This window comes from Talpa europaea, assembly GCF_964194135.1.
Source record: "Talpa europaea genome assembly, chromosome: 10".
Taxonomy (NCBI): domain Eukaryota; kingdom Metazoa; phylum Chordata; class Mammalia; order Eulipotyphla; family Talpidae; genus Talpa; species Talpa europaea.
In genome coordinates this window covers 20,253,928-20,322,489 of record NC_140077.1, presented here as the reverse complement: position 1 = coordinate 20,322,489, position 68,562 = coordinate 20,253,928, and the positions used below count along the sequence as shown (strand labels likewise).

Here is a 68,562-nt window from a genome sequence, read left to right as displayed (position 1 = left end):
AGCCTGACAGGCCAGGCTGAGAGATCTACTCTTTCTTGGCCCTCTCCTAGGGCTGCCTCTGTGTGTGGCTCTGAACTTAAAGACCTTTCATTCTGAGGGGCCCAGCCTAGGGCAGGGGTCCACAGTGAGACAATTCAATGTAGCAGATAGTTGGGAACCTACTGTGTGCCAGGCTTTGTTCTGGGAATATAGCACTGACAAGGCAGATGAGGTTCCTGCTCTTAGGGAACCTACAGTCCGAGGGAGACCGAGAAGCAGCTATCTAATTTTAGTTAGTGGAAAATGCTGTAGCGAAAATAGAACAGTAATGCAGTAGTGCCTATGAGCTAGTTTAGACTAAGGTCTGAAGAGGTGTATCTGGGCAGAGGACAGCTTCGCAGGGCTGAGTGAACTAGAATTGAGCCATGTGGACATCTGGAGAAAGGGGTCTGGCGGAGAGAAAAGTAAGTGCAGCAGCGCTGAGGTGGGAGTGAACAAGGCGAGCTCCCAGCAGTGTGCTTAGGCCTCTGAGCCTGGAGGAGAATAGGGGATGGGACATCTCGCCAAACTCCAGCCTAGGCTTTCAGACCCAAAGGGTGATAGGGTTGGTGCCAGACTCCTCTGCTCCCCACACGAGCCTGTCGTGGGGTAGCACTCACTAGCGTGAGATCTTAGGTGCTTGACCCTGTAAAAGCAGGGCCCCAAACATGGGAGCCTGGCCAGAGAGCCATGGAATGAAGCTGTGAACCTGAGTGCCTGCCACCTGGACACCAGTTGCATGGTGTGCCCCAGCTGCCCGGCTGGGCGCAGTCATGCCTTTTTTAGAGCCTTTTCCAGTTTTACTGAGAAAAAAAAAAAAAAGTTTTTTTCCCATGGCCTTTGTTTCTGTGCTTTTTCTTCCTTGTCCACCAGGTGTCTCCCCAGGATATAACTGGATTTTGCTCTCAATTTGAATTGGGAATAGATGAGCGCCCTCCCCCACCTCAGGTCTTTGAGTTTGTACACCCAGTGAAGTAGGGGCATAAAAGTGGATACACACACACACCCTTACACCTTTTCTTGGCCTAGTGAAGACCCTCTCTGCCCTGAGGCTGTCCACGTGAAGCCTGCAGAAGCGGGGGTCACTGGGCCTCAACCTAGGCCCTGCCTGACCAGCTGTCCTTCTGACGTGTGCCACTCCCTGGACTCTCAGCGTATGCTGAGGTTCGACTCATTCGTATCTGGCCCCCCATCCATCTCCTTCCTCGTTGCACCCTCGCAGTGTTGCTTATGCTTGTGTGTCAGAACTCCTGGGACGCTTGTTAAAAATGAGAACTTAGACCCTCCTCTCCCCATTCCTGATACACACAATGTGCACACACACACACAGACGTTTCTAATTCTGGAGGCTTGGATTCCCCCATTTTTAACGAGCTCTGAAGAAGATTGTAAAATATAAATTGTCTGTAGACCCTGTCAGAAATGTCCCGAAGTGATGACACCAGTCTCACTTCCTCTGGTATCCTCAAGTCCCAGTTTCCTTTTAGCTTTGCCTCTAAAATGTTCTGAGGCGCTGGGGAGAAGCCTTTTGTGGATGGTTAGGGGGGGGGTCCCTGTTCCCTGGAAGCAGAGCTGTTTCTTCAAGTTCTCCCTGCCAAGAGGGGGCTCCTGGGGCTTTGTGACAGGATCTGGGATCCCTGGTCTGTAGTGTGAGAACTGTGGCTACAGTTGTCTCCTGGAGCAGAAGAAAGCTGTTCTCCAGGGGCAAGAACCTGGGGGGAGGGAGAGGGTAGCTCCTCCAGGGCCTCCCTTCTTGGGGGTCTCTCCCAGACTGGCTGGAGCCAGGCCTCCTAATCCTGCAGTAATCATTGCCAGCCGCTGACTGGTCTAGGCCTCATCCGGAGTCTAACGCTATAAAGCAGCTACGCCTTCCAGATGCACACCACCAGGTCAGATCCACCGCAGGGACCTAGGCTCGGCCTTCTGGTCTCCCTAAGAGAGCCCCAGTGTGTCCTCAAGGAAACCTTTAGGCAGCGTCCATCAGGTGACCTTTCTAAAATACCTGAAATGGGGACAGTGGGATAGATGCACGCTTAGCTGTTTATCTTGCTCCAATCTGCACCCCCACACAGCAAAAGCAAGAATGATGGGGGCAAGGGGAAGCTAATGCTTCCCCTGCCCCACCCCCTACACAAACGCATTCCATTCCACACCCGTCTTAATGCCTTACCTCAAGATTAGCCCAAAGTGTGTTCAAGAGTCCCTGGAGTCTAGAAGTAGTGGGGGATCCCGGAGTCCTGTGTACAGGCCCTGGGGGCCACTCCCTGTGTGGAGCAAAAATGAATTGAGGCAAATTACCTGGGACCAGTACTCTGCCTATGTCCACCTGGATGTTAAGAGCTCAGAAAGGGCCTGGCCAAGCCTCGCCCAGCTGGGTCTGCAGCCCTGTTGTCAGATTCACTTGGCCCACTTGGCTGTGAGGGGCAGCTATGGCCCTCCAGCAGCTGCAGGTGGGTGTGGGAAGGAACTAAACTCACTGGGACTCCTGCTCAAGTAATCTGGCTGCACACGTGGCTCAAGGCCCTGCCGGCTTCACAATCTTCCCACACCACGGGCTTCACAATCTTCCCACACCACCGTGCCATGAGGCGAGGGAGTGCTTGGTGCCTCCCTGCAGTACAGGCCAACTTCCTGTTTATACCTGTGGGTGGAACTTTATATGAGTCTAAGAGAAGCCTGGCCATACTCCGGGGGAGGGCAGACCTGGGAGGTCTGTTCACCTGGGGTGATACTGGTGGATGAGGAGGGGGAGGGGCTGGTTCTGCTGGGGCAGCCCAGTCTTAGGGATGGGGGAGGGTTTGTTTTAGTGAAACCCGAACCTCCTTTGTCTGCTTTCCAGGGGTTTTCCCTGTGTCTGGGGAGTGGGCTGAGTGGACCAGGTTCGGCTCCCTGCAGAACTGGAGAGAGTGGCTATATAGCCCGATGGCCAGTTTGGTTAGGTCAGCCAGGTAGCTGAACTCACTTGCTGCTCACCCCTCCCCAGCCCTAAAGCCAAATCCAGTAAGCTGTGAAGTCAAAGGAGAGCCAGAGGGCCAGCCTTGGGTCACCGTCGAGCTACTGCGCTACCGCTCGGCGGGTACTGGGTAGGCAGCTGAGGGGGTGCTGGGAGGACCACTCCCCTCCCAGGGTCGGGGGCGCGGCCTCAGCGCCCCGCCCCGCTCCACCAGGCCTGGGCAGGCGGAGGCCCGGAGTCCGGAGCCCGGAGCGGGCTTGGGAGCCGGCGGATCCGCAACAAGAAGGTGCCGGCGCTGGAGCTGAAGCCTAGCGCGAGGGCGAGGACGATTGGCGGCGCAGGTGGCGCCGGGTGAGTGTTGGGGCCGCGGAGGTGGAGAAACTCCCGCCTCCAGCGCGTCCTTGCTCCGAAGCGAACTTTCCAGGTCTGGGGAAGCTGGGGCTTGCGGGGAGAGGGGGCGATCCCCACGCCGGGGGGCGCAGGCGAAGAGTCTGAACAGGGAACCGACGCGGAAGCTCACGCCGAGGGGTGCGCACAGACCCACGCACGCACTTGGGACACACGAACACACGTGCATTGGAGAAGGCGCGCGCCCAGTGGGCTGCACATAGAGCCCCCTGGAGCAGCGCCCCTGGCCCGCGCAGACCCCATCAGACTGGACGCTCAGCTGTCGCGGACTTAACGGGGGTGGGAGAAAAGGGGCCCCCCTGGCCGCCGACGGGGGCGGCCCGGGTGGGACGCACCCGGGGGTTCCTGCTTCCCGGCCGCTGCAGGTGAAGACTGAGACGTAAACAGCACCCAGCACGTGATCGCTCCGCAGACGAAAGGGCTATGCTCCCCCCACCCTGGCATCAGGGCGCGAACCTCCCTGCACAGTTCAGGGTGAGTTTGCAACGTCCCAAGCCGGGCTGTATTCCTTTCTCCGCCTGGAGAGGTGGTATGCTGTCTCCCAGAAATGCGAGCGCAACGCCCCCTGGAGCCGAGGTAGCTCTGGAGGACGGCCGGCTGCTGGGCTGGGGTGGGGTTACCTGGCCTTGCTTCCCCAATGCAATTCTTGGTGCCTCCATCTCTGAAACAGAGGGGGGCGCTGTTCTTGATGGCAGTGAACAGCTGCCCCCGCTTGGTACCTCCAGCCCTGCGAGTAGCTGCCTGAGGGCCTGTGGGCCCCCTTTCTACTACCAACCCTCCCTTGCAGAACTGGGAACTGGGGGCCCACCCCCCCATGTAGGAGCAGAAAGCCCACTCATACAGGAGAGGGAACCCCCCTTCCCCAGAGAATGCATGAGCGTAAATATCCCTTTTACACCGGAGTGGGCCTATCACCCACCGATGGAAGGCAGGAGGAGCCCCCCTTCCACTCCCCCACCCCATGAGGCAGTGGGCTGCTGACCCTCGGCCTCCCTCCCCGCCCCACCCCCCACCCCTAAACACACATGCTGAGCCCAGCTGCTGCCTGAGCTTCTGGGCTCGCTGCCAGAAAGGGGAGGAGGCTCCTGGTGCCCCAGGAGGCTGGGATCAGGGCAAGGCCAGTGGAGGGGGTGGTCTCCACTGGGGAGAGGGGGTCAGTCTGTTCTTGTGAGACTGAGGCTCTGGGGTGAGCCTGAAGGTGGCTGGGCCATGTTTCCCTTTCCAGGGAAAAAGAAAGAAAAACAACCCTTTCCATAGAGCTAAAAATAGAGTTGAGAGTCGGCCAGGACTGTGGCCGGGGGAGGGGGGGGTGCTCTTTCCTGGGGCAGAACAGAGCCCTAGCGGGCCTTGGCCCTAGCGAGAGGGTGGGGGGGAGGCAGGAGACGGTGCTAGCCCAGGGGTGCAAGCATCAGCTGACCTGATCAGGTCACAGAGACCCCTGCGGGGAATGTCTGTGTGACAGTGTTTGTGAAATAGGATGTGCCTGTGTAAGTTGGCTGTGTGACACTGAATACGGCTGTCCACGTATGAAAGATGCTTCAGAGACGAGTGTATTTAAGATTGCGGCTGGATTCAAAGGACCGTGCGTTGTGGGGAAAGGTAGTTCGCAACTAGGCGGGTGACACCTAGCGTGCCTATGTGTGTGAGTTGGTCTGAAAGATTATGGAAATAAGGAGCGTCGAACCACGTCGTGCTGAGACTGAGTGTGACTGAGACTGAATGTTGGGAAAGGTCATGTAGGTGTTTAGATCGTGTTGTTTGCGAGTGAGAACATGTGGCCCCGCGAAGACGAGGACGTGATGCTGTTCTGGGTTTGGACCGGCTCACCCTAGTGATTGTTGGGGAGCCAGGGACTACCTCTCTTCGAGCAAATGACTGTAAGGGAAGACTGGGGAGCACAGACCCATTACCGCCCCCCCCCCCGAGCTCCCACCCCCCCCATCCCCGTGCTGGGAAGTGGGGTGGGGGCCTCTACGGCTGGGGGTTACTGGGTGTATTCTCCGAATGGGCCGCCAGGTGGCGCCACTGCCGCCAGGCCGAGCGCGCTGGGGGTGGGGCAGGCGTGGACCAGGCTTCGGTCCCCGACTTGTGCGGGGGCCCCGGGCCCCGGGAGCCGGGGCGGGTGGAGCGCAGCTGACCCTCGGCCTCCGCCTCTGGCCTCCAGTGCTGGAGAGCGTGTCTGGGGAGGAGGCCGAACCAGAGGCGCGGAGGGGGAAGGGCGGCTGCCGCGGCGCCGGGCCCTTTGTGCTCGAACAATGCCCGGCCGTCGCGGGCCCCGCGGCGCCGGCTGATCAAGGGCGGCCCGGCGGCCGCCGCGTCCCGAGCCGCCGCGGGAGGGGCCCCGAGTCCCGCGTGCGGCCCCCGCGCGCGCCCCGCGGGACACCGGTGACGCGGGCGTTTGTGCGTGTCCGCGCCCCGGGGCGGGGACGCCCCTCGGACCCCTCCCTCGCGCTGCGCCGCCCATCGCGCCGGGCGGGGGCCGGCCGGGGCCGGGGGCGCCGCGGAGGCGGGGCCGGGCCGGGCCGCTCCGAGTGGCCGCGCGCGGGCTGGAGCCGGGCGGCGCGCTGCCGGGGCGCGGGGGGCCGCCCGGGGCTGAGCATGGAGCAGCGCGGCGGAGGTGAGGGGGGGCCGGGGCCGGGGGGCGACTGGGCGCCCCAGCTTCTGCCCAGCGGAGGTCCGGGGGGCCGTCGGCATTCCACTGCCGCCCCCACTTTGGGGAAGGGGGGCGGACTCTGGAGGGTGGGCTGCGGGCTCCCCGCTTCCTGTCGCGGAATGGGAACTCGTGATCCGAGCCTTGGTCCCGCCGGATTGGTCTTTGGAGTTTGGTGAAGGGGAGACTTTCCCCAACTCTTCAGCCCCCGAAAGCTGGGCTGCGGGAGCGCGGACCGTGGCCAGACCGCTCTGGCTCCGGCGGAACCCGACCCCCGACTGCCCCGGGCCTCTCCGGCGTGGGCGAGCGCCCTGCCAGCCGGGGCGGTTGCTCGGGGGGTGCTGGGGAGACGAGGGGCTCTCGTTCCCAGGGCCGCGAAAGCGTTTCTCAAAATGGAGCCTCCACTTGCCCCTCCTTCTCTCTCAGCCTCCGAGCGAGCGAAGCCGGGCCGTCTGGGCCTCGCTTTCCAGACGCCTGGCTCCGTCTCCCCGGGTGTCTGGCTCTCAGGCCCAGCTTTATGTCTCTTGAGGACCGGGGCCGCTTGCTGCTTGGGGCTCAGGGCCACAGGCTCTGCCTGTCTCCTTGTCGCCTGGCCCTTGGGGCCTCTGACTCTTTGTCTCCTGCCTTCTGGTTCCCTGTCTTTCTGTGAGTCTGTCTCTCTCCTTCCCTCACTTTTCACTTTCTCTGTGCTCACTGAAGTGGGGAAATGCAGACAGGTGCCAGCCTCGGTTGCCCCCAGTTCCCCTGCCCTCTGTTTTCCCGTGGTCTGGAGAGGGCAGAGGAGGGGCTTGTTCCATCTGCTTTGCCCAGGGTGGCCCTTGTGGGAGGGCCCAGCCCGCACCGGGCAGAGGAGCCTCTGGTTGCTCCCTCCACTGGGTGTGTGGTGCCCCCCAGCTCCCAGCTCCTCACTCTCCAGACACCTTCTCTGTCCTCTGTGTCTTCTGACTTGGATGATGAGGAGAAGGGCTGGACTTAATGGAACGAAGCAGAAAGAAAGGGAGCAGATCAAGCAACAGAGTCAAATAATGGGTGTCTCCTCTCTGCCCACACTCCAGTGACAAAAACCAGGCTCCGCTTACCTGGTTGTCCCTGCATGCCACCCAGGCCCCCACCTGCTCCCACACATGCTCCTGTTCACACACATGCTTCTTCTGCACACTCGATTTCCTATTCACACACTTGTGTGACAGACACACTTGACTACACATAAACTCATGTATATTAGAATGTGCTTCTAGCCAAACATTCTTCCCTATAATCACTCATACACCACAAATCCACTTGTTATATGCTTTTATAATTTTAAAATACCCCCAAGAGTCACCCGTATTTACACACATTTAAGTTACACGTGCCTGAGTTCACACATACATATGTAGGAATGGACCAAAACATCTATCCAAGCGTACGTGTATGTGTACTCACATTCCTTCAAGGTATTTTCACACACATTTTTGTTTGCACACTGTGCTCATTTTCTTGCTCTATGCACACAAACTCACACAAATAAGTAAATGCATACACTCCTCCTCCCACGTAATTCTCCATCCACTTCTTGGTCCCTGCCCCGCATGATGACTTCAGCAGATTCCTGAGTTTTGGTCTGGCTCAGGACTAGGGAGCGAGTTCGGGTAGAGATTGCTGTCCCCTTCCAGGAAGAAGCCGGGCCTGGGGAGGTGGAGCCCTCCTCCCTGGCTCTGCTCCCGAAGTGAGATCGGAGCAGCTGCCAGCGGTGATGGTGGGGCTTCTCCCCTCATGCCCTTGAAGCTACTCTGGGAATGTCTAAAGCTGGAAGGTTTTGTAAAGGCTGGCAGTGGGCCTGTGTGGGCTCCTTTAGGCCAGACTGATGGGGTGCGGTGAAGCTAGGAGTTGTCATGGAAACAAGCCTGACCCTTCATCTACCTCTAGGAAGCAGGAGACCCTAGAGGTCCCTATGAGCTCCCCCAAGAGCTCTGGGTTTCTTGTTTGACCAGCTCCACCCTTGCCGCCTCTCTGTCTGGGAGAAACTGAGGCCCATCTAGGGGAAGCTGGGCACTGCCTGACCTTGGCTCTTTGTTCCCTAATTACTATCTGGGCTGCTGACTGCTTCTCTGAGGTTGCCTCTGCCCAAACTGCCCTTAACGAGGCCACTGACCCAAGGGATCAGAGGACTGCTCCCTCTCTAACTTGAGTCCTGGCCTCTCTGGGGGATGCAACTTTGGGCTGCCAGGGGTACCGAATAACCTACAGGCCCCTGCTTGGTAGATTCAGCCTTTGCCCTGTTCAGACCACAGTTGGGCAGTGGTCTAGGGCCCAGGGAGAAGTAAGGTCCATGCCAGGGCTTGGAAGGGGAACCTTGGTGAGCATCAGAGCTCGTTACTGATGTCTGAGCGGTGTTTGACCTGGGACTAAGGGTCAGGAGAGGAACTGAGGACATTGTGTAGGAGAGGGCTTGTGACAGAGAGACTCTGATGCCGCTGTTCTGCTCACAGGTTCCCCTGGAGGCCCTTGGCCAGGCCTGAGCCTCTGCCACCATGGCCATTGTGCAGACCCTCCCAGTGCCACTGGAACCCACTCCTGAGGCCACCACTGCCCCACAAGCTCCAGCCATGGGCAGCGTGAGCAGCCTCATCTCCGGTCGCCCCTGCCCTGGGGGACCGGCTCCTCCCCGCCACCACGGCCCCCCTGGGCCCACCTTCTTCCGCCAGCAAGATGGACTGCTGAGGGGTGGCTATGAGGCACAGGAGCTTCTGTGCCCAGCTGTGCCCCCCAGGAAGACCGTCCCCGGCACCAGCTTCACCTATATCAACGAGGACTTCCGGCCGGAGTCACCCCCCAGTCCAAGCAGTGACATTGAGGATGCCCGAGAGCAGCGGGCACGCAATGCCCATCTCCGTGGCCCCCCGCCAAAGCTCATCCCTGTCTCTGGAAAGCTGGAGAAGGTGAGGATTAGCCCTTCCTTTGGGGCCTGGGTGGAATCAGGATACCCTTGGAGGAGCTGGAATTTGGAGGCCTATTTAAAGGAAAGAGTATGGGCTTCAGATTGACCAGACCTGGGTTCTAACCCCAGCTCCTCCTTATTTTGGCTCCTTAGTATGATCTCAGGGAAGTCAATCTTTCTGAGCCTCAGTTTCTATGTGTGTCAAATGGAGCTAACAGATCAACTCACAGGATTGTGAGAATTAAATTGAATGACATATACATAAAGCGTTTGACCTAGTGCCTGGTGCATAATATGTACTCAATAGATGTTTCCTAAGTTAGTGGGACATTATACAAGTCTGCGTTTAACTTTGAGTAAGGCCTTTGACTATGCCTAGCCTCCACTTCTTCCTGTGACGTGGGGAGGACAGTGGTAGTATTTTGCTCATATGGCTGTTGTAATATTTGGAGACAAACCTTTTAAATTGCTTGACATGAAGCTGACACTCAGCCAGAGGTAGCAGTTGTTATCAAATATGGGGACTGGGAACCCCAGATGGGAGGGCAGGGAGTGTGATAGGGCTTTCAAAGATTTGGCGGCTCATCCCCAGTGTCACATGGCACCTCATTTCAGAACATGGAGAAAATCCTGATCCGCCCAACAGCCTTCAAGCCAGTGCCGCCCAAACCTCGAGGGGCACCATCCCTACCTAGCTTCCTGGGTCCTCGAGCCGCCGGACTGTCTGGGAGCCAGGGTAGTCTAACACAGCTATTTGGGGGCCCGGCCTCCTCCTCCTCTTCCTCCTCCTCCTCGGCTGCCGACAAACCCCTGGCACTGAGTGGCTGGGTCAGCGGCTGCCCATCGGGGACACTGTCCGACTCAGGTCGAAACTCACTGTCCAGCCTGCCCACTTACAGCACCGGGGGTGCCGAACCAGCCACCAGTTCCCCAGGTGGGCACCTGCCCTCCCATGGCCCTGGGCGGGGGGCACTGCCTGGGCCAGCCCGAGGGGCTCCCACTGGGCCCTCCCACTCGGACAGTGGCCGATCTTCCTCCAGCAAAAGCACAGGCTCCCTGGGGGGCCGTGTGGCTGGGGGGCTCTTAGGCAGCGGTCACCGGGCCTCCCCTGACAGCAGCTCCTGTGGGGAGCGCTCCCCACCCCCACCCCCACCCCCTCCGCCCCCATCGGACGAGGCCCTGCTGCACTGTGTCCTGGAAGGAAAGCTCCGTGACCGGGAGGCAGAGCTGCAGCAGCTACGGGACAGTCTGGACGAGAGCGAGGTGACCATGTGCCAGGTGTGGTCAGTGGCAATAATGGGGGGATGGCATATCCAGAGGTGCTGGGTGTCTAAGGAGCTGGGGGGGGTGGAGGTGGGGCTGGAGGCATGTGCTGGGGGGTTGCAGTTTGACCCCGCATCCCCCATCTGTCAGGTTTGGTCTGTAGAGTGGTGAGGATTCCACTGGCACCACATTTACTGCCTTTCAACTTGAGCAAGTTACTTAATCGTACTGAGCCTTAGTTTCCTAGTCTGTAAGTGGAGATCCCTCTAACCTCATGGGGTTCTTACGAGATTTAAGTAAGGCAAAGGGCATAGGTGCTTAGAACAAAGCCTGCTGCCTGCGAAGGGCTGCGGAAGTGCTTGCTATTGGTGTGGTGATGCCTCTCTTATCACACAGGTAGTCATTGCCTCTGTCGCCATCATTATGCTCATTGTTGAATGGAATCTACCCTCCCTGAGCCCAGGCCACCGAACCACCAGGACAGTGGGGTAGCTGGGAGCGTCCAGGGCTCAAGGTCTGGGGAGCTGCCAGGACCCAGGTCTGCCTTCTCACCCTCAGGTATACGACGATCGGCAGCGGCACTGGCAGCGAGAGCGCGAGGCTCTGCGTGAGGATGGCGTGGCGCAGTCACAGCGGGCACAGCGAGCCCAGCAGCTGCTGCAACTGCAGGTTTTCCAGCTGCAGCAGGAGAAGCGGCAGCTGCAGGATGACTTCGCACAGCTGCTGCAGGAACGGGAGCAGCTGGAGCGACGCTGTGCCACCTTCGAGCGGGAGCAGCGGGAGCTTGGGCCCCGGCTGGAGGAGACCAAGTGGGAGGTGGGCCGGGTGGAGGGACAGGGAACAGGGTCCTGCAGAAGTGAGCCCTGCAAAGCGGAGCCCAGCCTCCAGCCCCTCAACCTGCCAGTCCGAGGGTCTCCCCATACCCCCCTCTCTGGGATCAGGGTCCCCCACTGACCTCCCTTTCAGGGTGGGGTCGCATTCCCATTTGCTGCCTTTCAGCCAGTACAAATAAGGATATAGCGCTTGCTGTGTCAGGTGCCATTCTCATGCTATGGCAAATCTGTCATCCAATCCTGCCAGTGGGGAAGATTTTAGATCCCCATTTTAGAGATGAGGGAACTAGGGCCCAGAAAGACTGAAGCCCAAAATCACTCTTAGTGGCAGAGCTGAGATTTGAACCCAGGCAGTGTGACTTCCAAGTCTGTTCTCTTAACGAGACACTTAGAAATGTGGACACGGCCGTCAACGGCTCCCACTTCTGCAAAACCCGCTGCCACCCAGCTCCCAGCGCTCTGCATTGCTTCAGCAGTAACCAGAGGTTCCCACTTTGAAAGAAAAAGATCTGGGTCTAGATTCCACTTTTGCTGCTTATCACTATGAGCTTGGCTGTGTCACTAGGTCCACGTCAGTATAAAATGAGTATAATGAGCCAGCCTCCTCTCCCTGAATGACCAGCATGATGTGAGGGCCTGCGCCTTGGGAAAGCCCTTCTCACCCTCCTCCCTGTCCACCTCCCCTCCCCAGGTGTGCCAGAAGTCGGGCGAGATCTCCCTGCTGAAGCAGCAACTGAAGGAGTCTCAGGCAGAGCTGGTGCAGAAGGGCAGTGAGCTGGTGGCCCTGCGGGTGGCCCTGCGGGAGTCCCGGGCAGCACTACGTGTCAGCGAGGGCCGGGCACGTGGCCTGCAGGAAGCTGCCCGTGCCAGGGAGCTGGAGCTGGAGTCCTGTTCTCAGGAGCTGCAGCGGCACCGCCAGGAGGCTGAGCGACTGCGGGAGAAAGCTGGGCAGTTGGACACCGAGGCAGCCGGGCTCCGGGAACCTCCTGTGCCACCTGCCACCACTGACCCGTTCCTCCTGGCAGAGAGTGATGAGGCCAAGGCGCAGCGGGCAGCAGCTGGGGTGGGGGGCAGCCTACGGGCCCAGGTGGAGCGGCTGCGCGCAGAGTTGCAGCGGGAGCGGCAGCGGGGCGAGGAGCAGAAGGACAGCTTCGAGGGAGAGCGGCTGGCCTGGCAGGCCGAAAAGGAGCAGGTGATCCGCTACCAGAAGCAGCTGCAGCACAACTACATCCAAATGTACCGACGAAACCGACAGCTGGAGCAGGAGCTACAGCAGCTCAGCCTGGAGCTGGAGGCCCGGGAGCTTGCTGACCTGGGCTTGGCTGAGCCGACGCCCTGCATCTGCCTGGAGGAGATCACGGCCACTGAAATTTAGGGACCTTCGCATCCCAGCTCTGCAGGGAGCTCTACCGAAGGGGGGGCTATCATCTCAGTTCATCAAGGGCCCCAAAACCATGCATCCCCTGGGCCTCTGCCAATACCTTGGGGTTCCCCTATGACTTGGGTGAACAAGAGCAGACCCCTTGAAGGCCCCTTATTCACTGTCACTCAGAAGCTCCAACTTGCTCTGCCCATGTCACTCCCCACTGCTGCCACTGTCAGCCGCACTCACCTCCATGCTCACCAGCCCACCCTGTGAGGGCTGGGAAGAGGATGTGGCTCATCTCCACATTCTCCCATCCTAAAGCCAGAGAGCCAGACAGCACCAGCTGTTCCAGATGTGCCTGCCCCTACCCTGCCCGTGTTGGGGGACAGGGCTAAGACTGGGGTCTCTTCCCCAGTTCTCAGCTTGCAGCCTCTCCTGGAGTGAGGGGCTGTAGTCAGACCAAAGGAAGAACTCAGAAACGTCTTGTTTATTTGTGTTTGTGACCAAGTAGCCCCTCCCCACACCCAGGTTTATGGCCTCGTTTTCACTTGTATATTTCTCACACTGTAAATTTCTTGTACAAACCCAAAGAAAAAAATTTAAGAAAATTTTTGTTTTTAAAAAAGGCTGAGTATGCTGGATAAAGATGATGGGAACTTGTTTGAACCCCACCCATTCTTTATTTGCTGGCTGTTCCCCTACCCTCATAGAAGTCTTAGGGGGAGAAAGGAGGGGGGTGAGGACAAATACAGCGAAATGTCTGAGATCCTAGTGGGCCACAACAGGAAATTATCTCTTAAGGTTCGAGAAAATAGCAAAGTCTGTCCCTTGCATCCATGCTGCCCCTTGCACAGGGCACTGCTTGGGGCCAAGGAAGGAGGCAATGACCCCTTGAGGGCCCCAAGAGTCCACACCCCGTGGTGCCTGGGGGATTTCAGGGCATTGGGAGAAAGCACCCGCCACTCCTGATCTCCAGACCAAGCTCCCCTTCCTGTCTTGGGAGCTTGGAGCAGTGAGCACAGGTGACAGACTGCCCAGAAGCACCTTGTCCTTGGACACCAAGTTTAGCTGGACAGGGCAGAGCCTTAGTGACAACAGGGGAGAAAAGACAGTGGGATGGTCTGCACCACCTGTGTGGAACTTCTGGAAAGGGAGGTTCTGGAGTCAGGATGCAGGGGAGGGACTGGGGGCAGGGAGAATCTGGGCTCAGTGGAAGAGTCATGGGCTGAGGGGGAGAGTCAGTACCAGGAGTCTGGATGGTAGGAGCAGGAGCCAGGGTGAAGGTCAGCTGAAGGAGGCTGGCATCAGTGGAAAGAGTCTAAATGTTGGTGTTAAGGGCATCGATGGGCAGGATCTGGCCCTTACTGGGAGGTGCTGGGAACAGAGGGAACTAGAGTAGCATCAGAGGGTCAGGAGGCAGTGGAATGGTCAGCAGGAAAGCGCTGGTCAGTGAAGGCTGAGGAGCCAGAGGGTAAGTACAGTGGGTTGGGCGCAGGGACCCTGACCACAAGCTCCATCGGCTCCCGAGCCTTGTTCCGATAAGCCCGACGGATGGTGTCTACTGCTCGCTGGTGGGTCACCTGCTCCAGGCTCTCTCCATCCACAGCCACAAGCTCAAAGCCAGCCTGGGTGGGGGTAGGAGAATCAGCCCTCCCTCTGGTTAACCCCACCCCACCACCCAACCTCTCACCTCCACCCTCCAGGACACCCCCCCCATCTGGGTGAAGGGGGTGGACAATAGGGCTTTTGTGCCTGGAGCCTTTGGGGGCAGGGTGGGGTGCAGACAATGGCCCTTTGTCCCTTGGGGCCAGGGGTGGAACAGGACGGGCCGCCCTCAGGCCCAGACTGGCATGAGGGGACAGATTTTTTTCCTGGGCTTGCTCATCCTGCATGCCTGACCCCCGTGCTCCCAAGCCTCCCACGACTTGGCCTAAACATGCCTGGGTAGAAGAAGAGCACGTGCCAGCCCCACCCCCTCCAGCTTGGCAACAGGCTGCTCCTCACCCACCTGAAGATCCCCACTGAGGAAGGCAGCCCCCCCGGGGAAGATCTTTTCTATCTTCACCATGGGCTGCACCTTGGACTCAATGCCCCCAGAGATGCTGATGCCTAGTGAGAGAAACTGGTGAGACTACACACCCCTAGAACCCAGGGCTCCCAGGAGAAACCCAGGACCCCTTCCCCAAATCCAGACCCCCAACTCCCAAGCCCTCAGACTCTGTTACTACTCAACCCTCACCTCCTAAATCCTCTAGATCTCCAACCCCTCAAACTGAGCCCCTGACTATACCCCAACACCCAGATTCTTTTCCTAGACCCATGCAGCCTAGTTGTACCCCTACACTAAGCCCACTGACCTTACCCAAGCCCAAAAGGCCTCCCCACCAGCCCCAGTCCCACCTGGACTCACCCAAGGACGGCTTCATCTTGGACAGGGTGACTGTCCGCAGCTCCCCGCTAGGCACCTCGGTGGCTGCCTCCTCCACTGTCCTGCCAGTTCCATTCTCAGAGGGCCCCTGGGTGCCCTCTGCCGTGGCCGCCTGCCCATCGAGAGGTCTGGGCAGCGGGGGCCTGGCCTTCCGAGGTTTGTGGTAGCGCCCGTTGGCCAAGCTGGGCATGGGGATAGGCGCTGGGGATGGGGACCGCCTGCGCCCAGGGGACTTGCCTGGACCCCGGCTGCGGCTGCGGCTGTGGCTGCGGCTCTGGGCCGGGCCCTGGCTCCGGCTCTGACGAGGGGTTTCCCTGGCCAGGGGTTCTGTCAGCAGCCAGTTGGGCCTTGGTGGCCATGGAGCAACGGGCGGCGGCTGGGGAGGGGGTGTACAGGTGCTTCGGCGTGGGGTGAAGGCATCTACTGGCACGTCTTGGAGAGGGGGGATCCCTTTTGGGGGTTGGCTGGGAGCAGAGGCACCCAGGGAGACCTGGAGGCCCTCTAGTCTCTCCCTCAATTCCCCATCACCTTCTTCCTCGGAGAAGCCATTCACAGGCAGCAGGTAGAAGCCCCCACGGCTGTCTGGGGAAGAGGGCCAAGGTCAGGCGAGCCCCTCCCAACTGGCCCAGACCACCTTGCCACACCTCCTTTGTTGGTGTCGGGGGGCAGACCCAGGCTTTGGGAGTGCCGGGCCCTGCTGCCTTGTTCCCGAGCCAGGAGCCAGGTCTGCGTTCTATTGTCATAGTATTTTATTACTTTCAATTGTAATAGTAACAGTTTTATTTCAATGTGTCTAAGAAAAAGATGACTCCCACACCAAACTGGTAATTCCTCAGATTATTGCATAGAATGAGACTAGATTTAAAAAGCGAGTGGGTTTAAAGCCAATTTGGTGAATAATAGCACAGGTGGTGGTGGCAGTGCTCGAAATGGTTTTGGTGGATAAGGGAGCGCAGCTCCGAAGCCACAGCCCCAGCACAGCAGGAGTGGAAGCCACTCTCCCTGCCATGTTCCCGGGGGTGCCCCTCCCCAGCCTCTGGGGCTCTGACTAACCAGGCACAGGGGTGATGAGGTGACGCTTGGGCGGTGTGTCCTGCCGGGCTGGTCGCAAAGCAGGAGGCCATACTGGGCAGAGAGGAGAACAGATCAGAGGCAGGGGACACCGGCCGGGCTCCCTGATGCCCACGCTGAAGGGGCATTCTGCACTCCTCTCCACCGGGAAAGCCACCCTCCTCCCCACCAGTCCTGTCCCTCAGCTGCTGACCTGCCCTGCTCTTGAGAGCCTCAAAAGCCTCCAGTTCGATGGGCATCACCATGCTGTCGAAGCGCCCCAGGTCTGTGGGGGCCACCACGCTCCTGCGGGAGAGGGCAAAGGTGCAGGGTTCAGTTCTGGAGGTGCCAGCAGGGATTTCAGTCCTGGGAAGGTTGGGGGGCCATATCAGGGGCCTCCCTCCTCTCCCCAGCCCTCCCCAATGATCCCCCACACCTGATGTCCCTCAGCAGCAGCAACTTGGTAGGCCGGTCCAGAATGGCCAGCAGGGGCCTCACCAGGTCCTCCACGCCGCCCTCGTGCACGTACTGCAGAGAGGGGCAGCTGAGGGGGGGAGCATGCCTGGGCAGGCAGGGCCCTCCCCGGGGTTAGGAAAGTTTCTCCCTATCACCAGGCTGCCCTGGATGGTCTTATCCTGGTGCCTATGTGGAAGCGGGCGATAATAACAGACTTTCTTCCTTTTTGTCTGACATCCTAGCAAGGCTGCTGTGCTAGCTGCTGCTCTCCGAGCTCCGTGATGCCACCCAACGAGGACACACGAAGAAAGACGTGGCAAGTCGGCCAAGAAAGACAAAACCCCAGTGCACAAATCTGGGGGCAAGGCCAAAATATAGAAGTGGTCCAAAGGCAAAGTTCAGGACTAAGCTCAATAACTTAGTCTTGCTTGGGAGAGCGGCACGTGACAACCTCCGCAAGGAAGTTCCCAACCACAGGTTCGAACCCCCGCTGTTGTATCTGAGACTGAAGACTCGGGGTTCCGCGGCCCTGCAGGAGCTCCTCAGGAAAGAACTTAGCAAACTGGTTTCAAAACACAGAGCTCAAGGAATGGACACCAAAAACAGCAAGGGTGGAGGTGCCCTTGCTTCTGAAGATGCGTGTACAGATTCCACCACCTGGACACATTTTGGGAAATAAAACATTATTTAAAAAGAAATAATAACAACAGACCTGTAACAGCAACGACAATATGGCAGCTCTGGGACGACACTCTCCTAAGGCCTCACGCTTAGCAACCTCCCTGACGTTAACCCTTCCCGTTATGATGGGATGAGGAGTGAGGCTGGAGAGGAGGCCTTGGCCTCTGGCCACACAGACAAGGAAGTGCAAAGAGGGCCTGGAACCTGAGAAATCTGGCTCTTGCTTGCTCTGGTGGCGGAAAAGGATGTACAAGGAGCGGACTCGCCTCCCCACCCCCACTGCCCTGCCAGAAGGAAGGAAGAGAGCCAAAGCTAGGCTGTGGGCCTGCCGCCCCAGCGCGTGTCTGCTTACAGACCTACAAATTGAGCTTTGTTCAGGGATGTTATGGGGACCTTGGGGAAGGGGTGGCTCTCCAGAAGGCCTCTCCAGTCAGTTCCCAGGGGTGCGGAGGCTTTTCTACCAGGCACTGCCCGGATGCCACCAGCCACACCCCACCCACCCTTGCAAACCAACTAACTCAACACTGGCAGCCGCCCTTCTTGGATGGCAAGCGCCCCCTGGCGGTGAGAGACACACACTGATTCAGAGACAGTGCCCTTAGGGGTAGACACAGAGACACAGTGTGCCCTGGTGGGCAGGGAGAGACATTCATAAATAACTGGACATAAACTATAAACTATGTGTGTGGCCCAAAACCACACACAAAGTCACAGGGACTCATACATACACAAACACAATACTCTCCTTTTGTCTGGCAAGAGATACATGTAATTGCATAGAACCAGCCACATATGTGCACGCATTTCAAGTCCACAAACCTGCATTCTGCATGCACCAGGGGCCAGGCCCTGTCCTGGACAATGGGGGCACAACAATGTAGACCCTGTTCCAGATAACAGGAAACTCAGTCTAATGGGAATGAGGGGTAGAATGAGCCATGTACCCCAAATAACCACAAACCACTGGCAATGGGGCATAGGGTGTCTCAGAGGAAGGTGAGATCAGAGTAGGTGTCTCGGAGGTGGTGGCACTGACACTGACTACACTGGAGGAGAGATGCAGTGACAGCATAAAAGCTGGAGCAAAGCATTCCATGGGTGATGGAGAATAACATCAGATGGAGGCTAAACTTGACCACGGGATACAGGAAGGGCCTTCTGTAGGTGTGACTACATCTGTGAGCAGGACCGCCTAGAGCCGTGTAGTTGATAACCTGTATGTGCCTATGTGTGATGGGGGAGGTGATAATGTGGTGATGATGAGAACGCTGAGGTTAGTGGGTTGGGAGTTAAATCAGGGAGGGCCTTGAATGTGAGGACAGAGAACGTGCTCTCTCTTTTGCCAGATAAAGGATTACTGAGGAGGTGTAAAGTGTTCAGAGAGTGGTTACAATGCGTGGTCTGAGGCTGTGAGGAAACCGCTCGGGCGAGAGTGGAGGGAGGCCTGGGTTCTGGAGTCACAAGTTTGAGTCACTAGGGGTGTTTGCTATCACTCTGTCCAGGTCTCCACTCCAGAGAGTCTGATGTCTTGGTGTGCATGGGGCTGCGTCAGGTTTGGCTGGTATGCATAGACCCTCAGGTATTCTGTACAGGGGCACAGTGAGGGGCCCTGCCCTTTGCAGGGTGGGAGGAGCAGAGGGATGAGGCAGAGGGAAACAGACACAGAGCCCCACCTAGTGGCCAGAATCCATAGTCGCAGCTCACAGGAGGCAGACACACTAAGCTCCACTTAGCCCTCAGAATCCTGGCTGATACTTGGCTTAGCACAGAGGCTCTCAGCTGCTCCCCAACATGCGCCCCTATCTGCATCTCTGCTGCAAATGTGGTCTTGGTAAAAGGATGCATGAATTACTGTGCCTCAGTCTTCAAGTGACACACACGTGCACACTCACACACAGATAAGGTCACACAGCTAAATCAACAAAAACACAGGTACCCCCACAGACACATGCATACATCACACGGATATGCAACACAGCCTCACCCTGACGGAGGTGAGGAGGTGTGGGGAGCCACAAATGATTTCTTGAAACTCCTCTGCTTGCGGGTACATTCAGGCTTACAGGCGCTGACACAGATTCATTACACAGAACCCCTGACAGAAAACCTGGGTGTTTCTGAGTCAGAACAACCCTCCTGCACCTTCCCAACATTTAGGCTACAAAGACTCTCTCAAATCTAGCTCCGCCCCACCCTGAGGCCCTCTAGTTCTGTTTGAAGTAGAAGGGAACACAACAACAGGGTAGGAGTTGGGAGAGGCTTGAGGTGTGTGGGAGGACAAAGGCTTACTGACTTGGGTAACAGGGGAGGGGGCCTGGCACAAGGCCCGGCCTGTGGCCTGACCCAGGAGCAGAAGGAAGCATGGAGAGCAGCTGGGCTTAGAGGACAGCAGAGGCAGGTAAATGCAGGGAGTCACGTCTCCCCACTCCTGCCTGACTCCTCCTCAGCTTAAATATCACCTCCTCTGGGTGGCCCTCCCAGACCACACCATCTCATTTGTGCCTCTTGGGTTGTCATATGGTTTTCCCTTCATAGCAGCTTGCATGATTTGTCACTATGTATTAGTGTTTAGGTTCTAATTATTGTGTTAGTGTCTATCTATCTCCCCTTCCTGACTGTGATGGCTGAGTGTGTGTGATTTCTGCTTTTACTGACCACTGGTGTCACAGGGGCTGACCCAGGCACACTGTGACCTGAATGAATGAGGGGTGAGGAGACTGAGAGGTGGCCTTGTGCTGAGTGGGGGCAGGCTCTGGAGGCTCACCCGGGAGCAGTGGCGGGTGACTGCCAGCACCTCATCATCGGTCAGCAGCCGCCGGGCCAGGTCCTGAATAAGGGGCTGACGGCTCTCCCAGGCCTGCACCCGCTCGTCCACACTGGGCAGCTGGCTGGAGGGGCTCCCGGACCTGGCAGAGAGCGGGACCCGGCCCCTCTCCCGGTCTGCAAGGCAGGAGCATAGGGGTATAATGATGGGTCCAGGAGTCATCAGGGGAGGGGCCAGGGGCTTCCCTTGGTGAGCGTCAGACCCCAGGACAGGCCAGCTGAGAGGCCAAGGCATCCCCAACAGAATTCCAGCCCAAATGTTTCTCCTTATGGTTTCCCGCAGCAATCTGCTCCTAAGTGGAGTTCCAACCCAGGCCTCTCAGCCCCCCAACACAGACCCCTCTCTATTCCTTCGTGGAGCACTAGCCCACCATCCTCTAGGCTGCCAAACATGCACTGTCATTCTAGTCTGTTCCCTCGTTAGCGTTCTAGCACAGGGGCCACCATTGTCCCTAAATCTATCTTTGGGAGTCTCAACCCAAGCTCCCCAGTCATGCATCCCAATATCTGTCTGAAACCCTATCTCTCCTACTATGCTTAGTCGAATTCTTTTAGCTGCCCCGGTTATGCACCTCCTTATCTGCCTGAGCTCCCATGCTGAACCCCAGCTAAGTTTAGCCCCTGGGCTGTCCCCAACATGCAACCCATTGGCAGCTTTACTATAAAGCAAGCTTTGGCAAAGGAAGAGATGCACGAATTACCACGTCTCAGTCTCCAGGTGACAAACTTCTGCACGGGCCCCAGTCCCCCTGCTATGAAGAAGAAAGTCTCAGCTGAAGACTCAGGCCCCCGATCTAAAAGCAGGGGCTTGGGCCTCAGGACTGACTGTGTAAATGACTGAATGGAGAGGTCAGGCCGGGAGGGGCAGGGCAGGCGGGCAAGGGGCCAGGTCACGCAGGGCTGGAAGGCCAGGCTCGGGTTAGGACCTCATTTATAGGCAGTGGGGAGCAAGTGAGGGTTTTCCATCAAGAACAGGCGTGGTGTGACCTCTGCTATGGAAGTTCACTTGGAAGCAAATAAATGGGGGCAGAAGCCCAAGGACAAAGCTTAGGATAGCACCTACCTTCAGAGGACAGACAGAGAAAGAGGAACCTTTGAGGAAGACAGAGGAGTGGCGAGAGAGGTGTCGGGACAACCAGGAGAGAGCAGGACCCCGGGGGCTGTGGGAAGAGAGGGTTGAGGCAGGGGCCTGGCCTGCTCTGATTTGAGGCATTATTTCGCACCCATGGGTCTGTCACCTCTGACCTCAAGGAGGGGCAGGGCCTAAGTCCTCATCCTCTGGTTGCTTTTGCCTACCCAACATCCACTCTCCCTTCTGGAAACACCACCCTGATTTCACCTGGGGACCCCTTCTCAGTGCCTGTACTCCAGGTGGGCAATGCCCCGACCTGACCCCCGAACGCATCCCCTCCCTGACACAGTGATTTGCTGGTCAAGTGATTCTAGCAAGCCACGGGTCTGGGGCTTCAGCTGCAAGTTTTTAAGGAGCAGCTCTCTTTCCGCTGTGTTGCTAAGTGACCGTGGCCATCTTAACTCCTAGTAGGCAAAGACTGCGTGACAGTGACGCCAACCAGGAACCAAAAGATGGAGGGGCCGATGTCTGGTGAGACTGTTTACACCTTTACTCCAGCTTAAATCACTAGCTTCACCAACAAGTTCCTTTTAAAGCTAAATTGAGTTTCTGTCACGTGCAGCCCCACAAGCCTTAACTCATCTACTCCCGGTTTCCAAACCTCACCAGAGATGAGGCCCTCTGTGAGGGTCCCAAGGAAATGCCTGGCAGTAGTGAAGCTTGCCTATGCCATCCTGCCTGTGTCCTGTTCTAGAAATTGCCCTGCTCTAGGGTGGTTCTAGAACTGTGTAAACTCTGGCCAGGGAGGCAAAGCCAGTTGCTCTAGGAAAGTGGTACCCTCTTCCCCTCAGCACCAAGAACACGGGGATTGGACCCAAACGCCCTTCCACTCCTTGTTATCAGTGACTCTAGCAGTTTTCCCTTCTGTAAAATGGGTATAACAATGACTACTTTATTTCCAGAACCCCTTCTGTGTACCAGATAGTGTTCTAAGTGATCCACATATACAATACACTGACTCCTCACTATTCCTAAAGCTGTAGGTATTATTGCTTCCATCTACTTACGAGGAAACTGAGGTGCACGGGGTGGGTTCACAGCTAGTAAGAAGCAGTGTGGGGTTTATATTTTACCTCTGCCCTCCTCCCCTGACAGCCAGCACTCACCTTTCTCCATGTCTAGGCAAGGGCGAGGCTTGCTGGGGCTGCCCCTGTCCAGTGTCCAGGCCTCTCTGCTCCCGTCTCCTGTCTGCCGCCCCTGCCGCCCTCCCTTGAAGAAGAGGTTCATCAGGGTCTTGGAACGTTGCAGGGCCCCCTTCTCCCCAGAGGACCCAAACTTCTCCTTCTTCCGCTGCTTCTTCTCCTCTGCAGACACGAGGGAGCACCCAGGGGGCTGGAGGGGTGGGCAGAAGGGAAGGAAGAGGTGCAGGGGTATGGGGAGGGGCAGAGAGAAGGCAAAGGAAGGGATGGACAGGATCTGCAGTGGTATAGGAAGGGGGTATGGGGATGGAGTGGGGGTGCCTCCTCCAATTTTCCACCCATCCCCCACCTCATAGCTACTATGTGAAGAGAATCTGGATGGTGGGATGTGTGTGTAAACAGGCGGAGCACTCCAGGATGCCGGGGCTGAGTTAGGGCTGGTTGGGTTGACAGCAGTTGGCAGGAGCTGGGGCTGGGGCTGAGGGTGGGTTTGGGGCTTGGACCAGTTTAAAATGGAGCACCCAGCAGTGTCTGAGCGTAGTCTAGGGCGGAGGTCGTGGCTGGGCTGGGCTGGAACTGGATCAAGACCAGGGATGAAAGGTGGATTGGGGCCCAGAACAGGGAGTGAGGAAGGTTTGGGGCTGGGGAGCTTTGGAGCCACCGGCCCCCCGACCACGTACCCCACAAGGTCAGGTGGCTCTGAGAGCGTGTGATGGGGGGCCGGGGTCTGCTTAGGGCCAACAGCAGAGCTGTCTTGGGGGATTCCGAGAGCGCAGAGTCCAGGCGGCGGGCAGCCGGGCGTCCGTCGGAGCGGATGGCTGTGTCCCTGAGAATAACTGTAGGCCGCACGCTGCACCAGGTCTCCACGCGGCCCCCCATGTCGGGGTCTGTCTGCATGGCTGTGTCGGCGCGACCCCAGCCTGGGCTCAGGCTGCCGGGCTCCTCAGGGCCCAGACAGACATCTGCGCGGTCGGAGAGCAGGGAGCCCGAGCCCTCGGCCGAGCTGTAGGGGGCGCTAGAGGCACACGAAGAGACGCTGGAGCTGCTCTCGGAGGCCGGGCACAGCTGCTGCAGCACCCCGTTGCTCACTGGGGAATGGGGAAGGCAGGCAGTCTCAGGGGTCTGGCCAGATGGCTTCAGGACCCTGCCAGGCTTGCAGACTGCTGCTGGGCTTGGGGGGAGAGGAGGGAGAGGCAGCCACCCCGTATGGGGAACCGTTGCTGAGAGACCTTAGGCAGGTCACTTCTCCATCCACCCCGGACTCCAGACCCCTGGGAACCTGGAAATTCATCTGAAACTTCTCCAAGGGGAATGGGCGCCGGACAGTGTGAAAGTCCTAGGAGACCTTGGACTCCCTGCCCATTTATCCTTCAGGGATTTTGGCCCCACCTGGGGGTGTGCGTCACTTACGTCGGTCCAGCCAACAATACTCAGAAACCATCTCCTTGTAGGCAGGGTACCGGCCGGTCTCCTGGGGAGGGGGGATATGAGGGGATAAGAGGTAGTTATGGGGGCATGGAGGGTGGGAAGGTAGGAGGTAGGGTGATGGAAGGTGGGGATAAGGGGGGTTGGGGGAGTGGGTGAGAAAGAGGGTAAGCATGGGGGTACAATGGGACAGGAGAAACTTTACAACCCTACTACTCTTTGAGTTCATCATGTTCTAGTCACAGGGTTGCTTTATTGCTGAATATGCCAAGTTCTTTTGTACCCCAGGGCCTTTGCACATGCTGTTCCAGCTGCCTGGGTTCTCTTCCTTTAGTCATCTTGTGGCTAACTCCTTCTCCTTCTTCAGGTGTCTCCTTCTCAGAGAGGCCAGATTGGGACCCCCTGGCTAAAAGGGCCTTCCTGAAATAACCCATCACATTTCTCTGTTCATTTCCACAATCTGCAATTATCTAGTTTTTCTGGTCCCAGTAACAGAGATCTTCTCTGTCTTGTTTCCTGTTGTAGCCCCAGAACCTGGTATAGTGGCTGTCATGTAAGAGGTAATCAAAAATATTGGGGGGGCCTCCCCGGTGGTACAGCAGTTGAGCGCTGGGTTGCAAAGCTGCCTGCAGCCTCTGCTGTGCCGGTTCGATCCCCGGCTGCTCCCTGGCTCCGGAGGAGGGTCCCACATGGCGCGCAGACCTCTCCTGCCGCCCGCTGCGCCCCTCAGCAGTGTACTTCGGTCCTTCTGCCTGCTCTGCTCCCCGCTCTGGCTCTGGTGAATTCTCTCACCCTCCCGCGCTTCTGACTGTACCCAGTGCTTGTATAAATAAATAAATAAATAAATCTTTAAAAAAAATATTGGGGGAATGAATGGGGGGGCAGAGTGGGAGAGGAGTTGCCTTTGGGATAGTATGAGAGCAAACAGAGAGATGGGATGCGGTGGAGGGAAGCACAGGCAGAACGGGCGCGGGGAGAGAGGCACCGTATGGTGAGATGGGTGAAGGCCTGGGGAAGAGAAAAGGCAGGATTGGGAACTGGGAGAATGAGGCTTCCCCTCCTCCAGGAGTAGAGTAAGAAGGACCCGATCCTCAGGGAAGTGTGAGACCCACATGAATAATGAATCCAGTGGCCTCCCCTGAAATCCAATCTCTGGCTCCAGCCCAGCCTTCCTTGCCCTGTGCCCTGAGGATGCCCATCACTTGGGCCCTGCCAAAGCCACAGCTTCCACTCCACCCTCCTGGGCAGGACATTTTTTCCTTTCCACCTTAGGTCTCCACAGTCATAAGAAGGGGCACCACCCTAGGCATCGGGGAGGAGGCCTGGAGCCAGTGGGGTAACTGACTGTGGTTCCTGAGTCATTTTACCTTTTTGAGCCTCAGTCTCTTTGTCTACAAAATGGGGAGAGAACAACACCTGCTCTACCTCCCACAGGGCAGAGGAAAAGTCAGAAATGGCAGAGCTACAGGCATAATCCGGTGCGCTAGTGCTCGGGCGAGCCTTCCCCAACTCCCTCAGGGCTGCCCACCTTGACGGTCAACATGATGTGCGTTTGGCCCTTTAGCACCTCCACGGCCTGGCTGTGGCTGATGTCGTCGAACCTGACCCCGTTGGCCGCCAGGACCTGGTCCCCCACCTTGATGCCGTTCTCTTCCGCCAGCCCACCACGGTCCACTCTGGGGTCAGACAGGCAGTGGTATGACAGGCTGCCCGCCGGCCCTGCTGTGCCCTGTTCTGATGCTTCACTGGGGTGCAGAGCTGCCCCACTTCAGCTTCTTGGCCTTCTCCTGGGGACACTCGGCTCCTCCCCAGGTCCCAGCCCTGACCTAGACCCCCATCTAGATGTGTGGATGGCCAGACCTCACTTGCTGACCCCTCCCTGGCCCAGCCCTGGCCTGTTCCCAGCCTGATTCCTGCCCAGCCCAGCCCTCACTTGGAGACATAGATGCCCAGGCCAAACTCCTTGCCCCCGCGGATGTTGAACCCCAGGCAGAAGTCGTCGGAGGTCGTGTAGAGATGCACAATGCGGCGCCGAGCGCCCTCCTCGGAGCTGCTGCGGGAGGGCGTGGAGCCACACTTCTCCACCACCAGCCGCCGGTTCACCACATCCACCCTGGGACGACAGCAAGGGGCCCCTGCCTGCGCCCCAATCCACAGCCATCCCCCCTCCCTGCAGGGGAAAGGAGGGGTGCCTTTGGGGGACTCCCCAACCTGAGATCTTCAGTGGGACAGTGACCTGGCGTGAGGCCCCCTTTGGAATCCTCACGAGGCCCCCGAGGGAGAGGTACCGTGGCTCTCTGGGCTGGCAGTAGGGGGTGGGCAGGGGTGTCACTGGGGTCTGGATAGAAGGGCTGTTAGCGGAGGACTGGGGGACAGACAGGGCTCTTCCCCCACTGCCATGTCAGGTCTTAGGGACCATGTTTCTTGCCAGAGGGCAGGGGGAGCAGAAGCCGTACTAGCCAGGTGCCCCCTGCCCTCAGCCTCGCCTGCCTGGGCTTTGGGTGGTGGTGCTGGGGTGCACAGGGTGGGGTGAGGTCAGGGCCGAAGCAGGCGTTCTCACCACGTGGTCTTCTCCTTGGAGAATTTGATGCCCGGTACACGGCCCATGCGCCTCACCATCATGTGCAGGCGGCTGCTGCCCGTCAGCACCTTCACGGCACTGCCCATGGTGGTGCTCTCCAGGCTCAGCCCGTTCACCTCCGTGATCTTGTCCCCCACGCACAGCCCAGCCTGCTCTGCTCCAGGGAAGAGGGGTGGCTGGCGTGAGCCCCTTGGGAAAAGTCCCTCTGAGTAAGGTTGAGACTCTCCCATCAGACCCGGCCCCCTGGGGTGAAACTAAGCTGCTTCCACCAGATTGGGGATCCCCACTTAGGGTCTCACTAGGGACCTGAAATTAGCCCACTTTGCTCTGAGGGGGGCCCTGTCTCCCTATCAGATCAGGCCCTCCAAAGCTGAGAGCGCTTTCCTTCCATCCTGACAACAGCATCCCAGGCCTCCCCAGGGTGGGGGTCACATCCTAAGCCAGAATGTGGCCACTGGGGGCTGCTCACCTGCACTGCTCCCCTCCTCCACCTTGCTGACGAAGATGCCCAGGCCGTGCTCAGAGCCTCCCCGCACACTGAACCCCAGCCGCCCCGCTGGGCTCTTCTCCACTCGGACCGCATGGATGATGTCGCTCTCGTCACTGTTGGCTGTGGGTAGTGGCCCAGGCATGATTCCCTGCCCATGCTGGGCACAGAGCACCCCTGGGTTTCTCACCTTAGGGTCTGCAAAGACTGGCTTGCTGGACACAGGTACCTAGGGCCCTAAATGTTGGGGGGCGGGGGGTGAGGGTGGGGGTGGTGTACAGCCAATTTCTGAGTGCTCTCAGGTGATTTTGAGACCACAGGCCCAGGAGGGTGTGGGAGCAAGCAGGACAAGACTCCATGCTAGAAGACACTGTTCTCCCCTCAGTGTGTGTGTGTGTGTGTGTCTGGGTTCTTCAGTTTGCAGCAAAAATAAGTATGTTAGCTCCTCTTCAAGTAGTTGAAGAGATATTCTGTGAGAGGCATTAGATGTTTTATCTGTGTTACCCAGAGGGCAGAGCCCAGCCCTCATAATGGAGTTAGATGGAGATAAATTTAGTAAGAGGAAACTTTCTAAAACCTTTAGTTGTCTGACAGTGAAATGAGTTTTCCAGGATAGATAATGAGTCCCCACTATTTGGAGGCATACAAGCTGGGACTTGGTAAATCCCCGTCTGGAACAGTGTGGAAGGATCTCTGAAGCCCCTTCTATTTTTTTTTTTTTTGACTGTGTGATTCTGGAGCTAAGGGCGCTGGTGCTCCTGATTACACCCCAAATGGGTCCATGCTGCCATGTGCCCAGCCCCAGGGTGCCCTCTATGAGCCCCAGGAAAGGCAGGGGAGGGGGCTCCCCAGGAGCTGGAGCTGTCAGGAAGGTTCTCAGGGGACTAAGTTGGGTGGGATAAGGATGAGTGAAGGGGAGTGGAGGACACTGACAAGGAGCGGGAGGAAGCAAAGCTCGGGCGGTGGGTCCTGGAGAAGCCTGTTGGCTAGAGGGGAGTGGTGGTGGGGGGGTTGGAGCCCAGTTGAGGTCAAGGGCAAGGCTTCCTCTAGAGGTGTTTGAAAAGGAGAAATCACACACACACACACACACACACACACACGCACACACGCACACACACACACAAACCTATTTGATCTAAAAGAAATCAGGTGACAGTGCATGACCAGGATGGCTCAGGAAGAAATCCCTGAGGGCAGCCCGAGGCAGGGACAGGAAATCCTGGTGCTTCCTGGCTGGTTCTCTCTGCACAGGTCTCGGCACGTTTTGGCCCAGTCCAGGAACCTGTGGCTCTCCCTCCCCAACCCTCTTTCTCCTCAGTCCCCCCCGCTAGGGCTTCCCCAGGGTCCTGTGCCAGGGATATGTCAAATCTGGGGTTTCTCTACTTCCATTGCTCAGGCCAGGGACAGGAACCTCTCCCTGCAGGCACTTAGCAGCAGCCTCCTCACTATCTCCCCATTTCTGTATTTGCCCCCCTTTATCCATTCTCGACACAGTGGCCTGAGTCATCTTTTATAATAGGTCACACTTTCCCCTGAATAGAAACTTCAACACCTGCTCCTCCTTCTAGAATGAACTCTAGCCACCCCCAATTAGGACCTGAACAGGTGTTCCTCTGCCTACCTTTCTGCCCTCACCACTCACGATCACTGAACTTTGGCTACACTGACCTTCCTGTGCCTTTCACTGGCCAGGGAACACTCTGCCTGTGATACTCTTGCCTGGACCTTTATAAAGCCAGCTCCCATTCCTCGATCCCTTCTGGCCCAGAGCCTGCACACTCAGAGAAATCTTTCTGGGTGAAAGAAGTCCCTTCTACCTCCTGCCAGAAAGTCTCTGTTGGAGCGGTTCTCAAAGTGTGCTCTCCAGAGCAGCGGCGGTGCCTGGAACGTAATGACATGTGGCTTCTCGGCCTTCCCTGCAGGCCCGCTGGATCAGAAGCTCTAGGTAGAGGGCTCAGCAATCTGCCTTTAAACAAGCCTCTCTGTGCCTCCCTGGTGGCGCAGGGATTAAGACACAACCTATGAAGCAATCCGCAGCCACTGCAGCACGAGTTCGATTCCCGGCCGGCCAGAGAGAAACTCACATGGCGGGACAGACCTCTCCTGTCTTGCCCACTGCTCCCCTCAGCAGTGTACTTCGGTCCGTCTGCCTGTTCTGTTTCCCACTCTGTCTCTGGTGAATCCTCTCACCCCCCGCATCTCTGGCCTGTACCCCAATTCTTATATATAAATAAATAAATCTTAAAAAAAAATAAAAAAATAAACAAGCCTCTCCACCTGCAGCGGTTCTGATGTATCTTAAAGTTTGAGAACCACCTATCATATCATCCACAATAGTATCTTTGAGATTCTTACCAAACTTTCTCATTCTTTGCTTATTTGCATGTTATTCACTTTCTGTCTTCTTCCCCCCTACGGTAAACAACCACAGTGGGGACCTGGTGACTCCTTACCACCTGCCTGTCCCCAGTAGGGTGCACGGTGCTTGGTATTTGCTATTCTTTGACTAAAAGAAAGGAAAAGTGGGTGGATGAATGAATGAATGAATAAATGAATGAATAAATAAATGAATAAATGAATATAGGGCTGATTTGGATTAAAGATAATCCAGTTACTCTGGGACCAGTTGAGTTTGAGGAGCTGGTGGAAGCTTGGGGGTGCTGTGCATGTCTTCCCACGTGGGTGTTCTTCCCATGGCATCTCCCTTTTCCATTACTTTATACCCCTGGGATGGTTGAAGAACATGGGGGAGGGGCTCCAAGCTGCTCCAGTTAGGAGATGTTTGTGCTCAGGCAGCGCTCAGAGCACAGGGGTAGGGCGCCCCCCCAAACCGTGAGAGCAGTGCCCAGACCTCACAATGTTTGGAGAGGTTGCTCCCCTAGCTGCACTGAGGTACTGGTGCCGTAGGGACAGAGGGAGAGAGAAATCTGGGAACTTCTGGGAGAGGATCCTCAGGGCCGGTGTACGTAACCCTGTGTCATGGCTGGGCACGCGCGTGTGTGGGGTGTGGGCGGGAGTAAAGCACAGCTCTTTTTAGTAAAATGGGATTGACAAGGGCCGTGCTTCAGGCCCTCAACTCTCCCCTGCACGTCACCTAGCTCCTCTGGGGACTCCATGCCCAGGATGACAATGGCGACCTCAGCAATGCCCTACTGTTCCCCCAAGGTGAGGCCAATATGGTGGGTGAGGTGGGGTAAGCACCCGGAACTGCTGCAGGAAAGCCTCCTCCCTTGCCCCAGCCGGGGGAGGGAAGCAGGTGCCCTGCGAGCAGGCACTAAGAAGTCCAGCCTGGGGTCTAGCCAGGGAAGCTCTGTGGCGGGGGAGGGGGGAGGGCAAGAGGCTGGAGATATTTATCTGGTCCTTCCTGTGCACACAAAGCTCAGGCCCAGGGGACCGTTCCTCCCCTGGCGTTCAAGCTCCTACCTTGCTCACCAGCTCTTTGTCGCTTCACATCTGTCACTGCAGCCAAGCTTTCTCCTCAGTGCCCGCCCTGCTGTCCTCCTTTTCACTCCAGTTCTTGTCTGTGATGCCTGCCCCCACCGCTCTCCCACACACAAATTACTCTAGTGCTCCGTTTCTAGCCTGCTATGTCGCACATTTCTGGAAGTTGACGGCTGGGTGTTTTTCCTCTCTGGGTCTCCTGCAGGACCTAACCAGGCTGAGAAGAAATTCGCACGCAACGAAACAGCGTTAAGTAACTACATCAGCTTAGCTCTCCTTCTCCTTCAGGCCTCAGCCCTGTGGCTTCCTCCCTGACCCTCCACCCTCCTCCTCTCCTCCTCTCCAGAACACTGACGGCTCTACCTTCCTTCCTTTCCACCTGAGGTTTTTCCTTCTGACTGGCCACTGGGCACTGACTCCTCACAGTCCAGCACAGAGCTGATCACACAGTGGGCGGGTTGATGGGGGATGTCCTTCTCCATCCTGTATCCCCTAAAGGATACACAAATGGGTTGAGAGAAAGGAAGGGTCCATGGGAGGAAGAAGTCAGCTTAACACCATGCCTTGCTCACAGGGGGGCTAGCACAACACACACACACACACACACACACACACACACACACACCCCTTTCCCTGCACCATGCCCCTGGAGCCCTAAAGGACTGGCCTGGAGAAGTGAAAAGGATAGATGAAGAAGGGTGAATGGATTTCCAGAGGGTTCCGCATGCCCCTAAGATTCTCATCTCTGGAGTTCCCCCACCCAACTTGGTCCTGCCTCCTCCACCTGAGTGCCTGCAGTCCTCTACCCCCACCCTCAGCTTCCAGGCCCCCACCTTCAATGGGGGAGTTGATGAGGATGACTCGGCCCATGGGCGATGAAGCTCGAATTCCGCGGGGGGGTCCATTCAGCAGCCGCTGCTGCTTTCTCAGCAGGTATCGCGTTGCGGAGCCAGAGTCGATGCCCAGGTGGCCTCGGGAGGAGAGGGAGCTCAGAGAGCTGGAGCTCAGGTCCCCCAGGCCCAGAGGGTCGGAGCCCACTGTGAAGCTCTGCGCCATGGTGGCTGAACTGGGGCAGTGCCCTAAGGGTCCAGAAGGAACCTGCTAGCCCTCTGGTGGAGAGTGTCGCGGGCTCTGGCCTCCATGAGCCTGCTCCGCAGGACTGGGGTCTCAGTGAACTGGAGTCTCCCACCTCGCTGCTCTGAGGAGTGTGTGCTCCAGGCCTGCTCGGGAGAGCTCAGTTTGGGGGAGGGGTGTCCAGGCAGCGCCTGCTGTTCCCCAGAATTCCCTGTCCTCCCCCAGCTTTGGGATTCAGCCCCCCATGCCTCAGGCCCCTCACGTCTCCCACCCCCCTCAAGGAACTGCCCAGTTCAGCCACCATCATGGACTTCTGGAGCTATTTGCTCAAGGGGGTGGACGCCTCTCCTTGCCCTCTCATGCCTTCTCTCAGCTGAGTCATCAGTTCTGAGAGGACCAGAGGGTGGAGATGGGGTTATTGCAGGCCCTGGGGCTTCAAGCAGTGCGAGAGAAAATGTGGTCGGAACAATTCACTGCACTCTGCAACTGGATAGGGAGCCAGCCACCCCTGCTGCCCCCTCTTGGCCTCAAGGTCAGAGCTTCAGAGTCTGGACAGCTGCAAACTAAGGGACCCAGAGATTTCCTGGTCCCCAACAGATCCCCAGGCTCAGGGTAGCAGTCGTCTTCCTGTCCTCTCCCAGATTTGGGGGCAGGACCTCCCTGCTGGAGCCCCACAGCATCCCGCAAAAACCCGGGACAAGTCCCCCAGAGCAACTATGGCATCCAAAACGCAGCACCGCACCGCCGGCTGGATCCTCCCGGCCCCCCACCTCCCCGGTCCGGCCCCCCTCACCTGCTTGCGTGGAGGGCTGCTGGCCTTGCCTGCCCGCGGGCGGGCGCGAGCGACTGCCGCAGACTGGGGAGCCCCGCCCGGATCCGCCGAGGCTGCAGGAATAGGGCTGGCCCGCGCAGCCCCGGATTCCCGTTGGCTAGGAGGGCTGCCTGTCACTCCCTCCGCCACCTTGGGAGCCCAGAACAGTCGTTTGTCACCTGGGCTGCGGGCCGCTGGGTTCTATCAGCTCCAGTTCGAGTTCTGCCGCCACACCCCGCTCCCCGAACCTAGGGTTTGGGTCTCAGTTGGCCCGATTCCCAGAACCGTGGCTTCTCCCGGCCAACCCAGCGACCCGGGGTCCTGGAATTGCCACCTGTCCGCAGTCATGCCGAGGCTCAGTGAGGGAAGGCCACCTGGGCAGGAGGGCAGGAGCCCGGGCCCGCGCCTTGCTGTGGGGAGGGAGGCGAGCACTTTCCGTGCGGCGGCTGAGTTGTGGGTGTGTGTGCAGAGTGTGGCCTTCTTCCCAGGCGCCCTCCTAGGTCAGCGCGTCTCTCCGGGCACTCGGTCCTGGAGAGGACCCGCGGCCGGGGAGCTGGCCCCGGGGCACTACGGGGAGGAAGAATTCTTCTCATCCACTTGCTGGATGCGGACAGGTCCCTTGAGCTTCTGCCCCTCCACCCCGGGGCCCGAGGTTAATGTCCGCGGTGCGGGAGCAAGCATTGGGGGTGTAAGGAGGTGCGGACCCAGGGGAGCGAGAGGCCACGGAGGGCGTCGGGAGGGGCTGTGGAGGAGGAAAGGGTTGGGGACACAGCACGGGCACGGGAGGATCGGGGTGTGAATGTCAAGGTGAGGGGGTGTGAATGTCAAGGTGCTTAACGGGAACTGGGGTAGGAGCCAGGGGGCCAAGTAGGCAGAGGTCATTGCCAAGGCAGCCAAGTAAACAGCCAGGCGGTAACCCGAGTCCCTCCGGGCGCATCATCAGAAAACGGGTCCTTCACGCCGCCTGCCTGGGGCGCAGCCTCGCCCCGCGCGCCGGGACCCCTGGCGCGGAGGCCGGGCGCCCGCGAGGTCAGCCGGGGCGCGGCCGGCAAAGGGCGCGGCCGCCGCGCCTCCCCTGCGCTCTGGCCGCGGCTGGGGCCACGACCGATGCCCGAGCGCGGGTTGGCCCGGCGGGCAGCCTGGGGCGCTAGCTCGGGGCCGGGGGCGGCGCCCCGAAGAGCTCCCACCGCCCCCAGGCTCCGCCAATCCTCGCGCTCGCCGGGCGGACGCGCCCCGGGAGGCCCCGCCCCCGGCTGGGGCGCGTCACGCGTGACGCCGCGCGAGGGCGGCCGGGCGGGGGCGCGGCTGGCGGGAGGCGGGGCTCACGGCTGCCGAGGCCCGGAGCCCGCGAGCCCAGGAGCCCGGAGCCCGCGAGCCCAGGGAGACGTGAGTGCCGGCGCCCCGCGGCCGGGCGGGCGGGGGCGGGGGTGTGAGGACCGGGAGCCGGGAGGGAGGCCCGCCTGGGCGCGCGCTCTCCGCCCGGGAGTCCCGCGTCTCCGGCCCCGGGAGGGTCGCAGGGAGGGTGGGTGGGGCCGTGTCGAGGTGGGGCTCCGTGTGGTCTCGCGTTCCAGCGTCTGCACGCGATGGGTGTGGGGAGGTGTGTGTGCAAGTCATGGTCTTTATGGACCAGTGTGTGCAGGGTGTGTCACCTTGTTTGTGTGTCTATGTAGGGCGTGAATGATGGTGTCTTTGCTTTTGGGATGTGTGTGTGTGTGTGTGAGTGAGAGAGAGAGAGAGAGAGAGAGGGAGAGAGAGAGAGAGAGAGAAGGGTGTGTCTGCCTGTGAGGGAGGAAGTGTGGTTGGAGAAGATTAGTCACTGTAGGATTTTGCCCACTGCAGCCAGATGGCTGCTCCAGGCCTTCCTCTCTTCCCGGTGGAGGGGGCCATCTACTGAATCCTGCTCCTTTCTGGAGACAGGTGACTTGGGGGGAGAGGTGGAGAGGTGTGTGTGCCAACCCTGCCCAGCTGGGGAACAGGAGAGCCTCAGGCTGTTCCGTGTGGGTCTGGGAAGATGTGTCTAGAGAGGGCACTTGTGCATGCACACGCGCACACACAGAGCTGGCATCAGACCCCTATTTGAGATCTGGCATGGATAAGTGCAGGGGTGGCCAATGAGCCCTGGCTCCCCTCCAGTCAAGGACTGGGGTGTAGGGTAACTGACTCCCTTTCCAAACAGGCTGGGGCCAAAACCTGTCAGGAATGTGGATGTGCAAGGCATGTAGTGTACATTTTCTGTGCTTACAGAGCACAAGAGTGACTGCACGAGGGTTAGGTGCTGCTCACACATCAACCACACACATGTAAATCCTCACTGGTGAAAGTGCACCAGGCCAGAGGGAAAAGAGATCTGTTTTCCTGGTGCTGTTCTCCCCTCCCCCTCCTCTAGAGCTGCAGGTCCCTGGGCTGGACATTGCCTAGAAAACAGCTCCTCCCCATACCCTTGCCTACCTATCTGGAGTCACCTTGAGCTCTAGAAGGGCTTGGCGATAGGCCTGGGGACCAGGATAGGTCCATCAGAGCTTCCCCAAGTGGAGGCCTTGGACCACTTTTCTTGGAATCCTCTGACCCTGGTCCCTGCTCTGCAGAAAATGGGTGAATTGCCCTTAGATATCAACATCCAGGAACCTCGCTGGGACCAAAGCACTTTCCTGGGCAGAGCCCGGCACTTCTTCACTGTGACTGACCCCCGAAATCTGCTGCTGTCTGGGGCACAGTTGGAAGCTTCCCGAAGCATCGTGCAGAACTACAGGTGACCCCCTGCCCCATCTGACCCCATTCTCCAAGGTCTCATTCCCTGCCATTAAAACAGTACCTTTTCCTCCTTCCTCCCCAAGCTTGAGAGTGACCCTGTCCTACTCCATAGGTCCCTCACTCCCTGGCCTTGTCTGCTGGAATCACAGATGACTCTGGCACAGAACTTTAACCCAAAGGACTTTAGGGTGTTTGGGTTGTGAAGGTGGTATCAGCTGTTACGGGCAAGGGCTGTTCGGTGCTTCACAAACCCTCTAGAAGGACCTCATCCTCTGCTGGGCCATCCTTTGCAAGGATAGAGGCCCAGGGAGGTAGGAGGGCATTCCTTCTGTCTCCAGGAAGAAAAATCCTTGCAAGACCCAGCCATTTTTGATCCATTGGAAATCACTGTTACTCATAACCCAGCACTTGGGCAGAAATAAAAGGGGGTGCCCCTTTGTGTTGGTGGAAGAGAATAGAAATAGGAGTCCCTGCTTCTGGGAAGCTTTGACTTTCCCCCACAGACAAGGAGCTCCTTTATTCTAAAATCGGGGGCCAAAGTTCCTGATCCTCTGCCCAGACTTCCCCTGAGCTGGGTGTGCAGGGCTGAGGGGTGTGAGTGGATCTGTCCCTCGAATTGCCTTTCTGCTCCCTGCCTGCAGGGCTGGTGTGGTGACCCCAGGGCTCACCGAAGACCAGCTGTGGAGGGCCAAGTATGTGTACGACTCTGCCTTCCATCCGGACACGGGAGAGAAGTTGGTCCTGATTGGCCGCATGTCAGCCCAGGTGCCCATGAACATGACCATCACTGGCTGCATGCTCACCTTCTACAGGCAGGTCCCGCCCCATGGTCATTCTGTCTGAGCTGGAGCATGGCTTGATGACCAGTGTCTCCTCTCGCGGTCAGTCTGGGCAGAAAATAGTGGGTGGGGAGAGCTTTTGTTAGCATCCCTTCTGTTCCTCAGAACTCAGATGGTGGGTGTGTTTGTGCAGGGGCGGGACATCATGTAGGGGGCACCACAGCAGCTTCTAGGGCCATAAGCTGGGCCTCTCCTGAGGCTTGGAGAATAGTTTGGGGTTTATTGTCAGGCTCCGATGGATGAGGAACACTGCAGAGGGGCCAGAAGTAAGTGTCTCTGTTTCCCCAGGAAGACCCCCACCGTGGTGTTCTGGCAGTGGGTGAATCAGTCCTTCAACGCCATCGTGAACTACTCCAACCGCAGTGGTGATGCTCCCATCACTGTGGGGTGAGCCCTGATCCCCAAGAAGAGCTGCAGGCTCGGACTCTTCTCCCCACCCACCACTGCTCCCTCCTGTTCCTGGAGAGCCCTCCCCATTTCCTTGGCCTGACTTCCAGCATAGGCTCTGGAGGGCCCACTTCTCTTCCTGGGGAGGGATTGGAGCCTCCAGACAAATCTGCAGTGGAGCGGGGAGGGGTGATTCTCCACAATGAGGCCACCCTCCCACGCCTCCTGACTGAGGATGCAGCATGTCTGGAGGAACAGGCCACGTGCTGGACTGTTCACCTCCCCCCTCTGTCCTCCCACAGGCAGCTGGGAACAGCATATGTGAGCGCCACCACTGGCGCTGTGGCCACAGCACTGGGACTCAAATCCCTCACCAAGGTGATGAGCCCATTCACTTTTATTCACCTCCTTCTTTCCCACCTCCCCTCCACCCAACCTGATGCTCCCCTGTCTCTCCCCAGAGTTCCGTGTTCCTCAGGAACACTAAATGACTTCTTTGCTCCCCCAGCACCTGCCCGCCCTGGTTGGCAGGTTTGTGCCTTTTGCAGCTGTGGCAGCTGCCAACTGCATCAATATCCCCCTGATGAGGCAGCGGTGAGTGGCCTCGACTCCTGTGCATGATGACCAGTGTCTCCTCACACTGGCATGCGTACCAGTATGCCTGTGCACATACCCTCCACCAGGCAGATGAGCCTGAAGCGGGCGCGGACGCTGGGCCCAGTCTCAGTCAGACCCTGGGACCCCGGGGTGGAGAACCAGCTTTTGAATCTGGGGTTTCTGCTGGGACCCCAGGGATAGAACATTGCAGGTGGGATTTTGGGCTCGCGATCTGACACCCAGCCCCTTTCCAGGGAGTTGCAGGTGGGCATCCCAGTAACTGATGAGGAGGGGAAGCGACTGGGACACTCCGTGACTGCAGCCAAGCAAGGAATCTTCCAGGTGGTGATATCAAGAATCTGCATGGCGATTCCTGCCATGGGTGAGGCAGGGGTGACCAGTGGGGCACGGGAGGCTCTATGAGGAGGGGGGTCATTCTTCAGAGGTTTTGAGGACTCTGGGGGAAGTGGAAGTTGTGAAGGGGGGTCCCTTCACACAGTTGGTGACTGTTCACCAACTCCCTCCCTCCCTGCTCTCTTTCCCCTCAGCCATTCCCCCCGTGATCATGGACACCCTGGAGAAGAAAGCCTTCCTGAAGGTACGCTGCTCTCACCACACCTGTCCTGGAAGTGGTGGTGGCTGGGAGCAGAAGTGACTGGTTAGGCTCCCAGCCCTCACTCCAGCCTGGCTTGAGTCTAAGACTTGCTACCCGATTGCCCTACCCCTGCGCTGCTTCTATCTGTCTTTGTTTATCAGGAGTGAATGGGGTGAAGGAACACTGGGGGAGAGGAGGAGGTGGTGAGGGTAGGAAGGAAATGCATTTTGTCTTGAAGGAAACTGGTGTCACTCCACAGGCCTCTGACACACACAGGGTTGGACTCTTAGTCACGCTTGCTATCACACTCACGCTGTCATCACTACAGTGAGACGCACACACAGGTGCCCACACACATGGACGAGACAGGGAAGCAAGGCACAAGCATGCCAGCCCTGGCTCATTCATTGAACCTTTATCTGCCAGTGCTTATGGAGCACCAGCATGCTTACTGGGGGAGGTGAGCATGGGTGAGCTGGGGCTTCCTGAAGAAAGCAGCTCCTGGAGGAAGTGAGGGAGGAAGAAGGAACAAGCAGTGGCCTGGGCCCCAATTCTGAGAGGTGACGGGATGCGAGAGGGGGATCTGGTTAAGTGAGGGTGGGGACCTGGAGGGAAGGATCCCAAACCTGTTATGGGTTTGGGAGAAAGAAAAGGGCAACATGTAGGAGGCTCAGGGGCAGGGCTGATGGGAGAGGGCCTTGGTGGGTGACGTGGGGTAGAGGTTGGGACCTGTAGGGCACACGTGCCTCTTCATTGTCTCTGTCTCCCCACAGCGCCACCCCTGGCTGGGGGCACCCCTGCAGGTGGGACTGGTGGGCTTCTGGTAAGTGCAGGGAGTTTGCTAAGGTGTGCAAGGGGCCCCTTTCTGCCGCGCACAGGGTGGCAGCTTGCTGTTTCTCAGGTGTTTACGCACAACATTCGTTATACATTCAGCTGGTACAGGCCCTGGACACCAGGACTGCCCGCTGTGTATAGTAGGGGGTGGTCCCTGTCCTTGAAGGTCAAGAATCTAGTTGAAGGGGCTCCAATATTCATCTGTAAGAGGAAACCATGGAAATAGACCCGGAATTAGGAATTAGGCACATCTGTCTCCCAGTTCTGCCAGCTGCCTGGGAGCTCTGGGCCGCTGCCCCCAAGGCCTTTTCCCAGTCAGGACTTAATGTCAGTGCTAACTTTCACTCATCTCCATCCCTAGGGGCTGTCTCCTAAGATGGGCTGGGGTGTGGCAGGGGGAACACCCTGAGGTCAAAGCTTCACACACCTTTCCTATATTCTCCCCTCAGCCTGGTATTTGCCACCCCCCTGTGCTGTGCCCTGTTCCCTCAGAGAAGGTAAGTGCTGCCTCTGGGCGCACTGGACAGGGCTCCCCATTTTTGGAACCAGCTGACCTAAAGGTCCTAAAGGTCAGCATGTTCCCAGAGGAGGCCTGGCAGGCACTCAGCTTATCCTGGGGAGGGGCAGCTGGGGAAGTGGCATGGCTGGGCCTTCTGGCAGTGGAAGGATAAGATTCTTCAGCCTGAGAGGAGGGTCTCTTAGCCTGGGGTGGGGGCTGGGGTCAGGGGACACAATGTGCCTGCGTTCTTCTCTTGCAGCTCCATACACGTGAGCCGGCTGGAGCCAGAGCTAAGAGCTCGGATCTGTGAGGAAAACTCCAGCATCGAAGTGGTTTACTACAACAAGGGGCTTTGAGGGAGGTCAGCACCCACCCCCTTACCCACCCCCTTGGGCTACTGCTTTAATGGAGCCTTGCCATCCCTACCACTTGCCCATCTGCTGGGTACTGGGCAGAGACTTAGGGGACAGCAGCCATTGAGACCAACAATTACTAAGCTGGAGAGGTGCCCCTCTAAGCCTTTTTCTTTTTGTTTCTGGGTTCAAAGGGTAGGGTCACCTTTCTCCTCGCTTGTGTGTCTACATGTACACATGTGTGATAGATATATGTATATACCTGCTGTCTGGAAACTAGAGACAGATGTGCTGTCCTGTCCTGGGGTGTCCTCATATCTGGCTTCCCCTCTTGGCTTCCTGCCACCCACCAGCCAGCCAGGTCACAGGACCTCCTTCTACCAGCCAAGTCATTTCCTTCTGTGCACAGAAGGAGCCCCAGGCTCTCCAGAAAAAACTGAGGTACACTTGTAGGTCACACTGGGCTGAATCCTTCAGATTTCTGATTCCTGGCTCCCAAAGCTGACTTGGAACTGGGGTGGCGGGGGAATACGGGATGAGGGAGGCAGGGGGCTGATGCATCCTTCAGTGCCATCGCCCATCCTGGAATAGATCATTCTACCAGAACAAACGAGGGTCAGTTTCCTGCACCATGCTGGCCATCTCCCCACCCCACCCCACCCCACAGTGTGCATCTTCAAGCACAATTTTATGGGGTCTTGGTCTTCTCTGACATCATAACTTCAAATCTAAGCCTACACTCCACCCCCCTCCCAAAAGCCACGAAGGCAGAACAAGCATTCCCCTTTCAGGCTCCCACCACCCTCTTACGGGGAACACAGCTGTGGGAATGGTGCTTAAGCTCCAAGGTATCCAGGTTGGTGTCACTAGGACAACTTCAAAAGCAACTAGGCCCCAACTGTAAAATCTTAAGACAGGGAATTGTGTGTTACATTGATCTATGTGAGACACTCAGCAGAACTCCAGCCTGAGCTCCTTCTCTTTCTTGAGGTTTGGCTCTGTCGCTACCCCCGCTTCCACCCCCAAGAGGAGGAAAGGCCCGGGCATCAATGGCTGGTCCAAACAGGAGGTGGGCTTGGGGATGGCGCATGTGGTGGCAAACTCCTCAATGCAGAGTTGGATGTTGGCTCCAGCTCCTATGACTTGGACTGAAGCAGGAAGTGGGCTAGATGAAGGCCCAAATGGGACCCTATGAGAACACTCCTGCCAACCAACTGCCACCAGTGATAAAAGCTATGATGCCGTTGTTACTCAATAAACTGCAAACCTGTGTGCTTCTTAGCCTCACCTGACTTCTGGTCCTGAGTGCCTAGGAGGAGCCTCAGGTGTCTGGCTTTCCCTTCTCTGTCCTTCCTCCTCTTCTGTAGGGAGCCTCTGCGCCAGCAGAGGGCGCTCTAAGATTAGAAAAATCAGTCCATAAGCCCCCTGAGTATGAGAAGTAGAGGGGGCTATAGATCCCTCCACCTTGCATTCCCTTAAGCCAGTGGAGTCTTGGCTTCATTTCATTTTTGTTGTTGTTTTTGGTGCTGGTGGTTATAAAACTTTTATTACTTTTAACAATGTATGTACATTCCTGGCCCCAGGAACTGCTGTCTGCACTGCTGAAGGAAGCTGGTACCCAGGTGGGAACAGGGACCAAATTAGCAGGACTTCTGTGCATGTCAACTCCTTTTCATTTCCTTTTTCACTGGGGAAATAGATCACACATCTACACACCAGTTCAGGCTCTCGAGACTTCTTGGGTCCCTTCAAGCATTTGGCATGGCGGGGATGTGTGTGTATATTTTGTCTTCAGGGAAACCTCTGGAGAGAGGAGGACTAGAGGGCTAAGGCCTGCTCAGTTCATCAGTGACCAACACACCCTCCACGCCCCTCCATGCCCCCACTGACACAACACAGGAACAAGCACGGCAGGGACCTCTTGCCAGTTAGCACCCGCCACCCATCCAAGGGCCCAATACCTACATTTCCTCCCTAGTTATGTAACCCCTTTTAGTTTCTGGGGGGAAATGAGGCCAAATTTCATGCCTATGTACAGCTGGTGAGAGCTACTATTAAATATTTTATTTTTTAAATTTTTTTTACTATTAAATATTTTATAGTTGCCTCTCTTATGCTGAGACTTGATTTTAGAGTCAAAAAAATAAACATAAATGACCTATAATAAAATCCATTCCCTACTCCCTGTTGGGAAACACCTCCCATCTCCCTTTTCTCAGCCCAAAGCTCTCACTGTAGGTGTTGGGGAGACATATTTAGGGCTGGATAGTTTCAAAGCAGCCTTAAGTGAACATGCCACCTTGGCGTGGGCTCACTCATAAACTAGAACTCACTTGGGTAGGCAGTGGGGGTGACACTAACTTCTGTTCATTGAGTCCTACTCTGCGTGCCAAGCTTAGTAAGCCAAGTGCTGCTCTAAGTCCATCTCTTTAGATTTTCACAAACACCCTGGAAGGCTTAAAGACATTAGGAAAGCTGCCCACAGAGACACATCAGGAGGTGATGGAGTGGGATTCAAGCCATGACTCTGAAGTCACCATGCTATGCTTTTTACTTACCTGCCAGTCTCCCACCAAGCTTGAGGTCATTTTCTTAGTTCCTCAAACATTCCAGGGCATCTCCTCCTGGGGTCCAGTTGGTTTACAGCTCGGAAAAAGTGACAGCCACTGAGGAGTTTCCAGGCTTATAGAAGGAGTACAAGCAGAGATTCCCATTCTTGATTAAATACAGGATGACATTTTCAGTTCTATCCTGTTCTGCCAATCTGGGCCAGCATCTCCCACTAAGTCCACTGGAGTCCTGGGTCAACTCCTGAAGCCTCTTTCTACAGTGACAGCTTTGACCTTGTTTAGAGGCCTTGAACTTTTACTGGAAAAATCTATGTAAGATAAAACCATTTAGGGAGTGAGGTATGGGAATCTCTGTAGAACAAGATCATTTAGAATGTTTTGTAATAGAATTATCTGTGTTCTGCAGATAACACTAAACCATGACAGAGAAGATGGGCCAGGGAGCCAGCGGGCCAGTTAAGAAGGAAAACTTGGCTGCCATTTTTTAAAAACAGGTTTTTCTGTTTAATTTTTTTTTATTATTTATGCATACAAGACTGGGGTACAGGCCCGGGGGGAGGGCATGCTGTTTGAGAGGATTCACCAGAGTGGGGAGCAGAACAGGCGGATTAACCGAAATACACTGCTGAGAGAAGCCAGGGTGACAGTAGAGGTCTGCTGCGCCATGTGGGTTACCTCTTTGGCCAGGGATCCAACTCATGCTGCAGTAGCTGCGGATTACTTCATAGTGCTGACATTTAACTCCTTGGGCCACTAGGTAGGCCCCTTTGCTGCCATTTTTTCCTTCCTAATTCCATGCCAGCTTCTCAAAGCAATTAAATTAAATTAAATTAAAGCTTTAGGCTAACTTCATCGGCTCCCTAGGGGCAAATCCCAGCCAGGTTCGTTTTCCAAACTCTCTCCACATACTTGGAATTTTCCTTGGGAGTCAGCGTTTGGGCAGAGGTAGCACTTTTCTCACTGGGCTCAGACTCCAGAGATCTCCTCTGGAAGCCTTCACCCTTTGTTATTGCCTTTGCCCCGCCTTCTCCCCCTGACCTGGCCTCATCTGCTCCAGAGCACTCGCCTTAACCATTACCAAAAAAGACGACAAATCGCCCTCTCTCCTATATCCGCCTTTTAAGGATAAAATGGCTTGTGTCTGGAGCCCTGGCTTAGCCTGGCCTTAGGGAGCGTGCAAGTAGCTTTTCTAGCCGGGTCATTGGGATTAATAAGGCCGGCATCCTAAGGGCTGGTGGTTAGACACAGTTTCAGGTCCGACCTTGTAGGCTCTCGTCAGTCAGACTAACCTGGCCCCGCCGGATCCGGAGCCTTCCAAGTCAGAGCCACGCTCGGTTTCCTGGCGGTCAAACTTACCAGACACAAATCAGCCCTGTGCGGGGGGGCTTGTCAATCTTAGGTAAGCCACGCCTCCATATAGATCTCAGCCAATCAGAACCAGAATTCGGTCCTGTGCCCCCTGTCAGTCAAAGCTAAACTCGGCCCCGCCTCTTTCCCGTTTCCCAGGCAACGGCTTAAAGCGCCTCAAGGCAGGCGTGCAGTTCCCCCCGCCCCTGCCCACACACGCCCGCCACCACCACCCCCCGCCCTGCTCCAGAACCTGGAACCTAAGTCTCAAATTCGCTTCCTGGATGACTTCGGTTCTGGACCGCTAAATCGGCCAACAGCCCCCCCGGCCCTTTCCAGTCACGGAGCCCTCGAGCACCCCAACGCCTGCCCTTTGACTTCCTGCCCGAAATCTGCGAGGCTTTGAAGGAATCTCGCGGGGTCCCTGCCCCTAGGTCCCAAATCCCTACTTATTCGAAGTCTCGGAGGCTGCTGGCGCCGCAGCCCCCCCCCCCGCACCCCCCCATCTCGCTCTCTGGCCTCGCACCCCGCACTTCAAGAAGCCTCCCCTGAGTGTGGCGCGGCGCCTGGCGCTGAGTGGGAGCGGCCTGTGAGTGATCAGTGCGTCTTTCCATCTGCCTGGACGCAGTCTGTGCCCTGCAGGCATTTAATTTAGGCGCCATTCCATGTCCCCTTTTCTGTCAGTCTCCCCGCACGTTGTGTAACAGGGTGGTCCCCAGGAAAGGGGGAGGTTCCCTGCCCCACCCAAGGGAGGGTGGAGCTCAGCAGGAAGAGGAGAAGCTGAAGAAGAGACTGAGGAAGGAAGCAGGATGGAGCCAGGAGACCTGGAGGAGGCGCGTGGAACCTAGAGACACGTGAAGAAACTGCACTTGTCTTTTGGTCGTGGACGGGGTGACACAGATGTGGGTGAGACCCGTGGGGAGGTGACCATGGCAGCTTTTATCTTGATGTTGATTTTGCTCTTTTCCTTCCGGGCTTGTCTGGTTGTTTCTGGCCCTTTTCTGTGGGTCCCCACTGGAAGGTGCTTTAGACTTGTGGCAGGTTTTGGGGCCTTGCTCTGGGCCAGTCCCATTTGGATGGACTTTTACCCACGAGGGGACGGGTAACTTTGGGTGCTTCATTTAGAAACTAGACTCTGCCTTACCTGTATTGTTTCCAAGTTTTATTAAAGTTCCTTCCCTTAAAGTCTCCTATGTTTTCTGTTGATGCGGCGGATGGCAGAACCCATTTAGAATAGGCAGGTTTGCGGGGTTTGGGCTGCCCCTCTCCCTGTCCTATAACAGTTGCAGTAATCTTGGATCCTGATGCCGGGGCAACCTTTCGCTAGAAATTGTGGAGGAATCTGCATGAGTTGGATCATTCACCTAAAGGGGCTTCCTGTGCTTCTTTTCTCTTCCCTCTCGCCGGCAGCCACAGCTTCAGGCCGCAACTTCTTCAGTTTCCTCTTTCCAGTCCTCTCAGACCTGCGAGTTTTTGCAACTGAATAACTAGCGAGGGAAAGTGGGTGGGACCCTGCCTGACTTGTGTTACACACACAACCCGATCTCCCACGCCCCACCCCCCACCCCCATTACATACAGTAGGAAAATAACCAGGGCCTGTAACAAGCAACTGAAAGCTCCTTCAGAGCAAAGTGTTTGCTTGTGGAGTAAGAGTTTGCTATGTTAACCTATAAATTAACCAATTAGCCTTCTATGTCCTTTTCTTCCTGGCAGAAGACTTTCACTCTCCTATCACCAGCAAGTCCTCAATCATTGACAACTCATTTCCCAGAAGCAGCACTTTGGTTTGGGTTTATTTATTTATTTTTTAAAAAGAATTATTTATCTATACAAGCACTGGGTACAGTCAGAAGCATGGGAGGGTGAGAGAATTCACCAGAGCCAGAGCCGGGAGCAGAACAGGCAGACTGCCGAAATACACTGCTGAGGGGAGCAGCAGGCAGCAGGAGAGGTCTGCTGCACCATGTGGGACCCTTGCTGGCAGTCGGGGATTGAACCAGCGCTGCAGAGGCTGCGGGCAGCTTCGCAACCCAGCGCTCAACCTCTGCACCACCAGGAGAGGCCCTGGTTTGGGTTTTAATTGAAGTTAATTTGTGGAACAAAGAATGATTGTGGCTTACTTGGGTAAGTAGGGGAAGGATTAAGTAGGGGGATGTACTAGAAGGATTCTGTGGTAAATTTCAGCATCAGAAATGAAACTAACCAAGCAGGTTTGCAAAGGGCAGGAAGCTGGACAGCTCTGGGGCCTCAGCAGCTGCGGTTTATTGGCACTGCCACTAAGGTAACAGCTTTAGCCATCTCCACTCTAATCTCTACATTCAAGTTTCAGAAATTAGTACAGCTTAGCTCAGTTGTCTACCCTGATGGTGACCAGGGGTCAAGGTCAAGTTACAAGTACATTGGACATCAGGTTATACCTCTGTGGTTGGGGAGGTTCTCAAAGAATGGCAGTTATGTGAACAGTTATGTGAGGAAAACACCCAGATGGCATTTACCACATGAAGAAATTATTATTGGTCCTACACAGATGATTCTCTCAAGTTTAAGTGAACCCCCCCCCCAGGCAAGCATCCTATTTTCAGTTTTTTTCATTATAACAAAAAAACCACAATTAAAAATTTATCATTGTAACCACTTTAAGTAGCTGGTTCAACAGTGTTCAGCACAAAACAGACTTCCACAAATGTTTCATCTCACAATCTGAATCTCTAAACCCATTAAACAACTCACTTTTCACTTTTTATACCCAGAGCACTTGTAATAGTACTCTGTACGTGTTGGCTGAATCTGAAAGTGACCTAAGCACCATTCATATGTTGTTCCTGGTTAAGGTCACTGATACAGTGCTTCTTGATTTGCCTTACAACTCAACAAAAATGTGACACACACACACACATACACACGACTCACAGCTTTAGAGATGTTTAGCTTCGAGGATAGAGGAGCATGTCCTTCTAGGAAGGCATGTCAGTATCTTAAGGACGGTGTTGCTTGAAAAGTTCCTTAAGAAGTGTGTAGCTTGTCCCTCGATACAGCTCCACAGGTGATAGCCAGTAAGAGAAGGAGCTCAGCCCTCCCTCTTCTGTCTCTCTAGGAACTGCAGGTGCAGGGGAGTGAATCAGAGAATGTCTCACATGTCATCAGAAGCCAATTCTATTGTCTGTCTGCTTCCCCACACAGGCCTTTTCTCTTTGACGGTGAGTTTCCTAGGTGCTGACTTATCCTCCACCTCTGCAGCTTCTTGGGGCTGGCATCATTTAAGGCATGCTGGAAAAGAAACATCTTCACCTTATTTTTGTCCAGAGTGGTCCCCCACAGTAGAGTTGTTGGGTCTCTGGTGGTATAGTTTCGTTTTCATGATGTCCTTTCTAGGGCACAAGGCACCGTGGGGTGAGGGTGGTGCCTGGGAAGCAGTGGCGTGAGATCACGCTTCACCTTACAACATACCTGGGAGCATTGCTTTTCATGGCACTCAAGCTTTTTGCTGATTCTTGTTCATCCTGCTAGACTTGTTGGTCACTGCTGGTGATTTTCTAGCAGGGCCCCATTTCTGCAAGCTGAATTCCCATACCTGGCCCTCCAGGCTGGCAGACTCCCCCGCTTATAGTTAACTCCCAAGTTGTGGACAAGATTCAAGGTCTTTCTTTTTTTTAAGATTTATTTTTCTTTATTTATGCATACAAAAATTGGGGTATAGGCCAGAGGTGCAGGGCATGAGAGGATTCACCAGAGATAGTGTGGGGAGCAGGACAGATGTATCTACTGAAATACTTTGCTAAGGAGAACAGTGGGCGAGACAGGAGAGGTCTGCTGCACTATGTGTGCTAGCTCCCTGGCCAGGGATCGAACTCATGCTGCAGTGGCTGGCAATAGCTTGATAGCACCGACTTTAACCCCTGTGCCACCAGGGAGGCCCAAGTACTTTTTTTTTTTTATCAAATAAAATGACCTCTATTCAATAGTTCCATACATTACAAGTTCACTAAGGGGGTTTGTTGCTTAAAGAAAACAGGTAAATTTGGAAACTTACTGTTTCCAAATTATCACCCAAGGCACCCCAGAGTGGCGCAATGAACTCAAAGGACAGTTGCAGAACATTTAAAGCTTTTGAGGGACACCCAGCAATAACTAGACATCTGTGGAGCACTGCACAAACTGCTAGCTAGCGGTAGTTCAGTTTCAAAATTAGATTGTGCTGCATTGCCTTCAATCATGTCTTTGCATAACCGTAACATTTTTTTATGGTTGTTTGACAAAAAGCAAGAAACTACACAACAATCAATGTGGAACAGGAAATGAAGGTGGCTGTATCCAAGCTGATTCCAAGTTTTGACAAGTTATGCAGAGCCCAACAGGTACAGACATTCCATTAGTAAGATTTTTAAAAAATTTTTAAAATTTATTTATGCATACAAGAACTGGGGTGCAGGCCAGAGGTATGGGGGGTGAGAGGACTCACCAGAGAGAGAGAGAGAGTGGGGAACAGAACAGGCAGATTGACTGAAATACACTGCTGAGGGGAGCAGCAGGTGAGTCAGGAGAGGTCTCCTGTGCCATGTGGGTAGCTCCCTGGCCGGGGATCAAACTCATGCTGCAGTGGCTGCGGATATCTTCACAGGTTGCATCTTAACCCCTTGCGCCACCAGGGAGGGCCTCCATTAGTAAGTTATCAGGGTTGAAAATGACATAAAAATATTCCTTTTACTTCCAAATGCGTGTATTCATTTTCAAACAGAATACAGATAGTTATTAAGTTGTTTGAATTTAAGTGCTTAAAGGGAACTGTTAGATATTTTTTTGACCTAGGGTACCAAGAAAAATTACTGAAAAACTAAGGGTATCTTCATGAATGCAGACAGTGTGGGAACCCCTGTCCTAAATGAATGGGGAAATGACGGAATGAGAGACTATCACTTGGTTGTATTTGGGCCTCAGATCTCCCCTCTATACACTTGCCGGGTGCTATGCCTTCGAAAGAAATTTTCTCTTATTGAATTCCTAATAATTCCTTCTGGGAAGTTCTAACCTAGTTTCAGTGATCTGGGCTGTTCACAATGTGATCAGAGGGTGGTAGCGAGTCCCTAGGGACAGGGATGGAGGTGGTAATGTGGAAGCCAGGACTGCCTAGGTCAGGCCAGATCAGAAGATCAGAAGCAAGGGAAAGAAAGGAGGCTGAAGCCAGTGGGGCCGCTCCTTGCGTGGCTCTGTAGGGCATCTGGCCGGCCTGCGCTCGGTAGCCTGGTTTCCTTGGTAAACTCATCCCGAGACCTGGCCCCACACTGCGCCCCCTGTGGGTCTACAGACGCGCGGGAGAGGCTAGTTCCCTGCCACTGCCAACCCCGGGGGTGTTGGGTTCCCCCACTCCCGGAAGGGAGGGGGTGGGCGCCGTTGGGGCCCCGCGCAGGTTTACCCGTCCCCCTCCTTCCCTGCGCGCATCCTCACTTGACTGGCGGGCGCCTTCCCGGCGCGAGGACGGCAGGATCCGCGGGTCCCTAGCTCCCCGGCTCATACATTAAAGATGCGGAGGCGCCGGGACAGCGGTGCCACAAACATGAAGACAAATTTTTAATCCTGAGCCAGAAGATGTCGGGAGATGGGGGGTGCGGGAGAAAAATGAATTAGGTTTTTATTATGTGTTTTATTATGCTGTAATTGAACAGGATTAGGTGAGAATACAATATATTTCTGATGCGGCGAAGGGGGTTTCGGGGGAGGGAGAGAGGCTGACAACGAGAAAACAGCGAAGCCGGCAGATTAGTCCGGGTTCCCAGACGCGGTGGGTCCCAGGGGAGGGCAGAGGAGCGGCGCTGCCTGGGCTGGGTGGGCCCAACCCCGCTCCCCTCCCCCACCCGCAGGCGGTTTGGGTCAGCAGGGGGTGGAGGGGGGGCGCGAGGTGGGCGGCCTGCGGAACGGCTGGGTTAGCCACAGGTCCCGCCACCATGGGCTGGAGGAGAGGACAGACTTGAGAGCTGGAGGTCTGGAAGCTCACAGGCCCGCTCCAGAAGGGAAACTGAGTCACGGAGGGAGCAGGGACGTCGCTGTGAAAAGACAGGACTCTCTGGGGTCATGGGGTGCCCGAGGCCCGCTAATTCACCCTTGCTTCTAACATCTCCCCGCCCACCTAGGCACAGGCCTCGTGGATCAGCAAGGAGTGGGAGCGCCCGCTGTGGGACTGCCTTAATACTGCAGGTGACAATGAGCTCTCAGACCCGCGTTATTCCCCCACATCCCGCATAACTCCTGTCCCCTCCGAAAAGACGGTCATCCCCGCAGGTCTAGCCCGGTACCAACCCCCTTCTTCCAGGAACGAACTCCTAAGAGGCCTCCTCAGGTAAAGGGCGTCCAGGTGAGCCCCCCCCCACCGGCTGGACTGCCGGCGTGGGGGGCGGGGAGCGAATCTCCCGCTCACCCCAGCACCGAACCGCTCCCTCCCCCGAGCTCGCCTCACCGTGCGCCCCAACCAGGGCAGCTTCATTAAGGGCAGCCGCCAGCTCCCCGGCTCACCTGCTGTAGCGCCCCTTGCGCTCCACCGGGGCCCCGCTCCTGGCGGTGATGAAGAGGCCCATTAGCTGCTTCTACCTTTAGGGCGGACTGGGCTGCTCTCCCCACCTCCCAATTAGGACATTAGAAACCGTCAACCAAGATTAATAGTTGCCCGGCTCCGGGGCAGGGAGATGAGCCCAGATACGTTGCAGCGGAGGCTCGCTCTGCGCGGGCCAAGCGGTGCAGGTCGGGCCCACCGCCTGCCGCCTCTGTTCCTCCCTGGCCTTTCCCCGCTTGCCTCTCCAGCGCACCTGAGGCTCTCAGGTGAGCCCAGCATTGGGGTCCGCAGTGTCAGAGTCCAGAACCCTATTTTTTGCTGGGTCCCTGACCTGGGTGTGTTCCAAGGCTGGGCCTTGGTGTATGGGGGGAGGAAGGTGCTCCCTGCCAGGGACTCCACCCGCTTTCCTCCTGGCTGGGCAGAAGCACTTCTCTCATTTTAGTGTGGCCTGACCCTGGCTTTCTTCCATGTGCTCCTTGACCCTCTCTCCCCCAAGTCAATTCCTGTGCCTATTCTAGCTCATTGCTTCCTGTCCTATTTTCCAGTCTAGGGGCTATGTTTGTTCTTTTACCTTTATTTGTGGGATTACTTCATTGAAGTCTGTCTCACTTACTGGACTCTAGGCTCCAGTGTGAAGAGACCATTGGTTTGCACACCACAGGCTCTGGCACATCTTCAGTGTTTGTGTGCTGAGTGAATGAGTGGGCAACAGACTTGTTCCCTGTTTTTACTGAAACATCTGCTTCTTGTGCAAGTTCTCCCTGCCCCCTTCTGAAACACCATCTTAACACCTGTACTCTTCCTTCTTTTTCATATCATAATTGTAACTTATTATTTCTGAGATTATCAGTTCAGCATCTTCTCCCTTTTGAGGCCTTGATCTCCTGCAGGGCAGGCAGGAGCTGGGTACACATCTGTACCCCCAATGCTTGCAGGCTGGGAGCTCAGTTCTTCAGTCAACAGAACATTCAGGAGCCTTAGAACTCTTCCAACTCCATTGTTTTGAGGACTCTGTGCCCTGGAGAAGCAAAGTGATTTGCCTGAGGTCACAAAGCTAGCTAAAAGGAAACCAGGGTGAAAACAACTTCTCTCGACCCCTTGGTTTTTCTCCAGAGGTCACATCTTCTGGGACCCGGAGGACTTGAGGACCGCCTTTTGAATTCTGAGTTTCCTAAGCTTTGGGTTGTCTGTGGGGTGGTCCCAGGTGGTTCTTCCTTTGACAGTGGGGGTGAGCCAGCACGAAGCCTTTCCGCCTGCCTCCAGGATCAGGTGTTTGGGGCTCAGGGATGCCCAGTACTCAGTCAACAAGGGCAGATTCTTTCCATTAAGTGTCAAGTCAAGATGCTTTTCCTTGGATGTAAATAAAACTAGGGGAAGCTGTCCTTTTCAGCCTTGCGGGATGTGAACTGTCTCTAGTCTCTCACTCCCCAATTTTCCCCTCCCTTCTCCCAGCATCAGAGGCAAATAGCGATTTGGGGGCAGAAAATGAAGCGAGCTAAAGAGGAAATGCTAAGAGAGTGGGGGCCTGAGCTCTTCTTCCACCTCATCACACCCTCTAGAACCCACTTATTCTATAGGGGGAGGAGCGCACTGGGTTTGGGGATGAGGGCAAGATCGATGTTTCACTGGGTTTTGATGACCGCAGGCTTTCACCTTGCAGATAATGGGGTGAGCGGCGGTAAACTCTCACCGACAGAGCGGGCTCCCCCGGCCTTAATGAGATAATCAATACTTGTTCTCGGCTTAATTTCCATCTAATTGCTCTTTAACGACGCCGGATAATGGGCCGCCTCCTGTGAGGAGAGAGCTGGCTGGGAATCCGACCCGTCTCGGACTCCCGCCCCCCTCCCCCGGGCGGGGTGCCCTCGCGCAGGTGGAATGGGGGCGCACCCCGCTGCCAGGCGGGAGCTCCCTCCACCCGCCTCCTCGCCGGGAGCCACCACCTGCCTGCGGCGTTCTCGGGCCCCACAGGGGGCGCTCCCGGCCTCGCATACGGGATCCCAGCCAAGCAGCCGGCTTCTGGGCTCGGGGCCACCCACCTGACTGGGCCCAACTGCGAGGCGCCCTGGCCCCCTGACCGCGCCGCCTCCTCCCCGCTGCTGCCGGGCCAGACAAATCTCAGCTTAGCCCCTGGCCGAGGCAAAGAGCCCTGCACGATCCCCTTCCCCCTTTCTCACCGCGAGGAACCGCGCAGGACGCAGGACGGGGCATAGGGCCTGAGGTAACATTTCTCCTGTGAGGGAGCTGAGCTGCCTCCTGATAGGCCCCTGGCTGGTCACCACAGACCACTCAGGCAGGGAAGGGACAGGGGCAAGAACGAAGAAGGCAGGGTGGGACCCCTAGGCCCCAAGGTTCAGAGGCTTACTGCCACCCAAGGCCCTCCCTGCCAGGCCCCCAGCTCCTGCCAACACCAGCCGCTCAGGTATTAGCCACCTACCAGTCTCAGCACCAGGAGCAGCTGGAGTTTTCCCCAAGGCCTCTGAAATGCCCTGGCCTCACAGGGGACTGACCTGCCTTCCCGCTGCCACCTGCCCCCAGGCCCAGTGCATCTCCCTTGTCTCCTCTGGAGGCCAGCTCCCAAGCACTTTGGCCTCTGGTGCCCAGATGCTGTGACCAATAACGTTCCCATCACTACCCCCTCCCGCTGGTCTGCATTCTAGGCACACACTCACCTGCGCTTCTACAGCTTGGCTCTGAATATGGGGTCTTTAGATTTATAAAACACCAGCTGCAGTTCTGGCTGCAGCTTCACTGAAGTTATCCTGGCAAGATACAGAGGCAGGGGAGGGCTGCCTTGGGCGGAGGCAGCTCACCTGCAAGACTTACTGCTGTTGCTTCGTGGTTAGTGTGGCAGCCTTACCTGCTGGTCTGAAGCTCAGTTTTCTCATTTAAAAAACATGGTAATAATAATTTAAAAAAATAATAAGGTAACAATCCTTACAAAGCTTTGTAAAGTCTGAAACAAACTAACAGATGTAAATTGCTTGCCATAGTGCCTGGCACACTGTAGTAAACGTTTTGGTAAGTGGTGGCTGATGTCATTGGATGTTAGAGCTGAAGGAACCTTCTTGTTCAAGGATCATAAACTCAAAGGCTACAGGCGCCGTCAGAAATCTTAACTGTGGGAAGTAGGCCTGGTCATCACTGTGGTGAACTGGTCAAGGCCAGCCCCTCCTAAAACAGCAACTAGGGAGCATCTTCAATGGTTCCTGAATAAACCAGATGCCCCTCCCCAACTTCAAAAAAAAAACAAACAAAAAACAATAAGCAGCACCAGCAGCTTATGTATTAGCTGACTTCCTTACCTGATTTTTTACCTCCTGCCTCTCTCAGTACTAGTAGATAGCTGGGGATTTCCTCCAAGACCTCTCTGAACACCTGGGCCTCATGATTCTGACCCCCAGATTCTGAAATTTCATATAAGATTTCTCAATATTTAAATATTGCCAAGTAAGCAGAAAACTTTTGAACACTGCCAAATACAACATATCTAAAGGCTGAGTTCATCCTCATTTCTCAGAAGAAACTGAAGTTCAGATGGTCTCAATGGCTGGCAAAGCTGCTGTAAGCCTGTATTCTAAGTTAAAACAAGAACTTCTAGGGGGCCCTTGCTAGACTATGGGGTCTCCTTGGCCACCGCCCACGGCAGATGCCAGCTTTGCAGGCTGGAGTAAGTGTTTGGCAGCTTCTGAGCACACACACAAGACCTGGGTCTACATGGGAGCCTTCTCTTTGGGAAGAACCCAAATTCTTGTAAAATGTTGCAGAAGGCAGTGGGACAGCAAGTGAAGTCCCAGGACCCCAGAGATCTCAGCTCCTAATTTAAAGCACCTATTTCTACACATTTCTTGAGCTCAATTTGAGTGTGGTTTCATAAATTCCCCACTTAGGTTCCTCCCCATCAGGGGATGGAGCCAGCAGGTATGCCTAGCTCTCCTGCTTGGCACCCTCTGCTACCTCTCTTCCTGTCCTCTCCCTAGGGAGAATTCATGCTGAGCCTCATGTTTGTTCTGTTAGTACTGAGTTGCCCACACTGACCAGAGATGGCACTTCTCTGCTCAGCACTATATTTGCATATTTGGATGCTCTCTGGGGGGCAAGCAGTCTCTGTGTGGTTTGGCTGCCTGGAGACCAAGTCATTCCTGGCTGATGAGCAGTCCTCCTTATTTTCCATCAGCCCTTGGAAAACAGCCCACTTTTTCCTTGGAGTTCTGAGCATATATTTACCAGATTCTTCCTTGGTTTCATGGAAACAGCCAGGTTAGGGGAGTGCTGGATATTACCCTATTGTCTAGCTCCCCAAATAAGCCACAGTGCTAAACTCTGTTATGTCATAAGAACAAAGGTTGAAAGTGGCTTGTGAGCAAGGGCAGTGCCATGAATGTTTCAGTCTTGATGGGGTTTTCAGGCAGATGGCTTCCTTTACAGGGGTTATCAAAGCAGACCCTGAAACAAGTAGCTTATCTGGGACATTGTCTCCAAAAACACGGTGAGGGAAAAGAGAAAAGAGGGAAGTGAGGGAAAGCAAATAAAGGTGCATGAATGAGTGGGTTATCGCTGAAGGTGATCAGAACTCAATTCCACTGTAGCACTTCTGCAAGGAGGGACAAAATTTTTCCACTGAAAGGAAAGGAAGCAGGGAGATTTGTCTTCCAATTTCTGTCCTCTTTGGAGACGGGGCTTGCTCCTGAGTTAACTGTGACATTTTTCAGCTTGCTTACCTAACTGAGCTCACTTTTGGGGCCAGAGGGTTCCCTTAGGCAGATAGCACTGTGAGATGTACAGAAACTATTTGCAGGTAACCTCTGGCTACAGCCAAGGGTAAATGGGTGGGCCACTGGCTGCATCTAAGATAGGGATAGACTTAAGCTCCAGGCTGGCCAGGTGTCGGCCGTAAGATTAATTTTGTTGATCACATCACCCAAGTCAATCAAATATTTCCCTGAGATTTGATACATTGATGCTTTTTCTGGGATCCATAAATGTGATACAGGCTGGAACTGTTCATGAATTTTTTCCCCTGGCTTCTTGGAAAAAAAAATATCAGAAGTGGACAAATCAGTCTGGATATTGGGTCATCCCTCAGTAGCCATACGGTTTCAGGAACCCCACAGATCCCAAAATCTGAGGATGCCCAAGTCCCTAGCATGAAATGGCATAGAATTTAGATTTCACCTGTGCACACCCTTCCATATACTTTAAACCATTTCTAGATTGCTTGTAAAACCAAATACACTGTAAATGCTATATAAATAGTTGTTATACTGTATTGTTTAGGAAATACAAGAGAAAAAGTCTGTATCTGTTCACTATAGACATAACCAGCAGCTGTCTGGTACACATTTTTATTGGAAGTTGATAAATCTGTGGATGCACAACCCACAGATACAGAGGGTTGACTGTATTGGCGTGATGTTCAAGGAAGAGGTCTGGACCAAACTTAGTAGTTTGGAAATCCTTTGAACAATATATAAAATAAAAATAGAAGGAACAAAAAGCCATATAGAGGGGTCAACAGAAAGTTATCCATTAGCCTCATCTGCAGAAAACTGTCTTCAAGTAAAAAGTGGAGGTAAAGCAGGACTTAAGAGCAACCACTTTGGAGAACGTGACTTGTCATCACCAGATCCTTCCTTGTGTGTGTGCCATAATAGAAAGCGAACTTCATTCAGTGACCCTGGGACTCCATCCATACCTACAGAGGCCCCAACAGGTAGACATGTTGTCAAGGGTTATAGATTTTACTAGTTTCTCCCTTGACACGGACTTTGGCCATTCTTTTCATACTCCAGAAGCCCCATTTACTCACCTCAGGTTTGTTAAACAAACCTGTACATGATAAAAATTTCAGTTAAGCACATAGACACACACATATGAATAACATGTAAAAATCTGAATAAAGGCCATTGTTCTGTTAATAGCATTATAGCAATGTCAATGTCCTGATTTTTATAATTATCCTATGGTGATGGACAATGCTATCATTGAGACAGGATGGGTAACAGGCACATAGAAACTTTCTGAGCTACTTTTGCAATCACTGCAAAAAACTTCAAAATAAAAGTTTTAAGTAAATCAGATGGAAGAAATCCTTTCAGGACCAGCCATCTATTTAAGCTCTAAAACGTTTACTTAATAGTTAAAATTAAGAAGGCTGACAAAACCAAGTGCTGGCAAGGATATGGCACAATAGGAATTCTCATAAACTTCTGGGACTGTGTAAATTCATAGTCACTTTGGAAAGATGACTTGGTAATATCTACTGATGTTGAATGCATGCATACCACATAAAGCAGCAATCCTATTCCTAAATGTATTCACATGTTTATAAAAGTCAAAACCATAAAAACTAAATACAGAGCAGGAAGTGGTTATCTGGGAGGAAAGGAGGGACTAATGTCTGGGAGAAAGTATGAGTGGGCTTCTGCAGATGTTAGCAATCTTCTCTTCTTGACCTGGATGATCACGGTGAGTATTCATTTTGTAATAATAGAGCTATATATCTGAAAAGTGTACTATTCTGCTTGCCTGTTATACTTCAAAAGAAAAACAGGGCCTCCCTGATGGTGCAAGGGGTTAAGATGCAGCCTATGAAGCTATCCACAGCCACTGCAGCATGAGTTCTATCCCCAGCTGGCCAGGGAGCTACCCACATGGCGTAGCAGACCTCTCCTGACTCACCCGCTGCTCCCCTTAGCATCGTATTTCAGTCAATCCACCTGTTCTGTTCCCCACTCTGTCTCTGGTGATCCTCTCACTCCCCACACCTCCAGCCTGTACCCCAGTTCTTGTATGCACAAATAAATAAATCTTAAAAAAGAAAGAGAACAAGAAATGTAGAATCTACATAAGTCTAGCAATATAAAAAGATGACCAATTATCAGGTTGGATGGGGCTACAGTTTCCGTCTCAAAGGTGGATGGAAAACTGATGGGGGGGTTGGGGGAGGAGAAAGAAGGAAGGGAAAAAGTGTGAAGGAAGGAATTGCCTCCTAAGATATAAGAAAAAATTTTGCCTGACTTCTTTCTGCCTGTCCTAAAGCTTGTTCAACTTGTCTTATCGTCTGGGTATTCTAGAGAGCTAGTCTCCCAGGTATTCCAGTTTTCCATTGGTAACATTATTTATAGCTGATTTACAATGCATATCTTCCCACCAGGCTATACCACCTTTTTGTATTTATCTCAACATCCTAAATTATCTATAGAAAGTCTACTATTTTATTATGAAAAATAATTTTACAAAATAAATGCATAATGAGCATTATATTCAATCTTTTGCCTCATTAAAAGTTCTCTAAGGATGTTGATGACATATTTACACAGTTGTGATCAATATCCAGTACACTTTTTTTTTTTTTAAGATTTATTTATTTACACAAGCACTGGGTACAGTCAGAAGCGCGGGAGGGTGAGAGAATTCACCAGAGCCAGAGCGGGGAGCAGAACAGGCAGACGGACGAAGTACACTGCTGAGGGGAGCAGCAGGCGTGTCAGGAGAGGTCTGCAAGCCATGTGGGAACCTCGCAGGTGAGCCGGGGATCGAACTGGTGCTGCAGAGGCTGCAGGCAGCTTTGCAGCCCAGCACTCAACCGCTGTGCCAGCGGGAAGGCCCAATATCCAGTATACTTTTATTTTCACTTATCTTTACGTTCACATATTTTCATTTTGTCATAGTAGGTAGCTACAAGACATTCCATCTTAATTATCTATATTGAACCTTTTGGATTTAATTGATTCTAAAGTTCACAGGAAGCATAATTCCTCTGTATCCATCTCTGAAACTTCTGCTTCTTCAAAGTTACATCAGTTGTGTCAAAACAGGGTTCATGAAGTGGCCGGTTACAATATGTGGCTCCCAAATAATTTCTTTCCAAGTTACATACATTGACTTTTAATGCCTTGTTTCGTATTATGTTCTTGATTTGTATAGGACCCATTTTGTTGTCATTATATTTCAATTATTTCATGGCTCAGTGTCTGAAAGAAAGTGAAAATCTGATCATCTGTGAACTACAGGCTAGAATTCACAGTGGAAAGCAAAATACATTCTATGCCTCGTTCTTTTTTTCAGTACAATTACAGGAAAGGATACAGAGGGTAAAGAAGTAGGCCCACCTTTCTTCAAATTTTGACTTCACCTTCTTCCTGTGAATCTAGTCTCCCTCAAGCAAAGGCAAGGATACTGCCCCTGGCTTCCCCTCCTAGTGGTTCTCGCATCATCTGGATTAGATTCCTTTTTCCTGTCGTCCAGCAGTTTTGCCTTGCCGGTTCAAACCTAGACTCAACATTTTAAAAGTATGGTAATGCAAATTTTTGGTATTTCTTTACTATTTATGTTGCAAATAGATGTGATTGTGATTTGGAGCCTTAATAGTGTCGGATGATGAGATCTAGCAACGCGTCTAGACTTTCAAATAGCGCCTTATGCAATTCCCTCCTAAAAGTAATAAAAGCCTTTTTTAATAGATGACGCAATTCCTGGAACGAAATCTCTATTTAATAAAACAGACCTGTAAAAGTCAACATCTTTGGTGCCAATTGCACGCACGGTCACATTCTCGTTACCAAACGCAAGCCCACCAGAGGGCGCTCGTTCCAAGTCTATCCAGCTCTCTCCATCAGCGCCTCAAAATCCAAGTTAAACTTGACTTTCACATTCAGTTAAGTCTTTCACATTTAATCCACAAATATTTACTGAGAATTTACTGTGCCGCCAGGCGCAGGGCTGGTTCACAAGATACAGTAGGAGTTAGGCACGATTCCTACTAGCAGACGCTTAAAAGCATAGCAAAGACTGAAAGCAAACAGCCGGCTACCCCTAAAGTGGGTAAGTGAAGAGTTTCTAGGTCGGTGGCGTTTGCTGTTTAAACACTGGCTCCAGGCCCTTGAAGCCGGAAACATTTCATTAAGAGCTCCCGGGCTGTTTCCTTTCCGTTGCCCAGCAACGCTCTCTGCCCTCAAGGTATTTTGTAAATTAGAGCAGAGCCCTCTCCTCAGGGGGCTCCAGTGTTCAGTCCCTCAATTGAAAGTTCTCACCTCCTAGCCCCCCCCCGCCCCCTTTCTCCTTCCCCCCGGGTCTTCCAGTGGTTTTCTGAGGGTTCACTAAAGTCCTCGGTACACAAACCCCCCACGGACACCGACAAGGAACCACCCCGACCCAGCGTCAGGGCTGGCCCCGCCCACCGGGCCCGCCCACCCTCTTTCCGGTTTAAAACCCGCGGGCTTTCCCTGTCCGGGCCCCGCGACTTCCGGTTGTGTTCTCGCGACAGCCGGGCGGGCCGCGGGAAGTTCGCTCCGCGGCCCTCGTCGGAGCGTGAGGCCCGGTCGGGGGCCCCCTGGCCGGGGCGACAGTACGCAGCCGGGGGGCGCCTCAGCGAAGGGCTTGGCCAGGGGCGCGCCTTCCCGGGGCTGCAGTGCCCACGCGGCGCGGAGCCCGAGGCCCCGCCCTGGGCACCCGGCTGTGGGCAGGCGCGGCCGGCGCCCGAGGTCCTTCCGGGCCGGGTCTGACTAGGCGCCGCCTCGTCCGGGGCCGCGAGGCGCGGGTGCCGCCCCTTCCAATCTGGGCTGCGGGCGGCTGCTGTAAACCGCCGCGGGCAGGCGGGGCGGGGCGGGGCCTGGCAGACCCCCGGCTGGGCGGGCGGGCGAGCCTCCGGGACTGCGCCCCTCCCGCTCCCAGCTCAGAGTGCCACGGTGGCGCGGGTGGCGGCCGCGAGACCGGATTCTTCTGGCCCTGCCAGCCTCGCAGGCCGTAACCTGTAATCCAGCCCCGAGCGTCGCCTGCTGGGGAGGGCCCGGCCCGCCTCTCCCGCCACAGCTAGTCCTGGACCTCTAATCTCCTCCTGCGCGTCTGCGGGCTGACTCACCTGCCGGATGTGGGCCGGGGGGAGGAGGCCTCATGTGGGGAGACAGATGCGAGCGCCGGGTCTCTGGTTGGCGCCTTGATGGGGAGGCTGGATGGACAGACCCGCAGTAGCCCCCAGGAGCCGGCCCTGGGCTGCGGGGAGACGACAGGGGCCGGCCCTGCCCTCCAGGAGCGCGGTCTGGCCAGAGCTCGTCCCGCCTCCGCACCGCGCAGCTGCCTTAGCCCACCCCAGGGGCCATAAAGTCAGATGGGACAAGGCTTAGCTGTGGCACCAACTCGGCTTCCCAGACACCCCACCAGCTTCCTCCCCCACGCCGCCAGCCCCAGCCCCCAGTGGTTCTCGCACCCCTCCCCTCTCCCAGCTTGGGTGTCCGATTACGGCTCCTTTGCTCTCACTGTGACTTTGGTCCAGGCTTGGGGGAAGTGGCCCGGGAGGGTCTGCAACGGCTGCGTAAAATTGGCAGGCTCAGAACTAGGGGGAGGGTGTGTGTATGTGCGACGTTGAGGGGCGGGGAGAGGGGGCGGTGGAGCTGTTGTGTGAGTCCAAGACCGTGGGCTCTCTGAGAGAGCCTTAAGCCCGAGCAGAGGTGGCGGGGGCTCAGCCCACTGTTCACTGCTTTCTTTCCACGGCCTCATTTTGCGAACTGGAGTCACACTGCTCGAAAGGGCTTAGCCCGCGACACTAGGTGAGCATCCTGGGCCCCAGGACATCACGCTGTTTCCCTACCCAACCCTATCAACAACTCCTGCTTCTGGAGCCACTTACTCCCATCCACCTCTAGGGCAGGAAGCATCAGAGTTGGGTGACCTGGTGGTGTGTGTGCGTGCGCGTTTGTATGTGTGCATGTGTTTCTTGAGTTTTATAACTTTTTCCTCTCACCTCTCCCTGACTCTCAAGAATAGCCAAACAGTTGCCACCCAGCATAATGGATGATCTCTAGAAGGTCAGGATACTTTGAGCTGAGGGTTTGCTTGACTTCAGGGTAGCAGGGAAGGGGGTGGTGCTAGGGTCAAGCTTTGGTGCAGGGAACTGTGAGGTTGCTTCTGACCTGACCTGGCTTCCCTCCCTGGCAGGGTGCCACGAACCCGCTGATGCCCCAGTGCTCACAAGGCTTCCAGCTAACTATGCCACTGCCGCCTGCCGCTGCCTTGGCACTGCTGCTGCTGATGGTGCAGACGCGGACGCGCGCGCTCGAGTCCTCGGGCCCAGAGTACCTGCGGCGCGGCTGGCTGCGGCTGCTGGCGGAGGGCGAGGGCTGCGCTACCTGCCGGCAGGAAGAGTGCGCCGTGCCGCTGGGCTGCCTGGCCGGCCGGGTGCGCGATGCGTGTGGCTGCTGTTGGGAATGCGCCAACCTTGAGGGCCAGCTCTGCGACCTGGACCCCAGCGCCCACTTCTACGGGCTTTGCGGCGAGCAGCTGGAGTGCCGGTTGGACGCAGGCGGCGACCTGAGCCGCGGAGAGGTGCCCGAGCCGCTGTGCGTCTGCCGCTCGCAGCGTCCTCTCTGCGGGTCGGACGGCCGCACCTATGCGCAGATCTGCCGCCTGCAGGAGGCGGCTAGCGCTCGGCCCGACGCCAACCTCACGGTGGCACACCCAGGGCCCTGCGAATCGGGTACGCACGGCCCGAGGCCCCTTTCCCCGGCGCTTGGGGTTCGAGACGCTGATCCCTGAGCCCCAACAACGTTGGTTTTTGGCCAGCTGTGAAAGAGAGGCATAGGAGGCCTGAGTCCAAAATAGGCATCCGCTCTGGCTGGTCCAAATAAGTCTGAAGGTGTGGGTGTCGCTGGCCGCCTGTGTCCAGCTGGCAGCGACCAACCCTCCGAGGGATCAGGCACAATGCCAACAGTTGGCCTCAAAATTGAGAGAGTGAAGAGACTCTCAGACTTTGCCCAGACCGCAGGAGCCCAGGCAGGGAGACTTGGGTTCCTGTGAGTTGCAGTCGGGTTTCATTTGGGCAGATTCACAAGCTGTTAACCCAGTCTCCCCACCTCCAGGCTTCTCTCCCCCTTTCTGGTCTAAGGGATTAGTGAAGGAGGGGGTGCTTCTAGCTGCTCTCCCCATCCCAGGGGGCTGAGAGCCATTCAAGCCTCAAGTTTCCTTTGGCAACTTTACCAGCCTTCACTTCCTGAGCCCCTTTGAGGAGGTCTGGCTTGGCTGGGGCTGCTGGGAAAACAAAGGCCCTGTGGGGGTCCCATCACTTTCCCCCACTCCTCCAGGCTTTCTGCTGGCTGCCCAGGTCCAGTTTCAGGTATTTGGCCTGTGGATACCTGCAGGGGAGGGATGGGACAAGGGTACCTCTTAGGGCCTTTGGGACTGGACCTGGTATAAAAGGAGGAGAAAAGGAGGGAGGGGCTAGTTACAAGCACAGCAGGATAGGGGCCCAGAGGGTGGGATGAGGACAGGGGAGCAGTCAGGGACAGTGGCTACCAAACCGGAATGCCATTCAGTGTGCCTGTTTGCGCCCCCTGTCTGCTTGTACTTCTCCATCTCTGCGTTTGTGCCCTTATGTGTGCCTGAACCAATATTTGTATGAACCTGTGTGTACATGTGTCATGCTGTGTCCACGAATGTGTGTTTACCTCAGCATGTATTGTGTTCCCTCCCAAACATGATCACAGTGGTTCCTGTAAGGGGTCCTTGTTGGGCTGCATGTGCCACGTTGTTCTCAGGCCTCCCACCTCTGCCCCCAGAGCCCCAGATTGTGTCGCACCCATATGACATTTGGAATGTGACGGGGCAGGATGTGATCTTTGGCTGTGAGGTGTTTGCTTATCCGATGGCTTCCATCGAGTGGAGGAAGGACGGCTTGGACATTCAGCTGCCAGGGGATGACCCCCACATCTCTGTGCAGGTAGGGGAAGGGAGCGGAGCCTCCCCAAGGCAGCCCAGGGTCCCCCTAGAAAGGCCCTGCTGATTCCTCCTCTGTCTCCAGTTTAGGGGTGGACCCCAGAGGTTTGAAGTGACCGGCTGGCTGCAGATCCAGGCTGTGCGTCCCAGCGATGAGGGCACCTACCGCTGCCTCGCCCGCAATGCCCTGGGTCAGGTCGAGGCCCCAGCTAGCCTAACAGTGCTCACACCAGGTAAGGGGGAGCCCTGAACTTGGGGGCTGGTGGTGGGTTTGGGCCACAGGCAAGCAGGGCTTTCCCAAAGACAGGGACACATGCACACTGACGCTTTCTTGCTCGTTTTCTCTCCTTTGCCCATGTGTGTTTGCAGAACAGTTGAACTCCACAGGCATCCCCCAGCTGCCATCCGGGCACCTGGTTCCTGGCGAGGAGGCTGAGAGTGAAGAGGGCGAGGATTACTACTAGATCTGGAGCCCTGGCCCATGGGGTGGGTGAGTGGGGATAACGTTCATCCCTGCTTTTGAAAAGACCTGGAAAGGGGGACTGGGCCCCTCCATGGATTGTTTCAATGCCCTTAGTGCAGGGAATTGTGAAGGGAGACAAAAGTTGAAGGGAGGGTAATGAGATAAGCAGAGACTAGGGGAGGTGGGATGTGAAGGGGCCCACGAAGGAGATGCCCTCACTGGGGGAGTCTCCAGAGACCAACCAGGTAGAAGGGAACAACAGATACTGGTGGTTCCTAGTGGGAGTTCCTCTCCCTGCCCGCGCCCCCCCCCCCCCACTCCAGGGACTGGAGCAGACACAAAGGTGCAGATACCAGACCCTCCACTTCCTCCTGGCGGGCCTCCCTGCAGCCCTGTTTAGCCAGTTTTCCTAGCTGCCCTTGCCTGCACCTCCTGTGGTTATTTTCCAAATCCCCAAATCTTTGTCTCACCTCAGCTTATCATCCCTCAAAACTAACTTCCTAGAAATTTCCTGCTCTCCTAAGTCCCACTTGCCTTTACTGACCACAAGTATGCTTTGCTGTTCCCACCTGCTGTCCAGGAGAGCACGGTGGAAGATGGTTTAGTTCAGTGCAGGAAGATGGGTCATGATCTCCATGGGGCTAGCACCATATTTTATACCAACCACACTATGTAGGAGAGTGCCTGGCATAGAACTGTGCACAGTAGATACTCAATAAAGATTTACGAATAGACAGAGACACCCAGACGCACCACAGGTTCATATAGACATGCACACGGGAACTGCATTTCTTTGGGAGGCTTCCCATGGTAGTCGGACTGTGACTTCGGAAGTTGTAGGTCCTGCTCTCTAAGTTCACGCCTGCTAGCCATACTGGAGGAGGCTTGCGCCGGGGCCTACTCTGTCCTCTAGAGAGGAAGGCTGGAAGCATCTGGTGGAGGCAGGGTGTCCTCCCAGACTGGTCCACAGGGGCAGGCCTAGAGATAGAATAGCCCTGCTGCGCTGTTCATCCCTTGGCTCCCCTCCCCAGGCAGAGTAGGAGCTAGTCTATGGGGATGGAACCCCAGTGTAAGAACAAGCTGGATGAGGGAGGAGGAAGGTTCGGCTACATGTTTGGGCTGCACCCTGAAACCAACCATTTTCCGGCTGAACCCAGACAAAGTCATGGTAAGCCTGTTACCTGCCTGCACTGTGACGTGTCCTACCTGGTCCCTCACAGATCTGCACTCTTTTGCTCCCCAAATCCCTCTCCACACTCTCCTAACCTAGCTCTGGGACACTGGACTAGGTAATTGATTGAAGGAGAAAAGGAAATCTTTAGTCCACAAGCGTAGACCCCAAGAATGGGTGCCAAGGGCATCCTACCCACTTGGGCTCCAGCTGGAGACCCGAGTGCACCGCCCCGGCAGCAGGGAACACAGTAGGCTCTGAAGCCTGAGCAGCTTGTTCTCTGGGGCCTATCAGAGGAACCTGGCCTCTAGGGAAGGGTGGGGTCGGGAACCCAAACCTGAGGGCGTAGCAGAATCACAAGGTTGCTGAAGAGTGCAGCAGCTGATGGCTGGGTCCTGGCTGGAGACCGGCGGCCCCAGCAGATGCACTTGACCACTCAGGGGGATTGGATACTTGGGGCGATCTCCGAGTCGACCGCGGAAGCGAGTGGGGATGTGGTGGGGCGAGGGACACGCGCAGTTCGGCCTCCGGACCTGAAGGAGGTCTGTTCCTGGCGGAAAGAGGGGCCGCGCTCTGGGTGCTTCGGTAGCCTGGGAATCCACCCCAGGCTTGTTCTGGGGAGTGGACTCCCGCCCAACTGGGCTCAGAGGCGCCCCCTGGCGGGCCAATGTCTTCTCGCCCACCTGCAGAGCCGAGCGGCACCAAATCCGAGTGGGTCACATGCGCCCCCGGGAACCTGTATTCTTTGATCGCTTTTGCAGACTTTGTGGGATGCTCGGGTACAGCCTCCCCATAACCTCAGATTTCCCCTCCGCGGCCTTGCCGGTTCAGGGCCCGCAGCTTGGAATAGGAGGACCCCCTGCTGCTCCCTCCCCCGGCCCCCCCCCTCGGCTCCCGCCGACGGCTTTAATAACGTCGCTGGAAAGTGACACGCGATTTATTATTAAAGTAATGCGGGGACGGGAAAGGTTTAATAAACGCGCTGAGATGCCGAGGATTATTCACCGCAAATAAATGAGAGCGCGGGCGGCGTTTTAATAAATAATTTCCCGCCGCTCCCGGGGGAGGAGCGGGGAGGGGGGAGCGGGCGAGCCCCGGCGGCGCCTCCCGCGCTGCCCCGCCCCGCCCGCGTTCCCGTCCTGGGCTGCTCTCCTCCCGCGGGGGCTCCAGGGACTGGCGAGGACAGGCCCCGCCGCTCTTCCTTCTCCCAGCCTCCGGGGCTTTGCCGTGGCTTAAGATAAGCCAGTGCCCGTCCCTCTCGTTAGGAACCCGAGACCCGGAGTCGAGACCCGACCCGGGCCTGAAGGGTTAACCGGCACCAGCCTCTCCCAAATCGAGGGTACCAGGTACTGGGACCCAGACATTCTTCTCCCAGCTTTTGACTGACCCGGACTCGGCGTCCCGCGCCCCTCCATGGGGGGAAGGGTGTGGGGAGCCCGCCAAAACGGGGCGTGAGTACAGGTGTGTGGGTCCCGCCTGTGTGCAAATGACCTTGAATCCCTCCTGGAGGCGTCCCGCGGGATGGGGCCCCTGCGTCTGGCAGCTCCTTACTACGGAGCCTCTGACGAAGGGTCTGAGCCCACGGAGTCAGGATGAGGCCCGGTCCTGGCAGGCGGTGAACGGTGTGGATTTGAGAACTAAGCGGACCTGGAACCCCCAAAGGAAACTCCACCTTTTTCGTCAGAGGCCTGTGGGTCGGAGAGGGTGAACCCAGTTTTGGAGAAAGCCGAGATTGCAGACTTTTAGATCAAGGGCATGCTGACGACGATGTGGGTGGGGATGGGCAGGGGAAACACATGGGGTACACCTGGATCGCAAGTTTTGTGCCATGTCGGAAGGAGGCGACATCTCTGGCGGCACCTCTGGCAACACTTGGGAGCACAGGCAGTGTCAGAGGAGCGCCATCTGGTGGGTATTTCTGGTTGTGACAGTCAGGCCTGGGGCAGGGACCTTGAGACTAAATTTGAGGAAAAAGGTACTTTGATTTGTAGTCATGTATGCATGTGAACATGCACATGAAGGTGTAGTGTGTATGATGTCTGTGTGATAGCTGTAATGTGTATAGCATTCATAGTAGTTATCTGCATGCACATGCACTTTCACGCACAGCACGTGAGGTGTATGTAGAATGTACACATGGACACCATAACATGTTGTGTGTGGATTGTTTAGATGCATGCACATTCATATGGCTAATTGTGCAGGTTCATGTGTGTTTGTACTCATGAGCACTGCTTCCATGGAAGCATTGCTCTACTGTGTGGAGCTGCATGTATACATTTTTTTGTAAGGATATGCCCCACTGTGTGCCAGTCCTCCAAGAGATGTTTCTCATGTCCAGCTCTTACAGGGGCTGGGATCCCTCACAGGAAAAAACATCATCCCTGCCCTCGTGGAACTTACTTCCTGTTCTAAGGTGTGCCTTTGAATGTGTGTTTCCTTATATTAATTCTCTGTGTGTTTACAGCATATGTGCACTGTATGTGCAACTCTGCGTGTGCGTGAGGGGTAGACAGGCTTAAATACTATGGTGGACTTGGAGAAAACCCCTTTTTTTTTTTTTTTGCTTAAAAACTCGATTCCTATCATCTGGGGCTCCTCTATTCTAAGAGGGTGAATGAGGACAGAGGGAAAGCAGCTGGCAACAGTCCAATGTCTCAGGGTCTATTTTGTTGCCCCCTCAGTCCTCTGAATGACTAGACTCTTCGGAGTGAACAGCCACAGAAGTTCACTTACGGCAATGACACACTAGTGAGAATCAAGGCTCACCTTGTAGCTCAGTCAACGCACCTGAAGAGGTGGGATGATGGTGGGGAATAGTGGGCCCGGTGTCTGGGAGACTGGAGTGAACAGGTTCTCTGAGGGCAGTGATGAGGCCATTAGAGCTTGGGAGGACCATGTCTGATGGGACATGATGGTGTAGTCATGGGAGCTCTGGGATCACCTGTACATAATGGGGTTGGTTTGAGGATTCCTTGGGGTAGAATGGGCTGCTGGGTAAGATTGGGGCCTGCAGGGAGTAATGAGGTTGGGATCTGGGATGGAGTTGGGGAGCAGGTGCAGAGAGAGGCTCTGGTGGTGCAGCCACACTCCTGAGTGTCACCTGGAAGCCAGCTCAGGAGGAATCATCACTCCCTTACTCCATGCTGGGGCCCCACGTGTTGTCTGGGCCTTTCTCTGCTCAAGCTGGGCACTGGATATGTGGGGGGAGAAAAGAGCAGCAGCTCCAGGGTTTGGCCTGGCTTTGGTGACTCACTGTTGGGTGAGGTGAGACAGAGATCTCAACACCACTGTCCCATGAAGCCTCATCCCAGCCACTTGGGGCATTGCCAGCCCAGCTGCCATTACCAGCTTCCATTTGGGCTCAGCCCAAGGAGTTCAGCAAGGGTGGGGCCTAGGCCTGGAAAAGGTCACAGAACTCACACACACTCTCTCCTGTGACTGAGCTGGTGAAGGTATTCTGAGGCACTTCTATCTTCCTTCCCCCCTGTGCTAGATGTTTTCCAGATGCGGTGAAGGCCAGTGCCTGCAGGTACCATTCTCACTCTAAGTCTGTGCCAACCCCCCCAGACCTGTCTCCTACCTCATGCTCCTGTACCAGACCACTTCACCCTAGCACTAAGCTTTCTGTTTTCTCATTGTCTCTTCACCATCTTTTCTTCCCAGAGATCTTGAGATCTTAGACCCTGGCAGTGGGGGAGGCCTGAAGACACAGGCTGCTTCTCGACCTGGATTGATTGATTGATTGATTGACTGACTGATTGATTTATAAAGATTTATATTATTTTTATGCATACAAGAGCTGGGGTATAGACCAGAGGTGTGGCAGGGTGAGAGGATTCACCAGAGACAGGGTGGGGAACAGAACAGGCAGACTGACCAAAATACACTGCTGAGGGGCGCAGCGGGCATGCGCCATGTGGGTTGCTCCCTGGCTGGCCGGGGATTGAACTTATGCTGCAGTGGCTGCAGTTAGCTTCATAGGTTGCATCTTAAACCCTTGCACAACCAGGGAGGCCCTGGATTTATTTTTGACATGTTCTCTGTCATCTGGGTGATGGGAGGCCCTCTGAATAGGGTGAACAGTTATGAAGATCAATTTTGGTGACAAATATTGCCCTACAATCAAGTCTCACCCTGTCCTCTTGATGGGGAGGACCTTGAGAGGTAGGATGGACTTGAGGGTATGGAAATAGAGTCTGAAGTTGTCTGGGAGAAAAGAGAGTCTCATGAGAAGCGATGGGGGTCTCACAGGAGGAGAGTGGGGACTCAATGGATAATTGCTTCCTGCCTCCCACTCCCTACACCTAATCCAGGTCACTGGAATGGAGCAGAAGACCCTGCAGTTCTCCCCACAAGACTCAGCAGGCCCTGCAGGGACCCAGCTTCTAATTCCAGCTTCCAAGCTCCCCTGCCCCCACCTCTGTGTGGTATCATAAGAAGTTAAAATTCTGGGGCTACTAGTGGGAGGATTTCTGGGGCCAGCAGTCTCTGAAGGGTAATGATGTGTCTTTGAGGAAAGGAAGGGGGTTCTAATATCAAGGAGACACCAGCAAGGGAACATGAGATTTTGCAGTACAGATTTGAATCTGTTTTACTGCTTTTTATTTTTTTTAAGATTTATTTATTTATGCATACAAGAACTGGGGTGTAGGCCAGAGGTGTGGGGGGTGAGAGGATTCACCAGAGACAGAGCAGGGAACAGAACAAGCAGATTGACTGAAATACACTGCTGAGGGGAGCGGTGGGCGAGACAGGAAAGGTCTACTGCGCCATGTGGGTAGCTCCCTGGCCAGCTGGAGATCGAACTTGTGCTTCAGTGGCTGTGGATAGTTTTATAGATTGTGTCTTAACCCCTTGCACCACCAGGGAGGCCCTGTTTCACTGCTTTTTAAATGCATATCCTGGGCAGGTTTCTTTGCGTCCCTTCTTCTGTGTTCTCCTTTGCAAAGTAGTGACAACACTT

General features: G+C 55.5%; 4 protein-coding genes across 8 annotated transcripts; 3 read left to right on the top strand and 1 right to left on the bottom strand.

Annotated features, from left to right (window-relative positions):
- Positions 1 to 8,506: 8,506 nt before the first annotated feature.
- LZTS2 (leucine zipper tumor suppressor 2) lies at positions 8,507 to 12,420 on the top strand (the record flags this gene model as incomplete). 2 transcript variants are annotated; one of them, XM_084244403.1, is made up of 4 exons in its annotated part: positions 8,507 to 8,950; positions 9,565 to 10,227; positions 10,771 to 11,028; positions 11,737 to 12,420. In XM_084244403.1, 4 exons carry the CDS (start codon positions 8,543 to 8,545, stop codon positions 12,418 to 12,420), a joined length of 2,013 nt encoding a protein of 670 aa, XP_084100529.1. The 2 variants fall into 2 exon arrangements, with proteins under 2 accessions (XP_084100529.1, XP_084100530.1); XM_084244404.1 differs by lacking the exon at positions 9,565 to 10,227 and having other exon boundaries at positions 8,543 to 8,950.
- Positions 12,421 to 13,820: 1,400 nt separating this feature from the next.
- PDZD7 (PDZ domain containing 7) lies at positions 13,821 to 31,149 on the bottom strand (the record flags this gene model as incomplete). The annotated part of the gene is made up of 16 exons (XM_084244569.1): positions 30,888 to 31,149; positions 26,596 to 26,736; positions 26,106 to 26,280; positions 25,479 to 25,658; positions 25,074 to 25,221; positions 23,531 to 23,591; positions 22,801 to 23,208; positions 22,088 to 22,285; positions 20,551 to 20,601; positions 19,791 to 19,966; positions 16,326 to 16,417; positions 16,104 to 16,195; positions 15,893 to 15,964; positions 14,822 to 15,421; positions 14,420 to 14,520; positions 13,821 to 14,036 (listed from the first exon to the last, which is right to left on the bottom strand). Exons 1-16 carry the CDS (start codon positions 31,108 to 31,110, stop codon positions 13,821 to 13,823), a joined length of 2,934 nt encoding a protein of 977 aa, XP_084100695.1. The 5' UTR covers positions 31,111 to 31,149.
- Positions 31,150 to 34,527: 3,378 nt separating this feature from the next.
- On the top strand, positions 34,528 to 38,797 carry SFXN3 (sideroflexin 3; the record flags this gene model as incomplete). 4 transcript variants are annotated; one of them, XM_084244399.1, is made up of 10 exons in its annotated part: positions 34,528 to 34,688; positions 35,332 to 35,502; positions 35,818 to 35,916; positions 36,219 to 36,294; positions 36,425 to 36,510; positions 36,768 to 36,895; positions 37,062 to 37,111; positions 37,882 to 37,931; positions 38,392 to 38,439; positions 38,701 to 38,797. In XM_084244399.1, the coding sequence occupies 10 exons, from the start codon at positions 34,528 to 34,530 to the stop codon at positions 38,795 to 38,797; spliced, it is 966 nt and encodes a 321-aa protein (XP_084100525.1). The 4 variants fall into 4 exon arrangements, with proteins under 4 accessions (XP_084100525.1, XP_084100524.1, XP_084100527.1 ...); XM_084244398.1 differs by having other exon boundaries at positions 35,332 to 35,506; positions 35,822 to 35,916; XM_084244401.1 differs by lacking the exon at positions 37,062 to 37,111 and having other exon boundaries at positions 36,768 to 36,855; positions 37,912 to 37,931.
- A 21,443-nt stretch (positions 38,798 to 60,240) lies between these two features.
- KAZALD1 (Kazal type serine peptidase inhibitor domain 1) lies at positions 60,241 to 62,426 on the top strand (the record flags this gene model as incomplete). The annotated part of the gene is made up of 4 exons (XM_084244653.1): positions 60,241 to 60,727; positions 61,806 to 61,966; positions 62,048 to 62,195; positions 62,332 to 62,426. 4 exons carry the CDS (start codon positions 60,241 to 60,243, stop codon positions 62,424 to 62,426), a joined length of 891 nt encoding a protein of 296 aa, XP_084100779.1.
- Positions 62,427 to 68,562: the final 6,136 nt, after the last annotated feature.